The sequence below is a fragment of the Hevea brasiliensis genome, chromosome 18 (genome assembly GCF_030052815.1).
Source record: "Hevea brasiliensis isolate MT/VB/25A 57/8 chromosome 18, ASM3005281v1, whole genome shotgun sequence".
NCBI lineage: Eukaryota > Viridiplantae > Streptophyta > Magnoliopsida > Malpighiales > Euphorbiaceae > Hevea > Hevea brasiliensis.
In genome coordinates, this window is record NC_079510.1 from 41988800 (window position 1) to 42060888 (window position 72089).

General features: G+C 36.4%; 2 protein-coding genes and 1 long non-coding RNA gene across 4 annotated transcripts; 1 reads left to right on the forward strand and 2 right to left on the reverse strand.

Moving 5' to 3' along the window:
• Positions 1-17105: 17105 nt before the first annotated feature.
• Positions 17106-18386, forward strand: LOC110643373 (putative clathrin assembly protein At1g25240). Its single transcript, XM_021795727.2, has one exon. It carries the CDS (start codon positions 17106-17108, stop codon positions 18204-18206), a length of 1101 nt encoding a protein of 366 aa, XP_021651419.2. The 3' UTR covers positions 18207-18386.
• Positions 18387-26377: 7991 nt separating this feature from the next.
• LOC110643365 (protein BASIC PENTACYSTEINE2-like) lies at positions 26378-28677 on the reverse strand. Of its 2 annotated transcripts, none has more exons than XM_021795721.2 (2): positions 28516-28677; positions 26378-27631 (listed from the first exon to the last, which is right to left on the reverse strand). In XM_021795721.2, exon 2 carries the CDS (start codon positions 27624-27626, stop codon positions 26787-26789), a length of 840 nt encoding a protein of 279 aa, XP_021651413.2. In that variant the 5' UTR covers positions 27627-27631; positions 28516-28677; the 3' UTR covers positions 26378-26786. The 2 variants fall into 2 exon arrangements, with proteins under 2 accessions (XP_021651413.2, XP_021651414.2); XM_021795722.2 differs by having other exon boundaries at positions 26378-28259; positions 28516-28663.
• An 870-nt stretch (positions 28678-29547) lies between these two features.
• Positions 29548-30503, reverse strand: LOC131175954 (uncharacterized). The gene is made up of 2 exons (XR_009146059.1): positions 29906-30503; positions 29548-29824 (listed from the first exon to the last, which is right to left on the reverse strand). It is a non-coding gene; the product is annotated as an uncharacterized LOC131175954 (long non-coding RNA).
• Between the last annotated feature and the right edge of the window lie 41586 nt (positions 30504-72089).

A 72089-nucleotide genomic window follows, 5' to 3' on the forward strand; every position in this document is an offset into this window, starting at 1 on the left:
AAAAAAAAAAGAATCGAGTTTAATTCCATCCTAAAATTAGCTTAAGGAAATGAGGTTTATCCAACACCTTATCTCAAATTACAGTAGGACAACACACCCCTCATACTCTCATACTCATGTATGTATATTTAGAGTGTGAAATTTAAAGATAAATATATTTGTAATTAGCTTAATATTAAAGTAAAGTAAAATAGATTGAATCTAACTTTACTCTAAAAACTAGTTTAAGAGAAAAAATTTATCTAATTTTTATATATATATTATAAATATTTTATCTTAAATTAATATAGAATAATATTAATATTTATTAATAAAATTACCATAATTTTATTAAGGGATGTAAGTTGTCTTTATTTGTTTAAAAAAGAAAAATATGAAGTAGAATGTGAGCTCCACTAATTTTGCACCACGTGTCCAAAACTGCATTTGATGGGAATGCAATCATAAATTGTTTAGTTTAATTTACGTCATAAATGATCAGCATGATGATAAATATACCTAGTTGATCTCAAATCAAATAAAAACTCAAATGAATGAAGTCTTCTCTCTTCTCTCTTCTCTCACATCAGTTAGATATCAAGACAAATAGTATAATGGCAACATATAATGGCAGGGACAAAATAGCAAGAATGGAACTTGGGATGGAAATTTCGTGAGACAGAGAAATCCAGGAAGCTTATTTATTAAGACTGGATCGATCGATGATCAGAAAACTGAATTTTATGTGTAAATTGAGAGTAACTTGTGAGAGGTGGAATCATTAATTAATTAATAATTAGAAGTGGAAAGTAGATATGTAAATTATAAGTCAAAAGTTGTGATATTAACGCATCAAGGAAGACAAAGATGTGTGGGTGTTTACGTGGCCATTTGGATTGCGCTTTTCGCCAGAATATATATACATATGGAAATGAGTGGATAGATTTTTATTTTTATTTTTTTTTAAATTTCAAGATAATGTCTCTAAAATTGCAGATAGATATGAAGTCCATCTCCAATATATTATATTATAAAATTGAAAAATAATTTCAATTTTATAATTAATAAGAGTTTATAAGTAAAAATAAAATTAAAATTAAAAATAAAATGAAATGAAACCAATTGACAGGTGAATATTTAAAAAAAAATAAAATATATATTATATATATAAACATGAATCGTTGCGTTATTCATTCTAATTAATTATTTTTAATTTTAGTTTCAATTATTAATTTAAATATTAAGGAGATTGTTTAAGATAATTCATCCAATATTTTCTTTCTCTCTTATAAGTTTATATCCAGAAAAAAAAAAAATCTAAAAGCATCAGAAATAAATGTGAAAATACATAAAAATGAGTGGTGAGTGCAAAGTTTGGTAGTTGTGATAAAACAAATTCTCTCACTGTGACTGTGCGTGGGAATGTTACGGCTCAACTCCTCATTACACTGTGCACTCACCAGCAATTCTTTATTTTTAAATCTTGATGAACAAAGACAGAATTGACTGATAAATTGATTTAATCGAAAATTGTAGCTTGATTTGATTCCATTCATTTGAAAACTTACCCATTATGAACCAAAATAAATCAGTCCGATAACTCACGAACCTGGTCAGGTTATTTATAGAAAAAATTTAAAGGAAGCAACTGATGGGGCAGGGGGACTGTAAAAAAAAAGGGAAAATTAAATTTGATGGTACTTATTTTACTATTTTAATTTAATTTTAGCTCTTATTAAAAATTTAATAAAATTTTATCAAAATCAAATATATAATTAAAAATTACATAATTATGAAATAATTAAAAAATATATTATATAATATATTTATAATAAGTTAATCTTAAATTTTAATCTTAAATTTTATATATACTTTTTAAAATTAAAGATTAAATAATAAAAAATATATAATTTAACTTTAAATTTTGCATAAAATAGTTTTGACTATGATTTATATACAGTGACAGATGCAAAAATTTTTATAAAAATAACATACATAAAATAGATAAATTGATAAAAGAATTTCTAATAAGAAATTAATAAGATATTATAAATAAATTATAATAATCATCATTTATTTTTTATTAATTGAAATTTAATTAATTTGCCAATACTTGTAAATATATCTTTTTTAATAGAATTCATCAAATAATCATTTATTATTTTTCATGTAACTAATAAGATTAATGATTTTAACATCAATTTATCAATTTTATTTTGTATATTAAAATAGAAGTCTAAGGAATATATAGTTAATTTCCTATCACATGCTTTGTTACACAAGTATAGGCTTTGTTACACAAGTATAGGCTTTGTAACACCCTTAATTTTTAAATTAATTATTTTATGGGTAGATATTAATATTTTATTTTATTTAAATTTTAGAAAATTATTTGAAATTTTTTGGATTTTAGAAATCGGGTTCGATTTTCTGAAAATATAAAACTTTGATAACTTTTAAAAATTAATTTAAAGATCACGTGCAAAACTAAAAATATATTTGGATTCTAAGAATTTTTCTGAGTTTTTAAAAAATTTTCAAAATTTTTGGGCCTCGTTTTTTGTCCCAGGGCAGAGTAAAAAATTTAATTTTGGGTATCTTAAACCGAACCGGACCAAATCGGACAAGCCTATTTTCTTTTTTCTTCTTCTTCTTTGCGTGCCCCCGACACCCTCCATCTCTCTCTCGTTTTCTCTCTCCTCTCTCCTCCTCTCGCCAGCCCAACCTCCCCAGCTCGCCGACGCACCACCTTAGCCCTTCCCCCTCGTCGATCGCCGCCTGTAGTGTAACACCCTGATTGTAGCAATTTTGTACATTCTACTGTTCCGGTGACCAGTGTCGGTCCAGATAACTAGAACGTCTGGAAAAATATTTAAAATAGAGGAAGGTGTCATAAATAACTCAAATAATAGTAAGAGAAATCTAAGAAAAATTTTAGAAATAAAATACAACCAAGTTAAATGAGCCGGTGCCCTAGCGATGGGTAACCTAATGGGAAGTTGGGGTCTTCGCAGCTAGAAGCCCTAAACCCGGGAGAAAATTTATGAAATAATTTTTGGGACTCCAGAGAAGAGTCATTGAGGTTTCTATGGCATTAAAATGCCCAGAAAAGGTTTAGAAAAATTTTTGATCGATACAGACGATTTTGGCTTAATAAGCCAAACGAATGGCATTTTGGTCATTTCATCTTTAGAGATGATTTTTGGCCGACTTGTGCACTTCAGTCAATAATTATTATAACATAAAATGTGAATAATATTGCTAAAAATTTAATTGAAAATGAATAGAAAAGAAAAAGAAAGAAAATGAAGGAAATTTGGAATTTTGACATCATAATGATGTCATTTAAAATCACCCACCAATCATATTTAGATAAACACTTATTAAACTATTAAAAAGAGACAAAATTGACCCAAATTTCTGATGTCTTCTTCATTTTGTTCAGCTGGCCGAGACCCACTTATTCCTTCCTCAATTGATTTCTTCATTTAAAGCTTTGATTCCCACCCCATTTCACCATAAAATCTCTTATTCCCTTCACAAAAACTCATCCTCATACCTAGAGCAAGCTTTGGACAGCAAAAAGAAAGGAAGAAAGTGAAGTTTTGAAGTTTTGGAAAGTGACTAAGTCAAGGTTAGTGCCACTTTTGTTTATTTTTCTCTTATATTCCTTGTTATAACATTAATTTAAGCTAGAAAATGTGAAATTGGAAGAAAAATAAGCATGTTAAAGTCCCTTTAAAATTTCGGTAGCCATGGTAATTTTAGTGTAGTGATGAATTTCTTTGATTTAAAGGAGTGTATAGGCTGCCCTTGATGTAAATGTATCACTTCAATTATTAATTTATGAGTTTGGTGTAAGAAATTGAAACTTAGCAAAATTTAGGGCTAGGGTTTGAGCAACAAATTATGATTTTGCTCATGTATTGGTGAAAGGAAATTCTAATGGTCAATTAGTGACCATTTGGTTGTGTTTGAGTAGGAATTGAAGTGAATTGTGCCATGGGAATTGAGGGTAGAGGTGCTGCCTTGAGTGACCTGTAGGGCTAGGTGTGAGTCCAGTAAGGTTGGACAGCTATAACTTGAGTTTTGTAGGTTCAATTGGTGCAAGGCCAATTGGACATGAAATTAGACACATAATGGCACAACTTTGATGAAGGAAACCTATCCAAAAAACAAACTTAGGATGCCCTAAAAATAGACCAAATCTAGGTAACACACATTCTGCCTGGGCAAAATGACCAAATGAATATTGTTCATTCATTTGGTCATAACTCAATGTAGAAAGGTCCAATTGACCTGAAATTTATGTGAATGAAAAGCTTAGATAATTTAGAATAACTTTTATGTTGAACGCAAACTCTAATTCTGGACTTAACCAAATGAAATTATTGGCCAAAGTTGAACTACTAAATCTGGCAGAATGGTATTCTGCCTAGAATTTCTGGGTAGATACTAATCTGGCCAGCCTTGCTCAAAGTGGCATATCTTGAGCAAGAAAACTCCAAATGGAGTGATTCAAAAAGGGAATTAAAGAAGACACATAAAGGAACAACTTTCATGAAGACAATATTGTCAAATTCTTACTGAAAAATTTACCAATGGAATAGTAAACCAAGCACTTGAAATCTGAAAATTTTAAATAACCAACCCTAAGCTTTGAAATGGAATTGGCAACCAATGCCAACAATTTTAGAATGCAAAATGTGGTATGTTGGTGATATTAGAACCAATATAACTATTGTCTATGAAAAAGTCAACATTTTAGTTGACTAATGAAATGAATAGTAGCCATAAAATTTCAATTTCAAAGAATTACATAAATTAAAAGTGTTAAATGCCCTAGTAGGCCTAGTGTAATTGGTTTGGATAGGCTGGCATGCCAATAGGGTTCTGATAGCAGTACTGCGTATGGCTTCATGTCATTCTGTGATATGATAGCCTATGGCTATACTGATTATGATGTTATATTTGGCTTTATGCCTTATTGCTTTTATGGCTTATTAGCCATTCTGTCTGCACACTGGGAGACACATTGTGACTGATGGTGTGACGGCCCGAGGTACCTGGTACCTAGCACTAGTTTACCCGTTTATCTAGTCCAGTCAATTTGTATAGGTTACTTAGGCATGGAAAAGTATAAATGTAATTGAATTAATTATTAAAGAAAATAAGGAAATTAAATATCAAGATAAAGAACAAGAATGATTACAATAAAAAAAAAAAAGAAGCTCAAAATCATCAAGAAAATGCTTAATAAAATGCTAGAAGGAGTTAATATCATAAAATGTAATTAGCCTTCTACTAAACAATAAGTTAGTAATTATTCATTTCTTATAAACACAATAACTAGGAAATTTTTATTTTTATTTGCATATTATATTTTCTTGTATTATTGGCACCACTAAGCTTTATACTTTGCGCGTCGCTTTTGCAACGCGTAGATACTGAAGATTTAGACAGAGAGCCCAGTAGACCACAGACTGAGCGAGGCAATTCATAGTTCTGCATAGTGTCAGTGTCACCTCATAGGCTACAGTGCATTGGTAGGACACTAGGTCCCATTTTGATATTTTATACTATTTGTACTGTTTGTAATCAAACTTTTATTTTCTCATGTATAAATTGAAACTTATGTAATATAATTTGGTATGAATGTCAGTATTTGTAAATTTGTGTTTATAAATGAAATGTACATGATTATTATGTTAAATGAATGAATGACAAATGAAAGAATTATTGAGAAATTATTGAAAATTGATGTGATAATTGGGAGTTATGGAATAGAATGACTATTTGAAGTATTTTTCACAGATTCCAAAGAACTGTTTTCTCCATTTTTAGCCGGTACTCTGCCATATTTTCTATAAAATTTTCGAAACCTTGAATGAATTTATAATTTCAATAAATGACTTAAATGAGTCAAATTTCACAAATTGCATTTCATCACCATAAAGAAATAAATTAAGGAAGGATAAAAATAATTGAGATAAAATATGGTGGTCCAGTACACTGTGTGGCATATCTTATTCGGCTACATTGTAGACGGGTAAGGGGTGTCACATGTAGCGTCAAAAAAACGCGCCCAAAGGCATTTACGTGCACAGCACGCCACTTCACCTTCCCAAGCGTATTCCGGCCAATCAGGCCACCAATTGGATCGGGTCTTGTCCCAAAACACTTCTAAACCTCGAGAGCTTTCCATAGACACCAAGAACGCACCAAAATTTATCTAGCGGTTTATCCAATTTTTGTCCAGAAAGTTTTAGCCCATTTTGACTTTCGGGTTAGATTTCTCGAAAACTGTAAACCCCACTAAAAATTCGAGAGTACCGGAGTGCTTCACTCATCGAGAGCTTCGCGACAATATCCATTTCAAATTTTTCCGACTCCGTTTTTTGGTGGGTCCTACAAGACTTCACAGTGTTTTTCCAAGCATTAAATGAGCTTAGAAAATTTCGTAAAAATTATATACTAACTCCCATGTTGTGGGCTTCGCGTAGGTACCTTCAATGAGCTTAGACTTCACAGTGCTCTAAGTCGAACGCTCACTCCTGTTCATCTATTTTTCCAGGCTATAGAAGGATTACTTGTTGTGACTAACCTACTCTTCTTCTTCGTAGGTCAATTAGTAGTTTTTGATGTATTTTGTATAATTGAGTTAAATTTTAGACTCCGCATGTGTTAGGAGTATTTTAATTAATTTGGGTTTGTAATATAATATGGTGTTGAATTTGTAAGATTAGTAATTGCATGTATGACTGGATTGGATGAGGGAGCTGAACTCCCATTGGATTTTTTATATTATGAGCATGTGGAGGGTGAGCTGAGCTCCCCAATTTATTATATATTGTGTTTACAGGTCGGGCGAGTCAAAAACTCCCCATTGAATGGTCCATTTTATGGCCGGACTCTGTTCGGTTGAATTCTTGAAATTGGGCCCAAACGGGCCTTAGGATTGGATTGAGAAATAGTTAGGCTTACTACAGGCCTCGGGGGGTTTAGGCTGGCCCAGGTCCTAGTTCCGGTCCGGCCCATAGGTTGGGTCATGACAAATGTGGTATCAGAGCTTAGGCTCCAGATTCATAGGGAATATATGTCTAAAGTGTTGGGAAGAGTCTAATAGGAGTCACATGCAGAGAATAGGGTCCACATTCGTCCTTGCATTGTCATTTTTGCTTTTAGTTTCTGCTTTATATAATTCAGTGTAAATATGAGTTTATAGAGCTGTGTAACATGCTGTTTTAAATTTTTGTGGGCTAATGCTACTGAATTTCAGGAAAATACGTATAAGCAGAAGAGCTACCACTGCACCAGAACAGGATGTGCCAGACAAGGTGTCTGCACAAGATGAGGCACCTGTCCCGAGGAGGCGGGGTAGGAGACCTAGAGCTACTCAAGTAGAAGAGCAGCCGCCACCAACTTAGGAACAGTCTTTTATGGCCCAGGGTCCCTTGGACCCAATAGTAGCTACCTTAGCCGGATTGCAGAGAACCATCGATATGATGGCACAATATATGGTCCACCCTCCACAACAGTAGCAGCATACCGCACCAAGAGGGGAACCTTACAAATAAATAATTAACTTCAAGAAGTTGGTGCCTGGTACTTATGATGTGTCAGATGATGCATATCTATTTTTAGACTCATGCAAACAAGCAATGATGGAGTTGCAGTTGACTGACAGGAGATTGGTAGAGTGTGTACAGCATGTATTGGGGCCAGTGCTAAGATAGTGGATGACAGAGTTCGTATTACCTCGTATTGAGGGATTATCATGGACCCAGTTTGTGGAACTGTTCATCAATAGGTTTGTGCTAGAAAGCTTCAAAGATCAAAAGCAGTGGGCCTTTAAGGCCTTAAGGCAGAATGGCAGATCTGTAAATGAATATGCTACAGAATTTTTGGAACTGAGTAGATATGCCCCCGCAGCAGTGGCTACAGAAAGTATGAAGGTAAAGCGGTTCCTAAAGGGGCTGGACAAGAGGTATGCAAATCTGGCCATGATGTTTGATCAGTCTTTTGATATGGTAGTTGATCGAGCTCGATAGATTGAGATTAGCTATACAGGAGATGACAGTAGAAGGGCAAAGAAGAATAGAGCATAAGGTTCTTCAAGTGTTCCTACATGGGTACCACAGATAGCGAAGGCTAAAGTCACTACAGAGGAAGGGGTAGGAATAACAAGAAGGGTGGTTTTAAACTCAAATCTCGAGGATTCAGACCAGAATATGGATCTAGTAGTGGTCATAGTTCGGGTTACAACAGTTATGGGTCTGGATCAGGATCCTCCTTGGCACCTTGCAAGCAATGTGGAAAGGGACATTCAGGACCTTGTATGATGGGTTCAGGAGTATATTTTCAGTGTGACCAGCAGGGTCACTTTGCTAGAGAATGTCCAGTATTCAGTGAGTCACAAATGGAGTCACAAGGCTCTGTTGCAAATGTTCCTCGTCAATTGAATCCTGGTGCTTCCAGCATGGTAGGTAGTCAGTTCAGTGGCCAACAGGACCGAGGACAAGGAGGATGTGGATTTGGAGGCAGTTCATGAGGTAGAAGTCAATTTCAGGGTTCTATAATGCATGGTAGGGTTCAAGCTCAGGTTTTCACCTTGACCCACCAGAATGCTCAAGCTTCCAATGCAGTTGTGGCAGGTATTCCTCTAGTCTGTTCCTATCAGGCTTGTGTTCTGATAGATCTGGGTGCTACGCACTTATTTGTCTTCCCTATTTTTGCCATGAGACTGGGTAGGAACCCTACAACTTTAGAATGCCCATTGTCTGTAGCTACCCAACTTAGTGACAACATAGATGTGGATATGATTTTTTCGGGTAGCCCAGTGGTAGTGAATGGAAGAATCCTCCTAGCTGACTTGGTTCCTTTATCAGTAATGGATTTTGATGTGATTTTGGGAATGGATTGGCTAGCAACTCATTATGCCACTTTAGACTGCTGGAACAAAAAAAGTGTATTTCCACATACCTGGTGTGAAAGAGTTTAGTTTTGATAGTGACAGGAGCGTGGCTCCATATAACTTGGTTTAACAATTAATGCTAGAGAAATGTTAAGGCGTGGATGTCAAGGGTATTTGGCATTGGTGAGAGATACATCTGTAGAAGGTGTTAACATGGAAAATATTCCTTTTGTCAGAGCATTCATGGATGTCTTCCCTGAGGAGCTTTTAGGGTTGCCACCCTGAAGGGAAATAGAGTTCTGCATTGATGTTATGCCAGGTACAAATTCCATATCAATGCCGCCTTACAAGATGGCACCAGCAGAATTGAAAGAGCTAAAGGAGCAGCTACAGGAGCTTTTGGACAAGGGTTTCATATGTCCGAGCACTTGACCTTAGGGCACTCCTGTTCTATTTGTGAGAAAGAAAGATGGGTCTTTGAGGTTGTGTATTGAATATAGATAGCTGAACAAGGTGACTGTGAAAAACAAGTATCCACTTCCTTGGATAGATGATCTGTTTGATCAGCTCCAAGGGGCTAGATTCTTTTCCAAAATAAACCTACGATCAGGCTACCATCAGTTGAGAATCAGGAATGAGGATGTGTCCAAGACAGCATTCAGGACAAGATATAGTCATTATGAGTTTTTAGTGATGTCTTTTGGACTCACTAATGCACCAGCGGCCTTCATGGACTTGATGAACAGGGTGTTCAGGCCATTCCTAGACTGTTTTGTCATCGTATTCATAGATGACATTTTGGTATACTCTCAGACCAAGGAAGAACATGTGTGATATTTGAGGATGGTGTTGCAGACTTTGAGGGAGCACCAGCTATATGCCAAATTTTCAAAATATGAATTTTGGCTAAAAAGCATCTCATTCTTGGGACACGTGGTTTCTAGTGAAGGCATTCAATTGAATCCCAAGAAAATTGAGGCTATAACTAATTGGCTTAGGCCTACAACAGTCACGGAGATGCAAAGTTTTTTGGGCCTGGCTGGCTACTATAGACGCTTTGTACAGGATTTCTCCAGGATAGCAGCTCCCCTAACTAAGTTAACTTGGAAGAACGTTCTATTCATTTGGACAGATGATTGTGAGGAGAGCTTCCAGAAGCTTAAGGAGTGTCTAACTACAGCCCCTGTGTTGACATTATCGATGAGTGGTGAAGGATATACCGTGTACTGTGATGCCTCTAGAGTTGGCTTAGGGTGTGTTTTGATGCAGAATGGAAAAAAAGTGGCTTATGCTTCAAGACAGCTAAAGAGGCATGAGCAGAACTACCCCACCCATGATTTGGAAATGGCGACTGTAGTCTTTGCACTAAAGATCTGGAGACACTACCTGTATGGTGAAGTGTCCGAGATATACACCGACCACAAGAGTTTGAAGTACATCTTCCAACAGAGGGATTTAAATTTGAGACAGAGGAGATGGATGGAGCTTCTAAAGGACTATGATTGTACCATCTAGTAGCACCCTGGGAAGGCCAATGTAGTAGCAGATGCTTTAAGCAGAAAATCTTCTGGCAGCTTGGCGCACATATCATCGAAGAAGAGACCATTGATTCAGGAAGTACATGAGTTGATGGATCAAGGTCTAATCTTAGATCTTTCAGATGAGGGAGTATTATTGGCCCATTTTTCAATGAGACCAGACCTGCGAGACAGAATCAGAGTTTCCCAGCACAGAGACCCCCAATTAATGAAGATTATAGAAAGAGTACAGCGGGGTAAAGGTGGTGAGCTTGGATTTGCCAATGATGGCGCTCTTATGCAAGGTTCCAGGATATGTGTGCCCGACGTGGACAATCTCAGAAATGAAATCATGTGAGAGGCACACTATACACTGTACAATGTCCACCTAGGCTCTACCAAGATGTACCATGATGTGAAAGATAGCTACTGGTGGAATGGCATGAAGAGAGACATAGCAGACTTTATGTCCAAGTGTCAGAAGGTGAAGTTTGAACACCAGAGGCCGTCAGGGAAGCTGCAAGAGCTCCCTATCCCAGAATGGAAGTGGGAAATGATCACTATGGATTTTGTAACTGGGTTGCCTCATACCACGCAGGGATATGATTCAATATGGGTAATTGTAGATCGTCTGACTAAATCAACTAATTTCTTGCCTGTGAAAACCACCTATTCTGTTGCAAAGTACGCCCGGCTCTATGTTCAAGAAATAGTCAGATTGCATGGAGTTCCTGCTTCCATAATTTCTGATAGAGGGCCCCAGTTCACTTCTAGGTTTTGGAGAAAGCTACAAGAGGCACTTGGCACGTAATTAAACTTTAGTATCGCCTTTCACCCTCAGACAAACGGGCAGTCCGAAAGGACAATCCAAATACTGGAAGACATGCTTTGCATGTGTGTTTTGGATTTTGGAAGTCAATGGGATGATCAACTACCGTTGGTGGAGTTTGCCTGCAACAACAGTTATCACTCCAGCATCGGAATGGCACCGTATAAGGCACTATATGACAAAAAGTGTAGGTCTCCTCTATGTTGGATGGAAATTGGAGAAGCGAAGGTACATGATGTAGACTTAGTGCAGTACACTTTAGAGATGGTTCCTTTAATCAGGGAATGATTGAAAGCAGCTTTCAGTAGGTAGAAGAGTTATGCAGATCCCATACGGAGGGATGTAGAGTTTGCAGCAGGCGATTACGTATTCTTGAAGGTTTCTCCGATGAAGGGAGTTATGAGATTTGGAAAGAATGACAAGTTGGCACCTTGGTATATTGGACCTTTTGAGGTTACTGATAGAGTTGGAGCAGTTGCCAATTGGTTGGAGTTACCACCCAACCTTTCTCATATTCATCCTGTATTTCACATCTCTATGCTCAAGAAATACATACCTGATCCTTCTCATGTGTTAGAGCCGGATATAGTAAAGCTGAAAGAAGGCTTGACGTTTGAGGAGCAACCTATAGCCATAGTGGACTACCAAGTGAGGCAGCTAAGATCAAAACAAATCCCCATGGTTAAGGTTTTATGAAGGAGCCAGTCAGTGGAAAAATATACCAGGGAAAGAATGCACCTGGGAGTCAGAGCGGGACATGCGTGGCAAGTACCCTTATTTATTCAATGTGTAATTCTATTCTTTTATTCTGCCTTGTGTAAAATTTGAGGATGAATTTTCTGTAAGGGGGAAAGAATGTAACACCCCTAATTTTTAAATGAATTATTTTATAGGTAGATATTAATATTTTATTTTATTTAAATTTTGGGAAATTATTTAAAATTTTTCAGATTTTAGAAATCGGATTCGATTTTCCGAAAATATCAAACTTTGATGATTTTTAAAAATTAATTTAAAGACCACGTGGAAAAACTAAAAATATATTTAGACTCTATGAATTTTTCTAAATTTTATAGAATTTTTTGGGCCTCGTTTTTTGTTCCAGGGCAGAATAAAAATTCAATTTCTGGTATCTTGAATCGAATCGATTGAATCAAATCGGACTGAATCGGATCGGCCCATTTTCTTTTTTTCTTCTTCTTCTTCTTCAAGCGCTCCCGACACCCTCCCTCTCTCTCTCTCATTTTCTCTCTCCTCTCTCCTCCTCTCGCCCCATCGCTCCCACCGCCGACGCACCACCTCGCCTCTTCCTTCGCCACCGCCACCAGTAGGCCAAAAACGGGCCCAAAGGCGCTTACGCACGTGGCCCGCTGCTTCACATTCCCGGGCCGATTCCGGCCAATCCGACCACCAATCGGACCGAGTCTTGTCCCAAAACACTTCTACACCTTGAGAGCTTTCCATAAACACCAAGAACACCAAATTCTACCAAGCGGTTTGTCCAATTTTTTGCCGGGAAGTTTTAGCCCATTTTGACTTTTAGGCTACATTTCTCAAAAACCGTAAACCCCACCAAAAATTTTAGAGCACCGGAGTGCTCTACTCGTCGAGAGCTTCGTTACAATACCCATTTCAAATTTTTTCAACATCGTTTTTCGATGGATCCCACGAAGCTTCACAGTGTTTTTTCGAGCATTAAATGAGCTTAGAAAATTTCATAAAAATTATATACTAACCCCTGTGTTGTGAGTTTCGAGTAGGTACCTTCAATTCACGGAAATTCAACAGTTGCTCGGGTCTGTAATTTTAGGCAGGACAGACAAGCTACCAAAAAAGTCTCTGAATTGAGTCGAGGTTATAGGCTACCCCATCGTTTTCAGACGTCCTAGACGAATCTCCAGGGTCGGAATTGGTATAGGTAAACCGGAACCCTTATTTTTCTTAATTATTTAGTGCTTGATTTTGATAAAAAAATCTATAAAATATTCATGGTAAGTTAGAAAAATATAATTCTTTTTGCGTTAGCTCTATAATATTGCTAAGGACCACGGGGCAAAGTTTTAGAATTTTTAAAGCTCATTTGGGTAGTTTTTGCAAAACGGGTAATTGTAGGGACTAAATTGTAAATTTTCATATTGTGATTGTTGACTGTTTGGGTGGGCCCAGGAGGGGCCATGTGATGTGATTGAGTTGTGGATATGTGGCTTGTGAATATAGAAGTGCAATTTGAACCCTTTTTTAGGTTGGATAGGTCCTAGGTATAGGGGAGACTCTGCCGGATTTTCGGCATGACCTGGGGTGTCTTTGGTCTTTTCCATGCATGTATTGAGTCAAATATATTAAATAATTGCTATAAAATTGTCAGGTGAGCCGAGACAGCCTTCCTCCTCCACCCAGCCGCCGTAATGACCTCAATTAAGTCTGTGAGTAAAATATTAATTTTGATTATAATTTCGATATTATTATATGTTCAAGCATGCCCATGCATCACTTATAAATATATATCTATGTAGTTAAACACTAGGCACGTTTTATATTGCATTCATAATTGATGAAGTGCCATGAATGTTGTTTGTGGTAATTTGGAGCAGTGTGCGTGCGTTGGCGTGCGTGTGGTATGGTATTGGATATGGACAGGAAGGGTAGACACGACTTGAGAGACACTCGTTGGGACTCGGTCCTTTATGAATAAGTCGGGGTAGACACGGCTTGAGAGACACTTGCTAAGACCCCACATTTAGTTTATTAAGCTAAAGTCCAGCTTAAGAGACACTCACTGGCAGAGGTTGGATTAAGAAAGCTGTATAGGAGATCAGCTTTCATATATGTACTGTTTGAACAGTATTGGATGTGTGAGTACTTCAAATTGCCTTTTTACTGCTATGATGTGATTTGTATGAAAATTTATGATGATGTTGCATTTCATACCTTAGGATGCATTAGCTTTAGCTAGCTATAGAAATTGTGGTTAAAATTAGTATTTTACTCTCTGAGTCGAACGCTCACTCCTGTTCATCTATTTTTCCAGGCTACAGGAGGATTACTTATTGTGACTAACCTGCTATTCTTTTTCGCAGGTCAATTAGTAGTTTTTGATGTATTTTGTATAATTGAGCTAAATTTTAAACTCCGTATGTGTTAGGAGTATTTTAGTTAATTTGGGTCTGTAATATAATATGGTGCTGAATTTGTAAGATTATTATTTGCATGTATGACTAGGTTGGATGAGTGAACTGAGCTCCTATTGGATTTTTGATATTATGAGCATGTGGAGGGTGAGCTGAGCTTCCAATTTATTATATGTTGTGTTTACAGGTCGGACGAGTAAAAAACTCCCCGTTGAATAGTCTATTTTATGGCCAGACTCTGTCCGGTTGAATTCTTAAAATTAAGCCCAAATAGGCCTTAAGATTAGATTGAGAAATAATTAGGCTTACTACAGGCCTCGGGGGCTTTAGGCTAGCTCAGGTCCTAGTGCCGGTCCAGCCCATAGGTTGGGTCGTGATAGACTTTATTTTTTTATTTAAAAAAAAAAGAGACATTACTTTTATAATTATACTTTTATTCCGATTATAATTATAACATATGTTATTCCTTTTTTTTTATTAAAAAAAATGTAACTGATGATGTAATTACAGTAACAAAAAATCAAGAACTTTATCTTCCTAAAAGACTAAAAACCTTTTCTTTTCCTTATAGATGATTGGAGATAGAATAAACCAAAAATAAAATAACCTAGAGGTACCTCTAGATCAGAAAATGAGCTATGTAGTCCACCAACCCTATTTCGGCTCTGTCACTGTATATGTGCCTTTCTTTTGTTTCCGTTTTCTTTTCCTTAAATAAATTGAGAATGAATTGTTCAACTATTATTCATCAATAAGAAACATTATTTATAAATAGCATTTTTTTATTACTATTCATACACAGTTATATTGATATTTAATCTTATTTACATAGTCACTAAAATACCTATTGTATTTTGGACTTTCAATATATTTCTTACTCCTATTGATTAAAAAAAATTAAATTTTATTGCATTTTGATAATTTTATCTAATCCTTTTAATTTTGACACAACTGATCAAATTTCTAAAAATTGTTAAAATTTTATACAATTTTCGTCAATCAAATTTTGAATTTCATAATTTAATTTGTTTATAGTTAAATTGCAAATCTAACATTACCTCATTAATTAATTTTGAGTATATGATTAAATCTATCCAATTAAATGACTAAGTGAACATATATATAATGTTTGTAAGTAGTTGATATAATATTATTATAGTTGGATTAAACGGAAAATAAAGCAGAAGAATATGTAAAAAAAAATTTTTGGGTAAAATTATAAAAATCTTTCAAAATTTTGAAAAATTTAGATAAATTTTTTCTATGTATTTTGAAATTTTAATAATTTTGTAAAGATTAAAAAATATTAAATAAAGTTACCAAAATGCAATAAAATTTAATTTTTTTAATTGATAGGCATATTTTTTAAAAAAATATTAATGATTTCCATCTTCCTAATCTAACGGCTCTTATTAAGTCACATCGTATGTTCCACCTACCAACGTCAATCACGTCTTGTAATAAACATGACTATAATATCCTCTCATTATGTAATTTAAAATTATGTAGATTTAAAAAAATTAAAATTAAAAAAATTTTAAAAAAATTAAAATGTTATAGTGATTGATAATGATAATAATAGTGGTAATTAAATCACTCTCCATTTTTTTTAAGAATAATTTTAATATTTAAATAAATTATATATATATATATATATTAAAAATTTATCTTTTAACAATAAACTAAACACTACCTCAATTTTAGTTAAAATGTTTAATTTGATAAATTTCATTTTCAAACTTTTGAATTAATTTTAACTTTCGCAATTAGATTATTTATACCTAAAATTACTTAAGAACTGAATTTTTTTAATTAATAAATATTATTTTAATAAAAATATGAAGTCCATTATTATATAAAATATATCTTATGTTTTAATTAACATATTGTGTTAGTGATTTTACATATTCTTATCTATCAAGTAACTTTATTACGAAAATTAAAATAAATTTCAATCATTGAAGATAAATTTGATAAAATTAAAAATATTTGATTAATGTGCACAAATATTTGAATTTTTTAGTCATTAAAAATTTTTAATATATATTTTTCTATTTTGTTTACTCTCTTTCTGTGTGTGTATATATATATATATATATATATATATATATATAATTTACATTTTATATACTTAATATAAATGAAAATTACAAATCAATTTTAATTACTTGTGTTAAATTTATTTTTATAATTATAAAATTTTAAATTTTAATTAAAAAAAATAAATGAATAAACTTAGCACCTAAGCCACTGTTTTTTAATAAATCGGAAAGTACAATACGTGGGGCTGTCACATCTTAATAATCAATAATCAGTGATTGTTCACGTAGCAGATAAAATAGGTCTGGTCAAGAGAAGGCCCATAGAGGTTTGATGAAGATAAAGTCGAACTTTTTTGTATACGCACAAATGAGCCCATGAAATGAGCCCTTCAAAAAAACCCACATGAGGGAGACTGAAAATTGAAGCGAAGTGATTAAAAAAGCAACTCCTAAAATCTGTAAGCAATAACGTTGAAGAAAATGCTGTCCATGATAAACAAAGTGATTAATTAATTATTAAGAATGATGAAAATTGAAGGTTTTGTTGTCAGGCCAAGAAAGTTTCTTCTTGTTCAGTTATAGTAATGTTTGAACAATGCACAAATAGAAAATATGCCGAAAAACAATCCCAACAACCAGCCTAAAATAGACTAGGCTCCTTTCATCACCCGCTCTTGGGGGAAAACATTGCAGGAAATGAAGTTCTGGAGGAGGGCTACCGGTGCCCTCAAAGACCAGAGAAGCATACTCCTCGCCAGCCTCTCTCGCCTTTCGGGTTACCGGAACCCTGATCTTGAAGCAGCCATCATTAAGGCAACCAATCATAATGATAGCTATGTCGATTATGGGAATGTCCAGAGAGTCTTTGCATGGATTCGTGCTTCCCCGGTGAGCATGAAACCTCTCATTCGAGCTCTCAGTAGCCGAATGGAGAAGACGCGTAGCTGGGTTGTGGCTCTCAAGGGTTTGATGTTAATGCATGGCGTTTTCTGTTGCAAGACCCCAGCAGTGCTAAGGATTGGAAGGTTGCCATTTGATCTCTCAAATTTCAGCGATGGACACTCCAAAAGTGGCAAAATGTGGGGGTTTAATGCCTTCATTCGCAGTTACTATGCGTTTTTAGATCAAAGATCTGCTCTCTTATATGAGCAACGCAAGCAAACTGAAGATCCAATGGTGCAGGAGCTTCTAAAGCTGCAAAACTGGCAAATATTGCTTGATTTGCTGCTTCGAATCAAACCACGGTACAGTAACATGAGGGAGAACTTGATTCTTGAAGCTATGGATTGTGTGATCGTCGAAATATTTGATGTTTATAGCAAAATTTGTAATGGGATTGCAAAGATTCTGCTGGGAATATACTCAGCAGGGAAGCTCGAAGCAAGAATGGCACTTAAGGTTCTTCAAAAAGCAATGACCCAAGGTGAGGATCTTGCTCTATATTTTGAGTTTTGCAGGGATTTTGGTGTCTTTAACGCAATGGAAGTCCCCAAAGTTACTCACATCCCAGAAGAAGATATCAGGGATCTTGAACGTATAATTAGTGGAGTTTCTGATACAACCAAAGTGAATTATGATTACGTTGATGATAATAAAGCTTTAAAGGAAGTTGCTTCTGCCATTGTTGAAGACAAGAAACCCAATGGATTGAAGACGATAATAACAGACAAATGGGAGGTTTTTGATGAAGAAGGGAATGAACTTTACAATTATAGAACAGGAAACCCTGCAAATTGTGCTTCTCTTCCTCTTTTGCCTGTTTATAAACAAGAACTCCCAGATTTAATTAGTTTCTAGTATTGGATTTTACTGGGGAGCTTGAACTCATGACTTCAACCAGAACTTCTTCAACAATGGATGAAGAGAGGAAATTGGGCAATCACTTTTAATTTCTTTTTAATTTTTAGATACTTTTTTTATGAGTTTGAATATTATTACAGTATCTTCTTTAAGCAGGTAAAAATATAGCCAAGTTTTAAACAATAGCCAAGTTTTAAACGAGTATACATTAATTCCTAGCTCTAATTATTTGATAATTAATTAATTAATTAATTAATTAATTTGTTATAGTTGATAAAGAAGTGAGCTCTCCTTTCTTATCCAAGAGAATTCAACTTAACTAGAAAGCATTTTAGAATTATCTATTCTAAAAGCAATAAATAGATGTGTAAAAATGTACTTTTAAAATTATCAAAGGAGATGATTTAATTTTGATACGCAAAAATTGATTTGAGAATACTTTTAAATGTTAATATTAAAAAATTAATTTGATATATGCACTTGTTACTAGTTTATCATCTAGGTTTAAATCTTGTGATGAATATTAGAAAATAATTCTTAAATTGATTTTTTAATTTAATGACATTAGAGTAGTGTTAAATGTTAATTTAATGATAATTGAATAGCCTATAAAATTTAAGATAGTTTGAATCTCACTTAAATGAAAAAAAGGGTTAATTCCTAAATAATACACATATTAAGTGTGGAGGTACACCTTTAAACTCATTTGATAGAGTAAATTAATTAAAAAGTATGCACATCATTGTAAACATTTGAAATAAAATTTTTATATTTGCAAGAAAGAAAAATAAGTAATTTTCTAAATAGGGGAAATTGGATTTGCAAATAGGTTCATATAGTTTTTTTTAAAGAAATAATTAGAATATATTTGATATTACTGTTAGAATTGTTATTGAGAAAAATATTTTTACATGTATATATTAGCTAGAGATTATTAAAAAAATTATTTAAAATTAAATTTAATAAATTTTATTTATAAGAATATTAAAATAATAAAATAATTTTTTAAAATTATTTAAAATAATATATTTAAAATAATATTTTTTTCTTGAAAAGTAATTTTGGGCCTATAAATTCAATACCAAATAGTCACACTTAATATACACGTTCAACGTTCACTTAAGTTGATGTGAATTTTTTTAATATTAAAAAATTATTTCATAAAATTATAAGACCCACTAAAATTGAGATAATAATGGATAGAGTATTCACAAAAATCACCTTACCCAAATTCAAATTCGATTAGTATTCTCAAAACACGAACTCATTCTAAGCTTATTTAAAATTTATTCTCAATTACTCAAATTCGATTATTAATGCCTAGAAAATACCCAAACTTATTTGATTTTATATATTTTAATTAAAATCTACAAATAAATATTTTAATTAATAATTTATTTTTTTTTTAATTTAATAATTCTACAAAATATTTCAATCTTATTTTATATAAAATAAAATATATAAAAATTTATAAATATTTTATAAAAATATATATTTTATATTAAATTAAATATTTATATAAACGATTCAGTTAAAGAATAATCAATATCTAAAATTCAAATTCGACATGAACTCGTCATGAGTATTAAATAATAAACAGAAACTCATCCCAAATTTAATTATATACCACTAAAATTTATCTTATTAAAGTTTGGTCAGATTAAGTGCCCACAAAAATTTGACATGTTACCATCTCTATACTAAATAAGATAATTAAAGATTTTTTTTTTTTTAAATCAGCAATAAAATTGCCACTTGCTCATAAGGATTATTTCCCTTTTTTTTTTTTTCCAATTTCTTCAGTAAATTATTCCCAAATCACTTCGTCATCCGAAATTGAGAGAGGGTAATAGGGATGAAATGATTTTGATATTATTAACTGCTTTAGCCAAAGATCAAGAAACAAAATTTCATTGAATTTCAAAATTACGCAGCTTTGTAGGGTTTTTGAGATTGTGAGAATCAAATTCATGTTCAAGCTGCATTGAAGGGGTTAGGGGCATATTTTGGTGATTCAATAACTTTAACAGCAAGGTGACTTAATAGTTTTTAATTTGGTTATCATTGCGATACAAATTGGAGTACCAATCATATACCTTCTATTTTAAATTTAAAATTTTATATAAATTCAATTTAATTAATTTTTTTTTATCAATTTTAATATTTAAAAGGAAAGAATTTAATTTTTTTTAATTTAAAAAATTTTATTTTTAAAAAATAAAAATCAAGTATGATTGTATAAGAGAATTAAATTAAAATTTTTTTCTTATAAATAATTTGTCACGACCCAACCTATGGGCCAGACCGGCACTAGGACCTAGGCCAGCCTAAAGCCTCCAAGACCCGTAGTAAGCCTAACTATTCATTAATCCAACTCTAAGGCCCATTTGGGCCCAATTTCAAGAATTCAACCGGACAGAATCCAGCCATAAAATGGACCTTTCAACCGGGAGTTTTTTACTCACTCGACCTGTAAACACAATATATATCAATTGGGGAGCTCAGCTCACCCTCCACATACTCATAACAACATAAAATAAATGGGAGCTCTGCTCCCTCATCCAGTCCATCAACATGCATAGAATAATAAGTTTACAGGTCCAAAATAGCAATTTATATTACAGACCCAATTCACATGAATATTTCTAACACATGCGGAAATTCTATAAGTTTATAAAATTACACAAACATAAATAGATGACCTGTGAGGGAGAAAAGCAGGTTAACCTCAAAAATATCCTCCTGTGGCCTGGAAAAATATTGAACAGGAGTGAGCGTTCGACTCAGAGAGTAAAATGTCAAATTTAACCATAATCTCTATAACTATCTAAAACTAATGCATCCTGTAGAGTGAAATGCAACATCAGCAATAAATTCACATCATAACAGCAAAAAGGTAATTTGGAGCACTCATACACCCAGTAATATCAATCATAATATATGGGAGCTGATCCCCTATACAACTCTCTTAAATCCAACTTGGTGCCAGCGAAGAACTCAAGCCGGACTTTCGCTTAATAAACCAAATCGGGGTCCCAGCGAAGACTCAAGCCGTGACTACCCCCGAAGGATCAGGTCCCAGCGAAGATCTCAAGCCGTGACTACCCGTCCTATCCATAGTACACACCACATCACACGCACGCCAACGCACACACACTGCTCCAAATTACCACAACAACATCCATGGCACTTTAATAGTTATGAATGCAACATAAAACGTACCTAGAGCTTAACTACATAGATACATACATATAAGTGATGCATGGGCATGCTTAACATATAATAATATCGAAATTACAATTAAAATTAATATTTTACTCATAGAATTGACAGCGATCACTGTGGCGGCTCGGCGGAGGAAGAAGGCTGTCCCGGCTCATCTGACAATTATATTATAATTATTTAATACAATTGACTCAACACAAATCAATAAAAGACCAAATTCGTCCTAAATCGTGTCGAAAATCCGGCAGAGTCTCCCCTATACCTAGGACCTACCCAACCTGCAAAATGGCTCAAAACACACTTCTATATTCACAATCTATATATCCACAACTCAATCACATCACACAGCCCCTCCTGGGCCCATCAAATCAGTCATCCATCACAATATGTAAAATTTTAATTTAGTCCTTATAATTGATCATTTTTGCAAAAACTGCCCAAACAAGCTCTAAAAATTATAAAACTTTGCCCCGCGGTCCTTAGCAATATTACTAGGCTATTGCAAAAAGAATCATAATTTTCTGAACTACCACGAATATTTTATGGATTTTTAATCCTATTTAAGCACTAGAAAATTATGAAAAAACAAGGTTCGGGTTTACCTTTGCCGATTCCGACTTCAGGGACGCGCTCAGGACGTCTGACAATGGAGGGGTAGCCAAAACCTCGGTCCAATTCGGAGACTTTTCCAGAACAGTCTGCGGCAAAAATTCACGCACCAGACAATCGCCGAATTTTCGCGAATTGAGGATACCTACACGAAGCCCACAACACGGGGGTTAGTACATAAATTTTACGGAATTTTCTAAGCTCATTTAATGCTCGGAAAAATACTGCGAAGTTCCGTGGGACCCACCGAAAAACGGTGTCGGAAAAATTCGAAATTTATTTCGCCGCGAAGCTCTCGACGAGTGGAGCGCTCTGGTACTCTCGGTTTTCTCGTGGGGTTTACGATTTGTGAGAAATCTAGCCCAAAAGTCAAAATGGGCTAAAACTTCCCGGGCAAAAGTTGGACAAACCGCTCGATGGATTTCGGTGTTCTTGGTGTCTATGGAAAGCTCTCGACGAGTAGATGAGTTTAGACACAAGACCCGGTCCGATTGGTGGCCGGATCGGCCGAATTTTGGCCGGGAAGACGAACGGTCGCGCGCGCTGGCCGCTCAGAGCCGTTCCGGCGTTCCAGCAGCCACGGCCGTGGGGAGGGGTGAGGCGGCCACGCGAGCCGGGTGGCAGGGGAGGTGGCGGCGCGGCAAGGGGAGGAGGGAGGAGAGAGAAAAATAGAGAGAAAGGGAGAGGGGTCAGGACGCGCGGGGAGGAAGAAGGAAGAAAAAGAAAAGGCCGGTCCGATTCGATCCGATCCGGTCCGGTTCGATTCGGCCGGTTCGATTCATGATATAAAATTTTAAATTTTTACTCTGCCTCGGGACCGAAAACGAGGTCCAAAAATTCCGAAAAAAAACCAGAAAACTCAGAAAAATTCGTAGACTCCAAATATATTTTTAGTTTTGTCACGTGGTCTTTAAATAAATTTTTAAAAATCATCAAAGTTTATATTTTCGAAAAATCGAACCCGATTTTTAAAATCCGAAAAATCTCAAATAATTTCTTAAAATTTAAATAAAATTAAAATATCAATAATACTCATAAAATAATAAAATTTAAAATTTTGGGGTGTTACATAATTTATTCCAAATGAAACAATAAGGTTTACTAGGGGTGCTTTTAGCATGAATAAAATATTAATATTGATTTCTTCTTATTGTTTGAGTTAATTGGCTATGGGAAAGATTTAGGGTAGGAAGCAGGGTGTAGGATTTGGTTTAAGGTAGCTGGTTTGAGTGGGGGTTGAGCGCAATAAACAGGTAGTTAATGTTCAAAGTGTCTCTAATATGCTAGATTACAGTGGGTGATCCCCTTTTTGGTGTGTATGATAATGTTCATGAGGAATACATCTTTTAGAAATTTACATTCAGTTTCCAATTTCTTAGTAAATCTTGATTGATCATTATGGGTCACCTGCTCATAACAAATTCAATACACATTCTTAAAATTATATTTGTTCTTTTTTTATTAAATAAAGGAAATTTTCCATCATGAAACAGCCCATTTCAAAATACTATATGTTTTGTGGAAATTTGCCATTCTGATTCTTTTTGGAAATTTTTGTGGGCGCTCTCTCTTCCACCAAAGGTGAAACATTTCCTATATAGAGCGTGTACCAATCAGCTTCTCGTTGCTGCTGCATTGTGCCGCAGGGGTGTCCAAGTATCGGATATTTGCCAGCGTTGTGGGGATCAGATCGAGACTCATCTCCATGCTCTGTTTGAGTGTCCCGCTTCTGCATCGTTGTGACACACCATTGCCATGTCTATTGTGCAACCTATGTCTTCCTCACTTTGCTATTCTTGGATACAGCAGGTTAAAGGGTCTTTGTCGACTGGAGATTTTCATCCGCTGTGTGCATTTATGGTGTTGTTGGAATGCTCGAAATTCTTCTCTCTTTCGCCAGCAGGTCCGAAGAATCTTCAGAAGATATTATTTCCAAAGCTGAAGGTTTTCTTCAAGAGTTTCAGCGCTTTCATAGATCACCAGACTGTATCCCAGCTATGCGAACGACTGCCCATTGGATTGCGCCACCGGAAGGATTGTGCAAGTTGAATACTGACACTGCAATCGTGGAGGATTCTTGTTGTGGTTTGGGGATGATATTGCGCACCATGAGGGAGAGATTCTGACGTCTGGCGTGCATCGGTTGTCACGGGCATTGCCGGTAGATGATTCGTTGAATCTTATTCGTTGGTTTTGATTCAACATTTGCAGCAGAAAAAAGTTCCAGGCTCATATTTTGGGATCCGTATTTAGCTTATCCTTCCTGAAGTCCAGCATTTAATTTCCTTTTCATGTGTGAATATAGTCAGGAAAGCAAAAGGGGTGTCTCATGCACTTGCTAGATTTTCATGTTCTATTGATTCGGTTGAGTTGATTCTCATGGAGGAGGTTCCTCCTTCCTTGTTCCATCTTGTATCTATGGACATGTTACCTGGCTAGTTTTTTACTTCGATGAAATCTTTATTCTTCAAATTATATATATATATAAAATAAAAATAAAATAAAATAAAATAAAACATGCTGAAAAGTTTCATTTTCAATAACATTTCAGTCCATTATACACTGATCAGAAGAAATCTCTCGAGCAGAAACAGCTCAAATGGTCTTAAATAACATTAAAAATGCAAACACTCCTCAGCAAAAATATACTTTTACAGCTAAAAATTAATAAATCTTTTCAAAGCAATTAGAGATGGAAAGGACCATTCCAATTAGAAATTAGACCTAGGCTGAACCTGATCATGATGCCTATGAGCATTATGCATTCAATAGAGTTAGCACTTCAACACATGCTAGATGAGTCCTTGCCCCCCACCACCACCCCCCGGCGCTAATAACCCTTTGAAAAATGCCAGTATCCCCATGGAAAAATATAAACATGAAAATTTCAAGTAATGATCAAATAAAAAAGATAATATATTATAATATAAACTAAACACGTACAATTTATATTGAAAATTTTTGAAAGGAAAATGTGCTGAAAATTCCTTAACCTTCTATATATTACATAAATATTTAATTACTAGCAGAAAATACATATATATTTTTCTGCACGGTGAATATTTTGACAATAAATTTTCAATTCAAAAGAGGATGGAGGAGAGAATAGGCTAGAAACAGATCATGACGATCATATAAAACAAACACAAAGCAAGTTAAATTGTTGAGCTCAAAATCTATACCATCCTAGAGAACTTGCATGTTGGAAACCACATCCGCATTACATACACAGCCAAAATGGAAAAGGGGTAACTGACATGGCAACTATGTAGCAGCATCTTAAAATATCATATGTACACTTGAATTCCAATTCTCTTGCATCATAATAAATCTGTGATTTTACGAAAAATGCACACGAAATGAAAACATCTCCTTAGATACTCATTTAACTAATAAAGCCAATAGGATATCCATGAGTGATGCAACAGAACAAAGAATCAATAGATAACAAAAATCAATCCATTGCATACTAACAGATGACTAACGACCCTGCATCCTTGAGATAAAAACAAAAGGGCAAGGGGCAAAAGAGAGAAGGAACATGAACAACATGCAGGAAAATGAAACAAAACAAACTGTTTCATTAACAAAACATTTGCCTTGACCATGAACAATATTATGTCAATGACAAGAACAAAGACAGCTTACATGATCAATCTGCCAAAAAATTAGTAAATTGGTCCAAGAATCTAAGCATGAGAGCTCAACATCTACCCCAACATCTGAAATTCTGAATATATTAGTCTTAGGAAGCTTCAACTCACCAGCAGTCATTACAAATGTTTATGACATCAAAATAAAATGTATAGAACATCCAATATAGGATCCAACCTCATTAGGAGGTAACATCAACTATCAAAACAACCTAATGAAAAATAAGTCAGCAGACCACAAGTTCAGGACTTCACAAGTTCCTCTAAATTAAATATATCTATATCATGCCCAATCATTGTGTTGCATAAATGAAGCATACAATGTTATCCAGCAGGCATATGCATGTGTCAATTAGAAAAAGTCGCACGTTTACATTGAAGTGCAACAAGGCTTAGAAACACAAACACGATAAAATGTGCATAAATGCACATGTATTAAGGAGTCTGCATCTGTATTTTGGGGAACTGCCATTCTTGATACAATAAACATGAAACAGATGTCATGCTGTCTGACACCAGATCTCTTATTATCAATCAATCTCAAAGCTAATACAGGAAAATCTAGCACTATGAGTTGAGAGATTAACAAAATTCCATAGCATGAGAATCCTGAACACCAACGTTAGTGTCCCTATGCGATCACCCTTATGCAGTAATGTGATAACAACAACAAAGCGAAACTTCTCAAAACAGTCAGAAGAATCTATTACAAATGAAATAACAAAGAACCATCATGTGAAATACAATAATACATGATGAAAGGAGCTTTCATTTACCAATCTTTGAAGAGATTCATTTAAGGGAGGAAAAGATGTTATCCAAAATCCAACAAAAAAAAAATAATTTCATCCACATCCTACATCCTGATGGCAAGAAGTTACTAGATGCCTTTATAACAGAAACAGAACTGAACACTTAACAGTGATTCTTGAAAAGAGCATATGTTCGAATTTCAAAAACAAGTATCATATCTGTGAAGATTCATGAACTACAAAGAACCAGATAGATCTCTGCGAAAGGCCACAGATATATACAAGAGAAACAGACCAAATCAAATGCGAGTCCCACCATTGGCAGCAACAATGTAACTCTATCTGATAGTGACAAACTTATTGGTACCATGTTTTGCCCAGTGAGTCCTCAAATCAATTGGGTTAGCAAAGTTATAACCTTCAGCAGCAAGTTTCTCCAATACCTTCTTAAATGCACCCTGACTCATTTTCCTTCCAGCTATCCTTGCACCACGTCTTTTAGTGCTCATTGGCAAGGGGTACATTGATACATTGGTAGTGCAACAAGCAGACTGCCAACCACCGCAGCCCCATCGATAACACTGCTGAGGAGTTCCAGTGCAAGAGCATACTGGAATAGGAATACCTGAAATGTCCATATCAATCCCATTTATAACAACATCCATACTTTTCTTAGCTGGCTTCACACGCTGAACTGCATTATTACTATTATCTTTTGGCTTCCTAGGTTTCTTGGCTTTGGGGGTTTTTGGGGCACCCCCACCTTGTCTTTTCTTCAACTGGCTACCTTCCTTGTTTACACTTGGCTCCTCAATCCTACCCACCTTCTCATCCCTTGATGAATTGGGTGGCTGTAGAACTTGCATAGAGTGAGCCCCAGATGTTTCTGGGAGAACAGCATAAGAGGGATTTGGAGGTAACATGTTCAAAAACTTCTCCCTTTGGCTTATCCAACTGTCTCTTACATAATTCATTGGAACAGGAGCATCCGAAACCACACAATCACGTGGATGAAAAGCGCCATTGGCACCAACCATGATGTTATTAGGATCACCCCCAGGTAGGAAATGCTTCGTGTCACGGTCTGCCATGCTGGACATGAGCTGCAGACCGAGATGCCCTTTAAAGGTCGGTTCATAATAACCCCAATTACGCATGTTCAGTGCATCGTCATCCATGAAAACTACACAGTTATGAACACATAACAGGGGGGAAATTAGCTTTGTTACGTTTTAGATTGACCCATTATATCAGTTGCTATCAGAAAATCATAATTTCATCAAGTTTTGGAACGACACATTAGTGGCAGTGCAATCCTAATGACTGCAGCTATAACAGGGTCGTCAAATTATTTTAAAAAAATGTAAAATTACAACTACAGCAATAGCTTCAACACTAAACAAACAAACATAATAAAATAAAAAATGTGCCTTGAAATAATGCTCCAACTAACACAGATCCATTCAATTTTCAGCAAAACAGATTCAAATGCAAATAGATCCGCAAAAAGGGCATCTACATATAAAGAAGCAAAAAATGCGCAATCGTGTGCTTGGTTGCCGATTAAAAAAAAAAAGGGGGAGGAAGAAGTACAACTTCAAATCACATTTTTCAATTTCAATTTCAAATCCAAACAAAAACAAAGATTTGAATTATTTTCAGATCCAAACAAAGGAACTCTAAGATTTCCATCGACAAAAATTAAAATTCCAGAGTACCCATTAACGAAAAAACAGAAATTTCTTATATTCAAATCTCCGTGCAACATCCAGCATTTTGACCGGCACCAAATCAGAAACCCATTATCAGATCTACAACACAGAAATTTCACAGAATGGATAGCATTTCAATAACTTAGGGTTTGAAAATTTTTGACTTATGAAAATAACAGCAGATCTATGCGACCAGAAGCGAAATCACGAATTGACGATATTCAATTTAACCTAAAAATGTAGATGTATAGGCATGTATATGTATACAAGGAAGGTTCTAAGTACAGGACCCATAAATTCAAATTTTAGAAAGAGAAAGAGAAAGATAGAAAGAGAGAGGAGAGAGAAAACTTACTTGGGGGTGTAAACGGCTCTTTAGGGTTTTGCCCTTCTGGAGAGAGAAAGAGAGAGGAGAGAGAAACCTGAGAGAGAAAGACAGATAGAGAATATGAAAGAAGAGAGAGGAGAGAGAAAGCCCCGAAAATGAGAGAGAGAAAGAGACCCAAAATTGTGTATCTATCAAAGGAAGGATATATATTTTTTGTATTTTTTTTCAAAATATATTAATAAATGAGATAAATGAACAAAATCTAAATAAAGAGATGCCTGTTATTTATTTTTATAATTATAGTTTTTTTTATAATTTTAAATATTGTGTTTTTTAATTCATAATTAAAATTTAACTCACTTATATAATTTTTATATTTTTTATTATTAAATAGTTAATTAAAGGATTAAAAATTTAAATTTATATCTATTAAATTAAGTGTTATATTTTTAGCTTAAATAATTTTAATGATTAAACTCTTTAATTTTATCAATATTATAAGATCTTCAATATAATTTTAAATTTTGAGTTAAAATTTAATTTTTAAAATTAAATTAAAAATATTAAAAAATAATTATAATTAAAAAAAAAATAAGAGGGCTTAAATTTGTTTTGATTATATATATATATATATATATATATATATATATATATATATATATATATATATATATATATATATATATATATATTGTAGGGCATAAGGTTGAGGGCATGTGCCAACAAAGCTTAATTCTTATCCTCTTATATTCTCCTTCCTTTCCGATTTGAGGGCACCCACTTTATTTTATTCTGCCTTTTCAAAGCTTGGCTGCTGGTTTTCCTTTGCAAATGATGTGGGTCTTTTTACCTTTCTTATTTTACATTGACATTACTCACAGATAAATATCTATTTTATCCTATTAATATGGACAAACATGGCTTTCCAACTTTTTTTTTTCACTTTACAACCTTTCACTTGTATACTTCACCTTCAATTTTATTTTCTTCTGTGGAATTGGGTCTTGTTTGCTAACTAATTTAATTAAATTAATCGATTAAAATTAAAATACATGAAAAAGCTACAAATTGGTTTTAATAAGTAAAAACAATATGATTTGTTGATCCTCACAGCTACAAAGAAAATTCAGCTATATAACAAGTTAAAAGTCCGATTGAGACAAATAATGGGTTCTGGTGCATTGCTATATAGCTGTCGACTTGGCATATTGTGATTCTTATAGCTTATGCCAATAATTGCCTGCACAAATAGAGGAATCAGGGTCTTTATAACCGTTCTAATACAGAGCTACTGCTTCTTCTTCTTCTTCTTCTTCTTCATCTTTATCATTGTATTCTGAGGCAGATAAACGAGTGTGATGGACAGGGGATTTACAAAGAATGCGTGAGAAACTACTCTGCCAAGTTTAAAACTTACACAGTTGATGGTTGTGGTGAGTTCCGCTCTCATCACATCACACCAGCAGGAGATTATTGTGCCACCAGTGGTTGTGCCAAATACTGGCATCGCAAAATCAACCTGGAACACCTTGATCCTCCTGTCCATGATACCAAAAGAACAAGTTTCAGAAGAAGCAAATAAGCACAAGCTGGAGAAAGAGAAGAAGGTGCAGGATCAAGAAGCAAGATTTCTAGAAAGGAAAAGAAGGAAGAGTAAGTGGACGCAATTTCAGATAGAAATAATGAAAAGTTTTGCTGAAGATCTGGGGTGGACATTGAAGCATAAGGATCGTCAAGTTCATATCACAAGGTTCTTTTCGAAAATACATTATGCCTCGCGATGTCATCGTCGGCTAGATCAGGGACAAACCTTTCCTTACTCAAGACCAACTAAACTAAGGCTCCCTTATGTTGATAATCATGTTCTGTAGAGAGTCTTTCTAATTGCAAGATAATTGATCTTTTTCAATATGTAATCACAATAATCTTTTAGGACTGTAAAATTTCAAATTTATATTTTAAGTGGAATAAAATAAATAAATGTATAAAAAAGATAAAATATGTATATATAATTTAGGCAATAAGAGAGATTCATCAACTTAAAAGTCACGTGTTCAAACTTCATCATTGGCCTTTTATATGTAAGTATTTTTAAGCTTCAGTTCTAAAACAGGTGTGGTGAGGTACTTCAAATGTGTCACTTGTGCAAGGGTGTGAAAGCGCGTAATAATTTTTGTCTAGTGTGTAATCAATCTATTCACACACCCATTTTTCTGAATCAGGTAATAAAATCCAATAATTTATTATATTACCAAAACCATTTGCCTAATTTCCTCCATTACATAGTTTGTTTTGGTTATCGCCAACCTAAGTCCAGTTGTAATCTTACCAAATGACCCTAAAGTTTATCTATAAATATTAATCACACCCGATCAACCCTCACAATCCTCTTTACTAGAGCATAAATTTTGTCTATTTTAATATATTTTCACCATATTTTCGAATGTCCTACTATATCTATAATTTCTGGGGAAGTCGACATAATATTGCCTGCATTCCAGTCTATCTTTTGATGAATATGCTACATATTTTCTACTTGTTTTAATTTATAATTTTTTTTTTTTACAGTTTCAATGTTGACCATTTTTTGCCCATTTCTTGTTAAAAATTAGCCAATTAAAATTTAGGATGAATAGGTTGGAAAGATAGGTTGGATGCTTGCAATGGGATGGCATTTTCTAAGAATTACAAGCATAGCATATCAATCTGAATATGATGCAAGACTAGTGGTGCTCTATAGGATTTTGAAATTGTTGAAGGATCAAAAAAGGTAATTTCCCAAGAGGAGTTTCTATGAGTGATGAGTCCATGACAACAGATTTAACAAAATAAGAGTCGATTCTATTTTGTCCAATAATCAAATCCCTTGTGTTTTCCTTTTACTGATGAGGACATCATGGTGGACCTTGAAGCACCACAATTTAAAGGAGCCATAATAAGGCCAAGAGCCAAAACTTTGCGAGCATTAATCATGGAACAAAAAGCCCTAACACATTCGGCCAACACTATAGAGAGTCAATTGAAGTGCTTTATAATATTGCAACTACATATTCAAGGTGATCCTTGCTTGGCCGAATTAGGAGGAAGCTATTTGGATGGTACACCTTACCCTTCTGTAAGGTATAACATGATCCCGTAAAATACTTAATGAACTACCGCACTTTATCTACCGATAACTCATTAAGTACCCTACAAGGGATTTTAAAATATTTTTCTTATTTTTGATAAGTGGTGAGCGTTTTCTAATAGGTATTTAAAACATTTAATTGAAATTAAAAACTAGTTAAAACTTTTGGCCCATTTTATTTTTCCATAAATTTTATAAAAATTTTGACAGAGTTTCGTTTATACTTTGAGAAAACAGTTCTTCAAATACCTGTAAAAATCACTTCTAAAAATGTTTTCTCAACTAAAAATGTTTTCTCAACAGCTACTTCAATTTCACAATCAAACTCAATCCATTTCAACAACTCCATAATCATTTCAATCAATTTCTCAAGTTCAAAATTCAATAATCCTCAAAATACTAGCAATACATTTCATTCAAATTAAATAAAATAGTTCCACTCATTTTTCATTAGAGACAAAACAATTTATATACATCCTTATAAAATTTACATCAAAAGAAATACAGACTAAACTTTATTACAAACTTCATACAAATTTTGTACAAGCTGCTCAAGACCCATTTACATGTCCATATTTTTATATGCAATACATACATCAAAAGAAATATTCACAATTAGGGTATAAATTATACTCGATAACTTCAAGCTGAATGATCTTTAATCCTTAGCAATCAATCTGCTCCTCTAGTCTCAGATCTGCGGCAAAGAATAGAAGCTATCACTGAGTACTAGGACTTAGTGGTGCACAACATACTAAAATAATCTTTATGCAAAATATAAATCACATTTATTCAAAAATTTGACTAAACATGAGCATTAAACACAAAACATGAATTATGAGATTTTAATGCAAACCAAGTTCATTTCAAAGTATCAAAACACATTTCATAAAACCCACAGTTAGATCATGTCATTCGAAACAAATAGAATCTCAATAGCCAGAGGCTAAAGAGAAATCACATCACAAGGCTAGTTAGCTCCAATATATGGATATCCATTCACATCCTCTTCTCCAGAGAAGGAATCAAAATTCGAAACTAATTACCCCCACTAGTCGTGCTAGTAAAGTGTTCAAATATATGGTCATGACACTATGGTTTCAAAATTTATCTTAACAATTTGCTAAACATTGTCATTTCAAATATACATAATAACTTTCAATAATTTAGATCAAACATCATAAGAATGCCATAATTCAATATTTCACATTATTCAAAACAGTATGCAAAAGATGATTATAAAAAGTATATGTTGTGCACAAACCTCAAGCGAGTCGCCTCTTGGCCTTGACTCGGTTCCTCGGGTTCTTTCCCGGTATTCTTTTCAACTGAAACACACAATTTCACAATGTTTCAGTACTAGAACTTAACATAAATCCAAAATAAATTTAGCTTTACTTTTACCTAGCTCTAACGTGCTAAACTCGACGTTCTTGAAATTTTTTGTTTCGGGGTTACTATTGTCGACACCATATTTTGGCCGACCCCTAGAATCAATAAAAATTCTTCTTTGAACAGCTAATCACGTTTCCGATCCCTCTTTGATAGGCGGTCACATTTCCGATCTCTCCTCACAAAGAATTGAATCAATGCTAAGTCCTCACATTCATTAAAGCCTCGCCGATCTCTCAAATCATTTACCGACCTCTCAAACCCGTTGTCGAATTTAGGACACATCAAGTATATTCCTGATCTCTGTTGATAAATAAAATGAACTGGCACTAGATCTTTTCCTACCAGTTTTATTGCCGACCTCCTTTCCGAAAGTTTAAGAGCTAAAGTTTTGGTTCGATTTAATGAGGATTCCGATCTTAAGTGTTCGAGTTAAATTTTCAATCAAGTTCCGTTCAGCATTTCTTCCCTACCGATCTCATGCTTAAAGTGCTTTCCGATCTCTCATACTTAGATTAATAATCACGTTTAGTTTTTGTTTTGCTATGCTCATACAATCAAATACTCAGACAAACAATGGTTTAAAATTTTCCGATCACAATCATTCATTGAACAAAGAGGCATTCCATTTCATGTCATAATCTGTACAAGTTATTCGGCTGGGGGATCACCCCCAGCCTGATCTACATTTGGATCACTCTCCCTCTCTCCCTCACCTTCGGCTTCCTCCGCACTATCTTCGCCGTCGCCCTCGGGAGCCAGGTCATCCATCCAGGAGAAGTCCTCTTCAGGGTAGCGCTTTTGGAGTTCGGCCAAGAGATCCTTATGAGCATTCACATAGGCTCCGGCTATTCCTGACACCATCTCTTCATCTTTTTCCTTAAGCTCTTTGTCTTTCTCTGTAAGCTCCTTATCCTTCGCGTTAAGCTCCTCTATAAGTTGAGCGACCTGAGCGGCTTCGTTGGCTGAAGTGCACGGACTTCTCACGAGCCCGTTCTCTTTCAGCCAGGTCGCGAGACTTTTCGGCCAGCTTGTCTTCATGGTACTTCGCCCGTCCCTCGACTTGAGATATATAATCCCGGCGGATGAGAGTTGGGATCGGAGGGAAGCCAATTCCTGATTTTTCTTCCCGACCTCCTTACCCAGACGCTGAATCTTTTCCCGAACCATGGTCTGGTTCACCAGACACTCCACATTCAAGCTCATGGATCGAGTCAAGATATCATCGAGACCATTCCGGGATAGCCTGTCCCGATCCTCCTGAAAGAAGATGGTAGACCCAGGACTTTGGCAAAATCGGGGTTCTCCCTATGATTCGATTATCCTTCAAGGAGTCGATCAGTATCTGAGCGCCACGAGAAGAGGTCCCCCCAGAAGATTGAGAAGGACCCCTGTCTGTACTTGGAACAATTGGGAGAGGTGGAGGCTGCTCTTCCGATCTAGGAGGTGATCGGACAGCTTCAGCGGTCGGCAGATCCAAAGGTTGAGGCGGGTCTCTTTGTATCTCCCCAGGTTCGTGACCGGGTGTTTGAAGTCGTTCCGAACGCTTCATCTCCTTTATCTTCCGGGAGATCTCTCTTTCTTTCTTTCGTTTCCTAGAACCTTCACCACCCGCCATACCTGCACAGAAAAGAGGTTAGTGAGATCGCTAAGGTCCTGAGAACTGAGATATAGAAAATACCAATGCCGAGGTCAGAGAGCGGAAGTTCGCGATCTTGGCCGGTGATCAGTTGCATGGTCCAATGGTGCGATTCGGCGATCCGCATTTGGGACAGAATATTTTAGAGTGGCGGCGACTCTTGACTCCATCACTATTAAGCTTTCCTCTTGACTCGGGGTAATGTGCTTGAGCGAGGCCCCTGGTACCACCAGCACGAGGAAAGTCCTCAAAGCGGCTCGGATCTTTACTCCTCGGAATGAAGAACCTGGTTCTTCCAATTCTTAAGGGATGAGGGCAGATCGAAAAGAGTCCGCAATGAGGCTTCACTGAAAGAACCGATGTTCGTCATCCTTTGGCGAGTTAGTGCATGCGGCTCGGCGAACACCTTAGCCGTAGGTCCGATTCCCTTAGCTCGGCATAGACCTCGGAAAGCTACCAAGATCCGCCATGAGTTGGGGTGAATTTGAACAATGGATGCTCGGTGAAGTTTTAGGACCTCCTTATAGAAATCGTCTAGAGGAACCTCGGACCGCCTTTAAGCTGTTCCTCGTACACCATAACCATGTCATTCTCTTCAAAAGAGTGATCGACACGAAGATCGCCATGGCACTTGATCACTCATATGAATCGGGACAAATATTGTATTCTTGAACAAGCGATTGCGGTCGGATTCTCGAAGAACCGACGGAAGCTCGTCTATAGGAAGGGTCTCTCTCCTTGAAGAAGGTGCGAGCCTCGATGGTATGACCGCCCAGGAGTTGGAGCGGAGGCCACAGGAGGTTCTTGTTGAGCGCTTGGCCCGATGCCTCTTCTTGAGACGATGACCACGAGAACTGAATCGAAGGAGGGCTCGCGCTCTCGACCTTCTGCACCGTTCATTTTCAAAAGAAACAAAGAATTTAAATTAAAAGAGGATCAAAGCCCTTACGAGTCCGATGGCGTCGGAAGAACTTGAGAAAGCGAGAGAACTTGAAGTTGTGAGCGAGGATTGAAAATGGAATGAGAGAACAAGCGGCTAACCCTCCCACCCCTATTTATACTAGTCCGAGCATTTAATGCTCGCGAGGTTCTAAAGGCGCATCGATTGGTGGAACTCGGCGGTACATTACGACACTTCTCTCAAATATCCGAATGTTCGTAGATCGGTTAATTAGAGATCGGCATAATGAGTTAAATATTTTGAATAAAGGATCAGTTAAGTGTCATTCAGGTAAAGAACCAGATCGGATAACCACATTAGAGATCGGAAAAATAATCAATGCAAAAATAATAAGTTGATAACCGATAAAATAAAGTCTTTATTTTCAAAAGATCGGATTACATCATTTGGGCGATCTCTAGGATCGGATTACACTTACATTGTATCACATCATTTATGTTATCTCTATAGATCGGATTGCATTGAAAATAAAATACATCATTTGGGCGATCTCTAGGGATCGGACTACAATAAAGGTCTAACTACATCATTTGGGCGATCTCTAGAGATCGATTACATTTTAGGATTACATCATTTGGGCGATCTCTAGAGACCAGGTGGAACATCCTATCTAAAAGGCCTATGTCAAAGCCTAGTCTTGTGGTGAATCAAAAGATGTGTTTGACCGAGAGGCCATTGTTGGCATCGGATAGATGTGCGGCTCGGATGGGGTGACTATGACTCCCATGAAGATGAGAGACATCGTCACCGATGTTACCACCAAACCGACCATTGCCGGAACACCCAATGTGGAGGAAAACCGCCGGAACACTCAATGTGATGAGAAACCGAATGAACTCGGTTGAGCGACTCGAGATCGCTACAACTAAGGTCCGCAATACAGATCGATCAAATCCGGTCCTCTCACCATCGATTAAGGTCATTCGATCACCGGATCGTGAATTTTCATCGGTGAGTAAAGAAGTTCATCGGAAAAGATCAAAGCCACGATTATAGCGAACTTCCACCGGGCGGCTAGAACGAGGAAAGTAAGAAAGGAAGAGAGGAAAATCATATGAAAGAAATGTCTCTCACAACAGAGTATATATAGGGAAAATGAGCATTTATTGCTGAAGCGTAAAACGGCAACGCCGGGAATCGAGGACAATTAATACTTTGACCAGACTGACCAAGAAGGGAAAAGATCGGAATAATAGATCGGAAGGTGGGAGACCAGCATGGAAGGTCGGAAAGAACATGTGAAGGAGATCGAAGAGGAGGGATCGGTAGGCAAAAGGAATAAGACAAATTCCAATAACCGTCGTCAGAATCAGAGCCGAGGTAGTTAAGGCGTTGCAGACGAGATCTCCACCGCACGCCTAAGAATCGCCCGCAATGCTGACAGGTGCCAGGGTATGTCATGACAGTCCTGTACATCCCAATCTCCACCGTTGATCCCACTTGTAAGGACAAACCCGGAACCCTTAGATCAAGAGAGAAGACGACAATACCAGCGTCTTTCGCTCTTAGCCCTCGGATCGTTCCGGACAAGGAAATTTGGACCGTCAGATGGAAAGAAGAAAATGACAAATATTATGAAGAGTGATCTCAACCATTCATTTTGATTCTCTTTAATTCCTGAACCTCCGATCATGTCCTTCGAAATCTTGACCCTCCATCTCCCTCAAAATAAATCCTGACCCTTCACGAAGAGCACCCGATTCCTATAAATACCTGCATAAAAACTGTTCAAGGGACGGACGGGCAAGAAAAATAGACAAGAGGCTGTTATTATAGCAGAGGAACTCTGAAATTTCATTTAGTTTACTACTCTGCTACTTAGAAGTGTCAATCAAAAAGACTTTTGAAACAAGTTTTCTGAAGTGTTTTTCTTGAAAAGATTCTGAATACTGGAACTCTACATTTCCAGTTTGTTCATTATCTGGTCACACTCTCACTTTCTGCCTTTTATCATTTCTGTCCAAGCTCAACTTCATTCCATTCGGTTCTTTTCATCTTGATCTGATCGCATTTTAGCTAATCACCCTCCAGTTCAAGAGGAACACCACCCCTCAGGCCAATCAATCCTTGCCTTATCACTATTTGGCACCCCATAGTTATTTTAGTAGCTTTGGCTCCTCACAGGTAAGAGCTCATACTACTGTTTTATTAAATGCTTACATTTACTTTCTGCATTTTCTTTGTTCTTCTCACATCTGTGACTTTCTACTTTTGCACAAACGATCCCCAAAGAATGTTACTGTAAGAGCTCATATCACTGTTTTATCGAGTGTCTACATTTACTTTCTGCATTTTCTTTGTTCTTCTCACATCTGTGACTTTCTACGTTTGCACAAACGATCCCCAAAGAATGACACTCTCAAATCATCTATTTAGTGATCAGTTCATTTTTATTAATCTTCATCATTTTTGAAAGTAAGTTTTCTAACTCCTAAGTAGTATGTAAGTGGTTGGATAAACGTAGGTAACTGCAACTTAGGGGTCTTTTTTTTTAAAAAGAGAGAACATGAATAACACGTCAGGAAGATAGCCAAACTATTAGGCGTAGCGACAAGTCGGCAAGATGTCATAAAGCAAAATAGAACCAAAGTAAACATAACAGAATAGATCGGATGTTAATAGATATTGGTAAAATGACTACATGAAAAGGTCAGTGAATCAAGTCTAGTGTTCCCCGTTCAGCCACAGGGTATCCAGAAACCTTATCCCCAGCATTTTTGAATGCCAGAATTCTTAGTTTTAGGTTCTTAGGACCCGTAGCTGTGGTTAAATTTTTAAAGGTTGGAAAAGTCTTTGTCCGAGTCCCGTCAAAATAGAAGAGGTCGGAAGAGTCCTTATCCTATCCTTGCCTAAAAGTTTTAAATAACTCTAAAAGAGATCGGAGGAGGGTTCTTATCCGGTCTCCCTTCAAAATTTTAATAAACATTAAATAGGGATCGGAGGAGAGTTCTTATCCGGTCTCAACCCAAAACATTAATAAATAACTCTAAAAGAGATCGGAGGAGGGTTCTTATCCGGTCTCCCTTCAAAATTTTAATAAACATTAAATAGGGATCGGAGGAGAGTTCTTATCCGGTCTCAACTCAAAACATTAATAAATAACTCTAAAAGAGATCGGAGGAGGGTTCTTATCCGGTCTCCCTTCAAAATTTTAATAAACATTAAATAGGGATCGGAGGAGAGTTCTTATCCGGTCTCAACTCAAAACATTAATAAATAACTCTAAAAGAGATCGGAGGAGGGTTCTTATCCGGTCTCCCCTCAAAATTTTAATAAATAACTTAAAAGAGATCGGAGGAGAGTTCTTATCCGATTCTCACACCCGTTCACTGAGGTTGTCTCATTTACTTATGTATCTGGGTAATCCAAATTTAGTGAAAAATCAAAATATTCCTTCTACCAAAAGGATTAACATTGCCGCCTAAGCCCTCCTAACTAATTTATAAAGGACGCAGAATTAAATCTACTTACCCTTATTAAGGGACGAGGTGGGGTGCCTAACACCTTCCCCACCCGTTTACGGACCCCGAACTTAGAATCTCTGTTTTGAAGTGGTTTCATTTTTAATTTAACTTCTCAAATGGTTTTCTTTAGTTTCCCTCAAAACTAAGGTGGCGACTCCTCACTTTTTCCCACTTCGGTGAGTGATCGTCCAGGCGACCGCAAAATCCCATTGCGACGGCTTGGCGACTCCGCTGGGGATTATACCCGGTCTGGTGGTCCAAAAGTAGATTTAATTTTGTCTGATCAAATTATAGTTAGATGGGTTCACTCGGCGATGTCTTATATGTTAATTATTATTACTGCTAACTATTTTGTTTTGCCTGTTCTATCTCTTACAGTGCTCTTCATTTCAAAAAGGAAAAAAGGAAAAAAATGGAAAAATAAAATCCCCTAAATTGGGAAGAGGTAAAGGTGTCCCTTCACACACCGAACACTCACACAATGTCCTCACACACTATGGTCCTAACCCGGGCTTTCTTACCCTCTTAGGAAAGTAGGAGGGAGTCATGTAGCGGTACCCGTGGGTTTTACCCCGTTAGTATCCGTGAAGGCTTCTGCTCAAATTGAAACTCGCTCTAGTCACTGTGATACTCGTGGAATTTTCCCGATAACATCATGGGGGTAGAATGAGGCTCTACTGTTTACAGTAGGGGCAATTTGGGAACCTGTGGCTTTTAGAAAATTAGCTCCTGAGCTAAACTATCACAATACTTGAAGGCCGTAGTAAACTACCTCATAAGATAGAACTATCCAGGTAGGTAGCGCTCACCCGGTGTTAGGAGTCTCCCTACTATAGGACAAAAGGGGCATACTTTCTCTTACCCTATTCTGCTTTAATTTCCTTTTGTTCATTTCTTTTGAGGGTAATCTTGAATCCTACTAGAACACCTACACATTTTCCTACTTTGATAAATGTGTACGTGTCACTCTGTCAACAGTATGATTCAAAATTACCCTAATTTGTCTTATTAACGAATTTCCTCACAGGCATTACCAAATCAAGAGTCTGTAAAAGGATAGGCATCATTTTTATCATGGCATCCTCGAGTCAGTCGGCAGAAAAGGTTCAGAATGTTAAACTTTTGTCCGAATCAGCTCATAGTCCGGTACCCTCGCAAAATGATGCTTCCGAGGCACCTGCTAGCTCGCTACCTTCGCTAGATCTGAATAAAATAGAGGTCAGAATGAACAGCCTAGAGGGTCTGTCTAACGGATGGAGGTCGCTTCCCGATCAGGCCAAGGCACATTTTGAAGAGAAGTACGGGAGGATTGCAACCTTAATGCAAGTCAAGGTCCAAATCCCGGCATTAAAAGCCATGTTGTCGGTTTGGAATCCTAAGTACGGGGTATTCTCTTTCAATGACATTGATACGGTCCCCACTATGGAAGAATATCAGGCATTCTTTGGGGATTCCATACTCATTGCAGAACCGGATCTACCTACACCTCGAGCATAGGCAGACCTGGAAACGGTTGACACATATGTTGGGTTCTCCCCCAGAAGAAGTAAAGTCCAAAGAAATTGCCAAGGGAAACACACATGGTTGGTATTGGACATATCTCCAGAAATGTTTAGATCAATGCCTCAAGAGAAAGCAGTGGGGCCGGCTTGATAGCTCTCGCTTTGGGAATCTACGGTGATTCTGCTCCGGGACCATTGGGAATCATAACTTGCAACGCGGTGGAAGTGTTCGGGCGGTGGAAAGGCGTGATTAATCCAATACTGCAATCCTTGCGGAGACTTTATTAACCCTTACCTCTGCGGACAGGCGAGAGGATCCCTTAAGTGTTGTTCTCAATCGTTATACCTCGACTATCGGTCACATGTGTCTGTGGAGACAAAAGGATTGACTTGGTACCTTGACCAGCCTCCCATTGAGAAGATGATCCGGTTAGTGATCAGCCCGAAAAATGAAAAACAGTGGTGGGAACGGATTTTGAGTTTCAATAGCCATGATTACTGTTGGAGGAAGCTGTGGACGTCAAGCCAACCCGTTTTGATCGGTACAGGGGGTATTCAGTCGGTGTCCCTGATCGGAGTAACCGGATACACAAGTTACACTACGGCATTGGTAATGAGGCAGTTCGGCTCAACACATTCTGTGATAAACAGTGAAGAATACAACCAAGGTCGCTTCTACCACGAGCTCAAAGGAGAAGAAGGGTTGAAAAGGCTCGCAAATCTTGGGAAAACGTCACTCGATGGAGAGATCGCCTAAGGGCCCAAGCATCTCGGCGATTATCTTAAATGGAGAGGCGACAGGACCGAGAACATTCAACTGTGAAATTCGAAGACTGTAACCCGCTCCGAGATGTCCTATTAGAAGAAACGAATGGCCATCTGGATGACTCACTACGAGAGACTAATACTGAGAACTCACAACTAAAGGAACAAATAAAACAGCTGAAGGACCAACAGCAGAAATTTAAAAGGAGAGTAAGAAGACTTAAGGAAGAGGTAAGGGCCGAAAGGATGGGGTTCGAGGAGCAAGAGGTACAGTGGGAAAGGGAAAGAGACTCTCTCCAAGCTGAGGTAAAAGAAGCGAAAGTACAGAATAGCAAGTTTCAGGAAAAAATGAAATACCAAGAGGTACTCGCCGAAGAATATAAGCAAGAAAGTAAGAAGAAGAAGCTCAAATTGAAAGAACAAGCACTACTCATCAACGATATCTTGAAAGAGTGTGCTAAAGAAAGGAAAGAGAAAGAAAAACAAGCTGCTCTCTATCAAGGACTGAAAGAGAATGTTGACCAACTAGAGAGAACAATAGCACAGGGAAAACGAGAACTATTACCTGAATCTGAGTATGCCCTGAAAGCATTTGACCCCGCCAAGCAAGAAGAAAGGTTATATGAGTATCTCAGAAAATGTCATCTTATTATAAAGAACCTTCCAGAGCCTAGGCCAATGTAAAAGATACGATGTACAAATTACTCAGTTAATGAAGTGGTTTTTGGACCATTGTTTAGCAAAATTTGTGAATGAATAGTATGACTACCGTAGGAACTTCCTCGCTAGGGTTATGTGAAAAATTGAAATGCGCCATATGAACAGGTATCATAAATGCGCATTCAATCCCGTCATTCACGGTCAGACTATCGAACGATGCCATGATAAAGTTGATGCGGTTATCCTTTTTACAGATTTCAACCTGGCTCTCAAATGCCACTGTATCCTTCGTCCAGACCAGGACTTTTAGTTTCTTTGCAAAATTCGAAGTTTATTTAAAATTTTCTTTTTTTACTCCTCACAGGAAATCAATATTGCTTCTAACAACGCAAGTCTGACCAAGCACACTGCAGTTCAACCCAGCGAGTGTACTTAACAAGATCTCGAACAAGAAAACTAATGGAAGACCAGGAACAAGTACAGAACCTGCAGGGGCAAGTGTCTGAACTAAAAGACCAGGTTTCAGAACTTATGAAGATGATGAGGGAGATGTCCCAAAATAGGCCCACTTCAGACCCTAACCTACCATTACCTCCCCTACCTCCTACAACGGTTGATTCTCACTACGCTTCAACCTCCTTCACTTTCCAGCCATCAATCCGGACGGCCGTCACTGTCAATCCGGTGACCATAAATAATGACCTACCTTTTTCCTATTACCCGGCTATCTCAAATGCCGAGCCTCACCCTTCAATCCCGATCCCTCCAGTTTACTCCACCCCTCAGCTCCCAGGTGGAGGAGCGCAGCGAGAGAAAACGAGAAACTATCGGCTCTAGAAGAAAGACTGAGGGCAATAGAGGGGCTGAACATGTATGGTTCAGTCGATGTGTCGTCACTGAGATTGGTGCCAGATGTGGTGGTACCACCCAAATTCAAGGTTCCGGATTTCGACAAGTACACCGGAAACTCAGATCCCCGCATTCACTTGGCAACCTACATTGCCAAAATGTCTGCCTTAACAGAAGACGATAGACTACTCATTCACTTCTTTCACGAGAGCCTCTCCGGAGCAGCTCTGAGATGGTGTATACAATTGGACAGGAGCAAGCTGCACTCTTGGAAGGATTTAGCCGATACCTTCCTAAAGCAGTATAAATTCAATTGTGATGCGGCACCCACAAGGAGGGACCTCCAGAACCTGGTACAGAAAGACCGGGAAGGTTTCAAGCAGTATGCCCAATGATGGAGGGAGAAGGCTGCAGAAGTATATCCTCCGGTGACCGACAATGAACTCTGCTCCCTATTCATCGAAACATTGAAGGCTCCCTACTTCAACCTGATGATTGGAAATACCTCCAACAGCTTCTCAGATATCATCCAAGCTGGTGAGAGAATTGAAGCTAATCTGAGAATAGGAAGACTACAGGAGTTGGCTGAGAACCCTGTAAAGAAGACTGCCAGCTTTGGCAAGAAGAAGGAGGGTGATGTACACTCTATCACCCGCCAGAATAATTACCCCCAATTTCCCCAAAATAACTACCGGCCATATCCTCCCTCTCATGGCCAGACCATCGCAAACATTCCACCTTCTTTCCCTAATTATCCACAACCACGCCCACAATACGCCTCACCTACAAATTTCCAACCAAGACCACCACCTCCTCCAGCTCAACCAAGACCACCACAAAACAACCCGAGACCTCCAAGGAACCCTGATCCACCTCTTCCCCTCCCTCTCAGTGAAATATACCGATACCTTGTCGGTATAAACCAAATTGTACCAGTCCCCTTGGACCCAATCCAGCCGCCATATCCCAGGTGGTATGATGCCACTGCCCGTTGTGAGTATCATGGAGGAGCACAAGGGCACTCAACCGATAACTGCGGGGCACTCAGAGGAAGAGTGCACGCTTTAATCCGAAACGGGTGGTTGAAGATCGAGGGAAATGGTTCCCTCCCCAATGTTACCTCAAACCCACTGCCTAACCACAATGCGGGCAGTGGTGTAAATATGATAGAGTCTAAGGGAGAGGGATCAACACCAGAAGTGGATGAGCTGGTTCCATACTTCGAGGAGATTTTTACTGTAGCAACGAGGGAAGGCTACCTTTGCCCTCAGGTAGCGGGATTCGAAGAGAGTACGAGGTGTCCTTACCATGGAGAGGCAGCTGACCACGAGCTGCGAGATTGTGAGGGGTTCAGGCAAGAAGTCCGGAACTTATTGTCTCTCAGGGTTCTGAGATGCCAGACAAGGCTGAAGACGGAAAAAGGAGTGAACACCACTGGATACAGCCAGAACGCTTCTACCTCCAAACCCAGAATCACCTTCTCACCCCCGGTAGCCTCACCGCCGGTAACAGTTATCCAAACTCCACCTCAGCTCCCCATCACCAATACTCACGCTGTCCCTTGGAACTATAACTTCCAAGTTTTCACTCAGGGAGCGTCAAGCAGTACATCCGCTCCTAGTCTTGCCTCACCTCCGGCACCACCAAAACCATGTTTCGCTCCTCACGAGCACTTCAGAATGACTTATGCTGGACCTGCTAGCAACATTACTCCCCAAACCAGTTCTCGGCCCGTTATTGCAACAAAATCCTCTCCACCTGAGCAAGAAGTCGAGTTTATAACTCGAAGTGGGAGGTGTTACGGGAACGAAGAAAGAGAGAAGAGAAAAGGGAAAGTAAAAATGGGAGAGTCGTCCAGAAACACGGAAGAGGAGGTTGAGAAAGCAGGGGAAGCAGAGCCTATTGAGCATAAGGAAGATGAAGAACTGCTGCTCCAAATAATGAAACAGAGCGAGTATGATGTGGTGGAGCAGTTGAGAAAAACACCCGCCCGGATTTCACTGTTATCACTGATCCTGAGCTCGGAAGTGCACCGACAAGCCTTACAAAGAATCCTGGATCAAGCCTTTGTGAACCCCGACATTACTCCTGGGCAATTTGAGAAGATAGTAGAACAAATCCAGGCATCCAGCTTTGTAGCCTTTTCTGAAGAGGAGGTAGACCCCGCAGGCTTAGGGCACAATAAAGCTCTGCATGTAACTGTGAAATGCAAGGGTTGTATAGTGGCCAAAGTTCTCATCGATAACGGATCGGCCCTTAATGTACTGCCTAGCGCAACCTTAGCCAGGCTGCCAGTCGACCAATCATATATACGTCAGAGTGCTATGGTGGTAAGAGCCTTTGACGGTACCAGGAGAGAGTCTTTGGGAGACATTGACTTGCCAATCCAAGTTTGTGCATGTACTTTCAATGTCACGTTCAGTCATGAACATTGGTAGCTTACACTATCTTTGTTGGGAAGGCCGTGGATCCATTCTGCGAATCTTTGTTCCTTCGACTTTGCACCGAAGATCAAATACATTAAGGGCGGCAAAATCATCACCGTGAGGCGAAGAGGCCATCTTGGTCACCAAGCCGCAATCACTTCCCTATGTGGAAGCGGCGAGAATCATTGGAGAGTTCTTTCCAGGCCCTTGAATTGCAAGATACTGGGAAGGAAGGGGCTATGGCTATGGTGGCCAAAGCTGTCAAAGAACGGGTATGAAGAGGGTAAAGGCCTAGGCGCCACATTACAAGGGATCGTGGAACCCATACCGGCTATTCAGAAGGTGGGCCGTAGTGGTTTGGGATATGAGGAGGATGCCCTCGTGGAGGCGATTCGGATGAGGAAAATACTTGGGATCGGAGGTTTGACGGAAGATGGGAAAAATGAAAATAGTCCGAGGATCACGGAGATCTTCACCAAACCGGTCATTCAACATCCGCAAATCTGGAAGAATCACGATGATCCATCCATCGATGTCATCCAAGCTGGACTCCTTGTATGAGGCCCTAGTCTACTTGCCATGGTTGAGGCGGGAGCTGAACAAGCTGGACAACGGAGGATATCCCTGTACTCAATCTCGAGTAAAGTACCTCTGGTTATCTACACTTGATCACTTTGTCCATGGTGACAAGTGTAATACTGTAAATGGACCTTTTCTTATGGCATTAATATTATTAATGAATTGATAGCGCATTTTTAAATCCAACACTCTCTTTCTTTCCTTTTTAAATTCCATCCTTATAACATGTTCTATTCTTTATTCATTCAGGACCATTCATCAATTAACACCTAATAATCCAATAGACTCAGAAATCCCTCTGGTTAATTTTGAAATTCCCATAACTGTCATTACTTCAAGTGATTCTGAGGAAGACCTCACAGAAGAAGACGATGAAAAAGATGAACCCTCCTTCATGCCTTGTGAAAACGAAACGCGCACAATAAACTTAAGCACGGAGGAAGTAAAAAGGGAACTTAAGGTAGTGGAGAGTAAGGAATTGGGAGATATGATCTGTCTGCTTAAGGAATTCCTCGACGTGTTTTCCTGGAGCTATGATGATATGGTGGGCTTGGACCCTCAGATAGTAACGCACAAAATTCCCTTAATCCCAGGAACAATTCTGGTGAAGCAAAAACTAAGGAGAATGAATCCCGACACTCTGCTCAAGGTTCGGGATGAAGTCAAGAAACAGTATGACGCCGGATTCTTGGAAGTGGTCAAATATCCCCAATGGGTGGCTAACGTCGTTCCGGTAATGAAGAAAGACGGGAGAGTCAGAGTGTGCGTTGACTACAGGGACCTTAATAAAGCTAGCTTGAAAGACGATTTCCCTCTCCCCCACATTGATGTGTTAGTTGACAATGCTGTGGGATTGGGCAGGTGTTCGTGTATTGATGGGGCATCAGGGTACAATCAGATCCCAATGGACGAAGAAGACAAGGATAAAACTGCTTTCATCACTCAATGGGGAGTATTCTGCTATCGGGTCATGCCCTTCGGGTTGAAAAATGCAGGGGCTACTTACCAGCGCGCAATGGTCACATTATTCCATGACATGATGCATAAAGAAGTGGAGGTGTACGTGGATGATATGATCATTAAATCCAGGGGAGAAGAGAGCCACGTTCAGGTGATGAGGAGGGTATTCGAAAGGCTCAGGAAATACCACTTGAAGCTGAACCCTGCTAAATGCATATTCGGAGCTAAATCGGGAAAGTTGTTGGGATTCATAGTAAGCGAGAAAGGGATAGAAGTAGATCCAGACAAGGTTCGAGCTATTCAAGAAATGCCATCCCCAAAAACAGAAAGGGAGGTGCGCAGTTTTCTGGGAAAGCTGAACTACATTTCGAGGTTTATTTCTAATCTTACTGCCAAAGCTGAGCCTATTTTCAGATTACTCCGGAAAAACAACTCTACTCAGTGGGATTCAGTTTGTCAAGAGGCTTTTGAGAAAATCAAGCAGTATCTGTCAAATCCACCGGTATTGGTTCCACCTGTGGCGGGCAGGCCTTTGATGCTGTACATGGCAGTCTAGCAGAATTCAATGGGATGTGTTTTGGGACAACATGATGATACCGGCCAAAAAGAGAGGGCCATTTATTACCTAAGCAAGAAATTCAACGATTGTGAGTCAAGGTATTCTTCCTTAGAAAAGACTTGTTGCGCGTTAGCCTGGACAGCAAATCGCCTCAAGCACTACATGTTGAATCACAAGACATGGCTCATCTCCAGGATGGATCCTATTAGATATGTATTCAAGAGCCCATTCGTGCCAGGAAGGATAGCCAAGTGGCAGGTTATACTCTCCCAGTACGACATAGTCTACATGACCCGGAAAGCGGTGAAAGGCAGCGTAATTGCTGACCTCCTAGCAGAAAATCCTATCCAAGATTATGAAGCTCTGGATTTTGAGTTCCCTGATGAGCATATTAATGAAGTAGACTGCGAAGAGGAGAGGCCCGCCGATGTATGGGAAATGTATTTTGATGGAGCAGTCAATTTATCCGGAAACGGAATCGGAGCTGTACTGATATCCCCGGACGGAAAACACTTCCCGATAGCTGTCAAGTTGAGGTTTGACTGTACCAACAATGTCGCAGAGTATGAAGCTTGTGTGATGGGTCTACAAGCTGCTATCGAAATGAAAATCAGAAAGTTGGAGGTGTACGGAGACTCGGCTCTGATAATTTATCAAGTCAAGGGAGAATGGCAAACTAAGGATCCCAAGTTGATCCCATATCGAAGTACTTCTGGGTGATTAAGGAATTCGAAGAAATCTCTTTCACTCATCTTAGCAGAGACAAGAATCAATTTGCTGATGCTTTAGCTACTCTGGCCGTTATGGCTCAAATGGAAGAAGGGCAGACAACTCAAGCATTGAGGGTTAAAGCAAGGGATGAACCAGCCTACTGCTTTATGATTGAAGAAGAGCCCGATGGAAAGCCCTGGTATCATGACATCCTGGTCTACTGTAAAACCAGAGAATTCCCCTCAGGGGCAACCAAAAATGAAAAGAAGATGATTCAGAGATTAGCATTGGGATACTTCCCCAGTGGAGAAATCCTATACAAGAGGAGCTCCAACGGCGAATTACTGAGATGTGTAGATGCAAAAGAAGCAAAGAGAATCCTCTTTGAGACACATGAGGGAAATTGTGCAACCCATGCCAATGGACACATGATGGCTAAGCAAATCATGCGACGTGGGTATTTTTGGACCACAATGGAGAGGGATAGCACCGAGTATTTCCGGAAGTGCCATAAGTGTCAGATCTATGCCGATCCGATAAACGTCCCACCTCATAAACTGTTCAACCTCGTCTCACCATGGCCTTTCGCAATGTGGGGCATCGATGTGATCGGTCCTATCAATCCTAAGGCATCCAATGGGCACAGATTCATCCTAGTGGCCATCGACTATTTCTCCAAATGGGTCGAAGCAACGTCGTATGCTCACATCACGCAGAACACGTTCCTTAAATTCTTCAAAAGCAACATCATCTGCTGGCATGGTCTCCCGAATGAAATTGTCACTGATAATGCCAAGAACTTGAATGGTCCGAAGATTCAGGAATTGTGTGATCAATACAAAATCCGGCATCTCAATTCCTCCCCGTACCGTCCCCAGATGAATGGAGCAGTGGAAGCTGCAAACAAAAATTTAAAGAGGATAATCCGGAAAATGACGGTCACATATAGGGATTGGCATGATATGCTCCCTTACGCTCTTCACGCATACCGGACTTCCGTGAGGACTTCAACCGGGGCAACTCCATACTCGCTGGTCTATGGTATGGAGGCGATGTGCCATTGAAGTTGAAATCCCTTCCCTAAGAATCCTGAAGGAGTCAGGAATTGATGAGTCAGAATGGATTCAGTCAAGGTTGGATCAGCTAAACTTGCTTGATGAGAAAAGGTTAGCAGCGGCATGTCATGGGCAATTATATCAGAGGAGAATGGCTAGGGCATTTGATAAAAGCGTTAAGCCACGAATTCCAACCCGGGATTTAGTTACGAAGAAAGTCTTTGTCGAACCAAAGCGATCCATGGGGCAAATGGTCACCAACATACGAGGACCCTATGTGGTTAAAAGGGCATTTTCGGAGGAGCCTTGATCTTGACCCAAATGGGCGAAGAGTTTGAGAGACACTGTGAATGCCGACAACTGTCAAGAGGTATTATGCATAAGCAGTGAAGGATGAAAACCCGAAAGGCGACAAAAAAAAAAGAAAAAAAAAAACTTGGGGTGAAAACCCGAAAGGGCATCCCAATAACAAAAACGGAGAAATAAGGAAGGGGGAATTAAACCAAGGATGGAGACCGTTCTGACGGAGGCTTGAAACTGAAATAATGGCAGTTAAAAGACTTCAAAACCAACTATAAGGATTACGTGAAATCTATCCTTGTACCTTCCCTTTCGAAGTCTATCCATGTTTCTCTTGAAGCCATAATAAAGTCATACTTTATTCCTTCTGCTTTTGTTTTCCTATTTACTCACCTTTTAATACTATCCTTTATCTTTGTTTAATGTGCTATTAATTAGTTAAATTTTTGCCATAAGATTTGAATTCAAAAATTGATAACCTCACGTACTTTATTATGAGATTTGCAGGGAATGGCCGTTCAAAAAAAAAAAAAAAAAAAAAAAAAAAACTAGAGGTGAAAACCCGAAAGGGCGCTTCTGGTTAAATGGACGGAAAGAAAGTGAAAACCCGCGAGGGCGCTTTCCATAGAATAAGAAGAAAATCGGGAACAGAAGAGGGGCATTTGAAGAAAATGGGGTTATAGGTCAAGTCTTGCAACTTCTTTTCCGTTAATCATCGGCCTTCGGTATCTTGTTAAGTACACTTCGTCAGGGAAAGAACTTCATGTGTCAGGGTTAGACTTGCCTTGTAAGTTGATTTTAATTTCTTACAATTTACATTTCATGCAATTTAAATTTTCTGTTATCAACCTCTGGTTCCTTGATCTAAGTTGATTTTAATTTCCTGCAATTTTAATTTCCAGCAATTTTAATTTCCTGCTATCAACCTCTGGTTCCTTGATCTAAGTTGATTTTAATTTCCTGCAATTTTAATTTCCAGCAATTTTAATTTCCTGCTATCAACCTCTGGTTCCTTGATCTAAGTTGATTTTAATTTCTTGCAATTCACATTTCCATCATCAACCTCTGGTTCCTTGATCTAAGTTGATTTTAATTTCCTGTTATCAACCTCTGGTTCCTTGATCTAAGTTGATTTTAATTTCATGCAATCTATATTATCTGGTTTTAATTCCAGCAATTTACATTTTCTGTCATCAACCTCTGGTTCCTTGATCTAAGTTGATTTTAATTTCCTGCTATCAACCTCTGGTTCCTTGATCTAAGTTGATTTTAAATTTCATGCAATTTACATTTCTGTTATCAACCTCTGGTTCCTTGATCTAAGTTGATTTTAATTTTATGCAATTTACATTTCTGTTATCAACCTCTGGTTCCTTGATCTAAGTTGATTTTAAATTTCATGCAATTTACATTTCTGTTATCAACCTCTGGTTCCTTGATCTAAGTTGATTTTAAATTTCATGCAATTTACATTTCTGTTATCAACCTCTGGTTCCTTGATCTAACTTGATTTTAAATTTCATGCAATTTACATTTCTGTTATCAACCTCTGGTTCCTTGATCTAAGTTGATTTTAAATTTCATGCAATTTACATTTCTGTTATCAACCTCTGGTTCCTCGATCTAAGTTGATTTTAATTTCCTGCAATTTACGTTTTCTGGATCCTTGATCTAAGTTGATTTTAATTTTTATTCCCCGATTCTTTGATCCAAGTTAATTTGGGTCTAACTTCTGTTGCCTATTTCTAGGTCATTAACTTAGGTATGCTTTAGTTCCTTAACTTCAAACACCTAATCGTCCAAAATATGAGTCGGAATCTTTACATAATTCCTATACGGAAATTTTTCCTTTAATAGAAATTATGTAAAGAGGGGCAGCTGTCGACACCATATTTTGGAGACCCTAGAATCAATAAAAATTCTTCTTTGAACAGCTAATCACGTTTTCGATCCCTCTTTGATAGGCGGTCACATTTCCGATCTCTCCTCACAAAGAATTGAATCAATGCTAAGTCCTCACATTCATTAAAGCCTCGCCGATCTCTCAAATCATTTACCGACCTCTCAAACCCGTTGTCGAATTTCCGGACCTGTCAAGTATATTCCTGATCTCTGTTGATAAATAAAATGAACTGGCACTAGATCTTTTCCTACCAGTTTTATTGCCGACCTCCTTTCCGAAAGTTTAAGAGCTAAAGTTTTGGTTCGATTTAATGAGGATTCCGATCTTAAGTGTTCGAGTTAAATTTTCAATCAAGTTCCGTTCAGCATTTCTTCCCTACCGATCTCATGCTTAAAGTGCTTTCCGATCTCTCATACTTAGATTAATAATCACGTTTAGTTTTTGTTTTGCTGTGCTCATACAATCAAATACTCAGACAAATAATGGTTTAAAATTTTCCGATCACAATCATTCATTGAACAAAGAGGCATTCCATTTCATGTCATAATCTGTACAAGTTATTCGGCTGGGGGATCACCCCCAGCCTGATCTACATTTGGATCACTCTCCCTCTCTCCCTCACCTTCGGCTTCCTCCTCACTATCTTCGCCGTCGCCCTCGGGAGCCAGGTCATCCATCCAGGAGAAGTCCTCTTCAGGGTAACGCTTTTGGAGTTCGGCCAAGAGATCCTTATGAGCATTCACATAGGCTCCGGCTATTCCTGACACCATCTCTTCATCTTTTTCCTTAAGCTCTTTGTCTTTCTCTGTAAGCTCCTTATCCTTCGCGTTAAGCTCCTCTATAAGTTGAGCGACCTGAGCGGCTTCGTTGGCCTGAAGTGCCTGGACTTCTCTGAGAGCCCGTTCTCTTTCAGCCAGGTCGCGAGACTTTTCGGCCAGCTTGTCTTCATGGTACTTCGCCCGTCCCTCGACTTGAGATATATAATCCCGAGCGGATGAGAGTTGGGATCGGAGGGAAGCCAATTCCTGATTTTTCTTCCCGACCTCCTTACCCGGCACGAATCTTTTCCCGAACCATGGTGCAGTTCACGGACACTCCACATTCAAGCTCATGGATCGAGTCAAGATATCATCGAGACCATTCCGGGATAGCCTGTCCTGATCCTCCTGAAAGAAGATGGTAGACCCCAGGACTTTGGCAAAATCGGGGTTCTCCCTAACAGTTCAGTTATCCTTCAAGGAGTCGATCGATTCGAGCGCCACGAAGAAGGTCCCCCAGAAGATTGAGAAGGACCCATGCATGCTTGGAACAATTGGGAGAGGTGGAGGCTGCTCTTAGATCTAGGAGGTGATCGGACGGCTTGATCGGCAGATCCAAAGGTTGAGGCGGGTCTTTTGTATCTCCCGTGTTCGTGTCCGGGTGTTTGAAGTGGTTCCGTACGGTTCATCTCCTTTATCTTCCGAGATCTCTCTTTCTTTCTTTCGTTTCCTAGAACCTTCACCACCCGCCATACCGCACGAAAAGAGGTTAGTGAGATCGCTAAGGTCCCGAACCGAGATATAGAAAATACCAATGCCGAGGTCGAGAGCGGAAGTTCGCGATCTTGGCGGTGATCGATTGCATGGTCCAATGGTGCGATTCGCGATCACCGCATTTGGGCGAGAATATTTTAGAGTGGCGGCACGACTCTTGACTCCATCACTATTAAGCTTTCCTCTTGACTCGAGGTAATGTGCTTGAGCGAGGGGCCCTGGTACCACCAGCCTACGAGGAAAGTCCTCAAAGCGGCTCGGATCTTTACTCCTCGGAATGAAGAACCAGTTCTTCCAATTCTTAAGGGATGAGGCGGTCGGAAAAGAGTCCGCAATGAGGCTTCGCTGAAAGAACCGATGTTCGTCATCCTTTCGCGAGTTAGTGCAGCTCGGCGAACACCTTAGCCGTGAGTCTGATTCCCTTAGCTCGGCATAGACCTCGGAAAGCTACCAAGATCCGCCATGAGTTGGGGTGAATTTGAACAATGGATGCTCGGTGAAGTTTTAGGACCTCCTTATAGAAATCGTCTAGAGGGAACCTCAGACCGGCCTTTAACTGTTCCTCGTACACCATAACCATGTCATTCTCTTCAAAAGAGTGATCGATACGAAGATCGTCATGGCACTTGATCAGCTCATATGAATCAGGACAAATATTGTATTCTTGAACAAACGATTGCAGATCGGATTCTCGAAGAACCGACGGAAGCTCATCTATAGGAAGGGTCTCTCTCCTTGAAGAAGGTGCGAGCCTCGATGGTATAACCCGCCCCCGAGTTGGAGCGGAGGCCCTGGGAGGTTCTTGTTGAACGCTTGGCCCGACTGCCTCTTCTTCAGACGATGACCACGAGAACTGAATCGAAGGAGGGCTCGCCGCTCTCTGACCTTCGGCACCGTTCATTTTCAAAAGAAACAAAGAATTTAAATTAAAAGAGGATCAAAGCCCTTACCGGAGTCTGATCGGCGTCGGAAGAACTTGAGAAAACGAGAGAATTGAAAATGGAATGAGAGAACAACTGGCTAACCCTCCCACCCCTATTTATACTAGTCCGAGCATTTAATGCTCGCGAGGTTCTAGGCAGCGCATCGATTGGTGGAACTCGACAGCTGTTCTGACACTTCTCTCAAATATCTGAATGTTCAGAGATCGGTTAATTAGAGATCGGCATAATGAGTTAAATATTTTTGAATAAAGGATCAGTTAAGTGTCATTCAGGTAAAGAACCAGATCGGATAACCACATTAGAGATCGGAAAAATAATCAATGCAAAAATAATAAGATGATAACCGATAAAATAAAGTCTTTATTTTCAAAAGATCGGATTACATCATTTGGGCGATCTCTAGGGATCGGATTACACTAACATTGGATCACATCATTTCTGTGATCTCTAGAGATCGGATTGCATTGAAAATAAAATACATCATTTGGGCGATCTCTAGGGATCGGACTACAATAAAGGTCTAACTACATCATTTGGGCGATCTCTAGAGATCTGATTACATTTTAGGATTACATCATTTGGGCGATCTCTAGAGACCGGTGGAACATCCTATCTAAAAGGCCTATGTCAAAGCCTAGTCTTGTGGTGAATCAAAAGATGTGTTTGACCAGAGACCATTTGTTGGCATCGGATAGATGTGCGGCTCGGATGGGGTGACTATGACTCCCATGAAGATGAGAGACATCGTCACCGATGTTACCACCGAACCGACCGGAACACCCAATGTGGAGGAAAACCGCCGGAACACTCAATGTGATGAGAAACCGAATGAACTTCGGTTGAGCGACTCGAGATCGCTACAACTAAGGTCCGCATACTGGTCGGTCAAATCCGGTCCTCTCACCATCGTCGATTAAGGTCATTCGATCAAGGATCGTGAATTTTCATCGGTGAGTAAAGAAGTTCATCGGAAAAGATCAAAGCCACGATTATAGCGAACTTCCACCGAGCGGCTAGAACAGGAAAGTAAGAAAGGAAGAGAGGAAAATCGGATGAAAGAAATGTCTGTCATCAGGAGTATATATAGGGAAAATGAGCATTTATTCTTTGGCGAGAAAGCGGCAAGCGGCAGGGAATCGAGGGACAATTAATACTTTGACCAGACCGGACCTGAAGAAGGGAAAAGATCGGAATAATAGATCGGAAGGTGGGAGACCAGCATGAAAGGTCGGAAAGAACATGTGAAGGAGATCAGAAAGAGGAGGGATCGGTAGGCAAAAGGAATAAGACAAATTCCAATAACCGTCGTCAGAATCAGAGCCGAGGTAGTTAAGGCGTTGCAGACGAGATCTCCACCGCACGCCTAAGAATCGCCCGCAATGCTGACAGGTGCGGGGTATGTCATGACATCATGTACATCCCAATCTCCACCGTTGATCCCACTTGTAAGGACAAACCCGGAACCCTTAGATCAAGAGAGAAGACGACAATACCAGCGTCTTTCGCTCTTAGCCCTCGGATCGTTCCGGACAAGGAAATTTGGACCGTCAGATGGAAAGAAGAAAATGACAAATATTATGAAGAGTGATCTCAACCATTCATTTTGATTCTCTTTAATTCCTGAACCTCCGATCATGTCCTTCGAAATCTTGACCCTCCATCTCCCTCAAAATAAATCCTGACCCTTCACGAAGAGCACCCGATTCCTATAAATACCTGCATAAAAACTGTTCAAGGGACGGACGGGCAAGAAAAATAGACAAGAGAGGTCATTATTATAGCAGAGGAACTCAAATTTCATTTAGTTTACTACTCTGCTACTTAGAAGTGTCAATCAAAAAGACTTTTGAAACAAGTTTTCTGAAGTGTTTTTCTTGAAAAGATTCTGAATACTGGAACTCTACATTTCCAGTTTGTTCATTATCTGGTCATACTCACACTTTCTGCCTTTTATCATTTCTGTCCAAGCTCAACTTCATTCCATTCGGTTCTTTTCATCTTGATCTGATCGCATTTTAGCTAATCACCCTCCAGTTCACGAGGAACACCACCCCTCAGGCCAATCAATCCTTTCCTTATCACTATTTGGCACCCCATAGTTATTTCAGTAGCTTTGGCTCCTCACAGGTAAGAGCTCATACTACTGTTTTATTAAATGCTTACATTTACTTTCTGCATTTTCTTTGTTCTTCTCACATCTGTGACTTTCTACTTTTGCACAAACGATCCCCAAAGAATGTTACTGTAAGAGCTCATATCACTGTTTTATCGAGTGTCTACATTTACTTTCTGCATTTTCTTTGTTCTTCTCACATCTGTGACTTTCTACGTTTGCACAAACGATCCCCAAAGAATGACACTCTCAAATCATCTATTTAGTGATCAGTTCATTTTTATTAATCTTCATCCTTTTTGAAAGTAAGTTTTCTAACTCCTAAGTAGTATGTAAGTGGTTGGGTAAACGTAGGTAACTGCAACTTAGGGGTCTTTTTTTTAAAAAAGAGAGAACATGAATAACACGTCAGGAAGATAGCCAAACTATTAGGCTGACGTAAACAGCAATTCGGCAAGATGTCATAAAGCGAAATAGAACCAAAGTAAACATAACAGAATAGATCGGATGTTAATAGATATTGGTAAAATGACTACATGAAAAGGTCAGTGAATCAAGTCTAGTGTTCCCCGTTCAGCCACAGGGTATCCAAAAACCTTATCCCCAGCATTTTTGAATGCCAGAATTCTTAGTTTTAGGTTCTTAGGACCCGTAGCTGTGGTTAAATTTTTAAAGGTTGGAAAAGTCTTTGTCCGAGTCCCGTCAAAATAGAAGAGGTCGGAAGAGTCCTTATCCTATCCTTGCCTAAAAGTTTTAAATAACTCTAAAAGAGATCGGAGGAGGGTTCTTATCCGGTCTCCCTTCAAAATTTTAATAAACATTAAATAGGGATCGGAGGAGAGTTCTTATCCGGTCTCAACCCAAAACATTAATAAATAACTCTAAAAGAGATCGGAGGAGGGTTCTTATCCGGTCTCCCTTCAAAATTTTAATAAACATTAAATAGGGATCGGAGGAGAGTTCTTATCCGGTCTCAACTCAAAACATTAATAAATAACTCTAAAAGAGATCGGAGGAGGGTTCTTATCCGGTCTCCCTTCAAAATTTTAATAAACATTAAATAGGGATCGGAGGAGAGTTCTTATCCGGTCTCAACTCAAAACATTAATAAATAACTCTAAAAGAGATCGGAGGAGGGTTCTTATCCGGTCTCCCCTCAAAATTTTAATAAATAACTTAAAAGAGATCGGAGGAGAGTTCTTATCCGATTCTCACACCCGTTCACTGAGGTTGTCTCATTTACTTATGTATCTGGGTAATCCAAATTTAGTGAAAAATCAAATATTCCTTCTACCAAAAGGATTAACATTGCCGCCTAAGCCCTCCTAACTAATTTATAAAGGACGCAGAATTAAATCTACTTACCCTTATTAAGGGACGAGGTGGGGTGCCTAACACCTTCCCCACCCGTTTACGGACCCCGAACTTAGAATCTCTGTTTTGAAGTGGTTTCATTTTTAATTTAACTTCTCAAATGGTTTTCTTTAGTTTCCCTCAAAACTAAGGTGGCGACTCCTCACTTTTTCCCACTTCGGTGAGTGATCGTCCAGGCGACCGCAAAATCCCATTGCGACAACTATTCACTACACTATTCAAGTTAAATTGTTAACTTTCTAAGGCTTAATAGGTATGAGAATTCCAATTTTTACATACCATATTTTAGTCAATAAATTTGTTGGTTTTGGTTGTTTATTCAAATTCTAAGTCTTTTAAGCAAATTTGATAATTTTCGGTTTTGGTCACTTTTCTGTTGGAATTTGGCAAAACTTTCTTCATAGAAAATGTTCCCTATTGTCTTAAGTTTATTCTCCTTTTTAAATCACTCCAATTGGAGGTTTGTAGCTCAAGTTATAGCCAAAATACAGTTACCATTCATGCTGCAGAATTTAGTTCTGCAGATTTATTGCTCCAACTTTGTTCAGTAATTTGATCAAGTTAAGTCCATAATTTGGTCTAATTTTCTTCATATGAAATGTTCTACTATGTCTTAGGTTTCTATCGGTTTAAGAATCACCTAAATCGGAGTTTTCTAGAGAGAGTTATAGTCATTGAAATTTTACTGTTCATATGGTAATCTGCAGTTCTGCAGGTTCAGGTCATCAACTTTGCTCAGTAATTTGATTGGGTTAATGGAATAATTTGAGTGGTGTTCTTCATGAAAGTTTTAGGTCTATATTCCATCTAACCACTGGTAAAATTTCAAGTCATTTTGACCTGCCTAGCTCGAGTTATGACCAAATGAACAAACACTGTTCATTTGGTCAGTTTGTGCAGAGGCAGACTGTGATTTCTCAACTTTGGTCAATTTGTTCACTAGGTTTTAGTCATTTTTTGGGCATGCTTCCTAAATGAAAATTATGTCATTTAGTGCCTATTTTCATTCCCAATTAGTCTCATACCAATTGGACTTGTAAAATTCCATTTTTGGTCCCTCAAAGTTGACTTTTGGTCATGGTGCATACCCAATCAGAATTCGGCTTTGATTCAAACACTTCTAACACACTTAATTAGGTCACAAATGACCATTTCTCTCCTTAAACTATGTCAAAGACATCATTTAGCACTCTTCACATTTTTTGTCCCTAAACCCTAATTCACACTAATTTTTGCATTTAACTACCTTCAAAACTTTTAATCCTAACCATTCAACTAACTAAAGTTTCTAAACCCATTCAAACCATTCAAATCATGTAAATCATCCTCATAACCAAGGTGGCCGAAAATTAGTTTAGCCCCTCAACCAATTTTTCTTTTCATTTTAAGTTTGTTTCTATGTTTTTGATGCTATACATACACTAATTAAACTAAAAACTTGAAGTTTGCATTACTAACCTTGTTAGGTGTCTTTAAACTTTCACTTCGTCTCAATTTTCTTCAATTCTTTGATGACCAATCTTCCTCTCAAGTGATTAAATCAAGTTTTTGTGAAGCAAGTATGGGAGGATTTGGGGTTTAATGATGGTTTCAAAGCTTGAAGCAAGCTTTAAATGAGATTTGCAATGGTGAGGGAGAGAGAAGGATGGGAGTCGGCACTTTGAGGAAGATGAGGCTTTTTACCTTTTTTTTTCTTTCCTTTTGTTTTGTTTTTATCCTCATGGAAGACCCAAAAATTCCAATTAAATAAATATATTAAGTATTATTTTTATGGCATCATGCATGAAGTCAAGCATGATGTCATCACCTTTTGACTTTTTCATTTTCTTTTTTTTTCTATTTATGTTTCTATTAGTTCTTTTATTTAATTCTCGATTCCGAAATTTTCTTTTCTCCGATTTTATTTGAAAATTAGGTCAAGAGTCAGCTCTCGGGGTCAATTGACCAAATTGCCACTCGCCGGTTCGACCCGGTTTGTAAATAATTCAATATTTCTTTCGGCTTCTTGACCTAATTATTTGACTGACTTAACAATTCTTTTTCGTGATTTTCTCTTTTCCATTGTGTTCGTAATGGTCCTAAGGACCGCAGTGTCACATTTTAGGGTTTGAAATTTGAGTTTAAAACGACTTCGCAGTCCTTCCCGAAAAAGTCACCCATCGCTGTGACTCTTGGCTTGTTTAACTTCTTATGTTCTGTTTTTCTTATTTATACTTAACTAATTGAACATTACTAATTATTTGTTTTTATGGCTTCTCTAGTTGTCTTAGATGTGGTTCTAATCTCATTAGTTGTCCGGATCGACACCGGTCACTGGAACAGTGAAATATCCTAGGCTATACAAATGGGGGTGTTACATTGGAGGCTTGCTAACTTGGCTTGCCATGTGGCATGCCATGTGGATGGTGACATGGCAGCTTGGATTAGGTGGCAACACATGTAGATGATGTGTTGGCATGCTCACCTACCACTTTAGTTCAAGTCATTATCCAATGTATAAGTGATGAGTGGGAAATGTCATTATCCAACCTTTTTGCATTTTTAGTAAAAGCTAATGTTCCAAAGCTGGTTGCAAAACAATGGTAGACTTTGGGGGAACAAATCTGACTTTGGAGGCCTTCCTTTTATAGTTAAGTCATTCAAACATTTAAGGAAAGGTGTTGTGTTATAACCAGCCAAGCATGGACTATTAGGCATTTGTCATGCTTGGCCAAACAGCCATATAAACTCTTTCTTCCTCATTTTGTCAATTTTCAGATTAGGTTTTATGTTTTTAGAACTCTATTAAAGAGAGTTTGTAAGAGCTTAAGCTCAAATACTCTCAAGTGAGGTTATGTTCTTTGCTAAGTTCCACCCAAAACTTAGATTCAATACAAGTTTATCATTTATATTATCTTAAGCATATACTTGAGATTACTTGGCACAAGTTGCTATTTTGTTTTAACTGTTTTGACTCTTTGTAATATGTTTTTGTTAGTTAATATATTCAAGGTTTCTCTTTTCTAAATTAGTGTTGTGATTTGTTTGGTAATGTTTAAGTGTGTTTGAGTTGCTGGAGTCAATCTTAGTTACTGGAATAGATCCTTCATGCTTGGCCGAACCTAACATACCCTTCCTTAGCAATTCGACTAGGCTTTCATCATTTACCCTCTTTTTTCTTTGCATATGAGTTTTGATGTGTCATTTTAGTGGAGAAGCCTATCACCCAATGACATTTATCTTTGCCAATGTGAAAAAGAAGCAAAATTGAAAATATCATGGACCAATGTACCTTGGAAGAAGGTTATATGGCTGTTCAAACTATGGGGTAAGTGGAAATAGAATTTCCATTTGGATTTGGAGAAAGTTTTTTCATGGCTGCACGAGATGTGTTGCTAAACGGGTTGTTATGGTTTGGGTTATTTTTGTTATGTGGTTTAGGATGAGAGAAATATTTAATATAATATGGGTTATTTGTTTTTATTATATAAGTAATCTGATGATATGTGTTCTTCTAGAGAAGCAATTATTATTATTATTTTGAATGGGTTGATGCAAAATTTCCAAAGCAAGCAAATGTGATTATAATTGGACTACTGAATCAAATTAAAAGTTAGAGCTTGAGAGGAATGCAGAAAAATGCAAAAAAGAAAGAGATTGAAAGAACTTGCAAGAAGTGAAAAATAGTTACGGCATATTTATTGCTCTTTGTAATTAGGAAATGCATTTTATGGTTAGTTTAAAAGTTGCTTACTAATGCTTTTACCGAACTGAAGCCCAAATTTTGGAAATATGTTAGAGTTGGGTTCTTTGTGTTGATTTGGGTAAAAGTTTATGTATGATATAATTTGAGATGAGATATTACTGCTTTGTATTGCTTAACTAATTTAATCAATTATGTAATTTTAGTTTGAATGTTATATGCATTTTGAATGTACATTTTGTGTTTGTTTGGGTGGAAGTTTATATCATTTCTATGCTTTCTTAAGTTTAGTTGTTGAAATTCTTGAAGATTCGGAGGCTTATACTTTTTTTTAACATAGAAAAAAAATCTTAAAAGGGAATAAAATTTATTGTACTATAATACAAGCAATTATTATTGAAATATTACTTCAAACACAAGTCTACATCTTATAATGAAAGAGTTTTATCTAAAATGAACCTTTTTTTTTTTTACTTTGTTATAAAATGAATAATTCTAATAATTATTTTTTTATTGACTCAAAATTTTCTAACATTTTAAAATGTTAATTTTTTTATTCCAAATAAAATAAATGATTTAATAAACTCATATTCCAATAATTTAAAATAGTTCAATTGTTTATCCCATTGTGAATAACAGCTCTTAAATTAGTAAAACTAGCATATACTAAAATCAACCAACTAGAATGATCTCATAGTTTGTAACAATTGGTTCATCTATAAAATTCAGAGTTCAATGAAATAAAATATATCGATATACATTCACTATTCAATAACAACCTTGTTCATATATCCATGGTATATATGTTTCAACATTGAATTAATAATACATCCATTTGTAGGGGTAAGCAGATTTCTGTTTGAACAGAAAAATCGAACCGAACTGAGTCAATTCTGTTCAAGCGGTTCGGTTTTAAAATTTAATCAGTTCAGTTCGATTTTATATTATAAAAATTTCAGTTATTTCAATTCAGTTTGATTTTGAAGAGAAAAAAAAAATTAATTAAATCGAACCGAACTGAATAGTAATTTTATATATTTAAATCGAATCAAATCGAACTGAATCGATTTTTGAATTGGTTTATTTTTATGGAGAATTTATGAATTATATTTAATTATATATATAAATTATTTAATTTCATTGATTAATGTTTATTAGGTTCAAACCAAAGTCAAAATTAGATCAAATAACTTAAAAATCAAGTCTAAATTTAAAAATTAATCAAAAATCAAAACCGATCGATTTGAACCAAACTGAATCAAAATAGAGCGATTTGATTCGATTCGATTTTTCATCTATTTCAAATCAATTTGATTTCTAAAATATGTAATTCGATTTTCATAATTTAATTCGATTCAATTCAGTTTGAATTGAATGCTCAAATCTATCCGTTTGATTTAATATTTAAAGCGTAAAAGAAACTCTTTTACCAAACCTAGACATGTCACTATACCAACATTTCCAAAATGTATACCATTATTGACATATACTCATGATATTATTACAACCATTACAAAAAGTAATTAAGTAACATCCAAAAATATATTATTCACAAACTTTTTCCTAACATTAATAAAAATGTCTAAACTTACTCAAAACAATCTAAAACAAACTGTTCATAAAATCAACAAGTAAAAATTTAAAATAGATCATCAATCTTCAATTAACTTTGTCTTTGTTTGTGTCTGTATAGTTTTATCATGTGAGAGCTTTGCCCAATAATTAGGAATTAGAGAGGATACAATCACACACAACCTGTTGCATGAAAGAGATAGAAAATAGAGATAAGAGTGAGAGAGTAGAGTAATACACGAAGAAGAGAGGATAGATAAAAAAAAAAAAAAAAAAAAAAAAAGAACTTTAATCTTAGTTGGACATGCCACGTTACTATTTTACCTTCAAATCAGCTGTAGTAGGTTATATGTGATTTAAAATTAAAAATTAAAATTCTTGTTTTCGTGCTGTTACCAACCATAAAATTTATGTACCAAAAATATAATTTATCTTTTTTTTTTATTTTATTTATATTTTATTACTTTTACTACTAAATAAATCATTACTATTTTATTATATATTAATTATATATAAAATAAAATTTAGTTTGCAACTTTTTATTTACCTTATGCTTGCTAAAATTAATATATTGATTAAACCGCAAATAGAATCTTCTGTTTATCTTATGATTTTTTTTTTCTTACTTATATAGAGCGGCCATTGAGATTATTTTGAATCAGAATGAGTGATTTTGATCTAAAATTCACAAAAATTATAATCAAATTACAAGATTCTTCTTAATTTCAGTCAAGTAGAGCACATTAGATTAGAGGATAGAATGAAAAAAAGGAGTAGGCCTAAATTGACTTGGAGAAGAGTAGTACAACATGACTTAGAAGCATTACATATTTCTGAGGATTTAACCCAAAATTGTTCAGAGTGGAAAAAACGAATCCATATAGCCGATCTCAAATTTTTTGAGATGAAGGCTTAGTTGAGTTGAGTTGTAAAATAAAACAAATTTTAATTTAATTTTGAAATCTATTAATCTATCCAGGCCAGGGTTAGAATTATAAGTTTATATTTGGAGTCCAAAATAAATACTAAAAAGAAATTAAATGAAATCTTGATAAAAATATAAGTACTAAAATAAAAATATAAAACATTAAGAGATTGAAATTAAATGACATAAAAAAATATGAATGAAATTTATATAAAATTGCAGGAGAAAATTAAAAATATTGAAGGCTAAACAATAATTTTTTTTTTTAAATATACTAAAATTTAAAATTTATAAGTAAAATATTTTAAAAGTTTTGAAGGAGAAAGAGTATTTTTTTTTAAAAAAAAAAATATGATACTACAATTACTAAAATAATACTAAGCGAATAACGAGTAATGAACGATCCAAATAACTAAAGGATACACGGACAAAAAGTTACTCACTTAACTACACCTCGGACAAAAAGTTACTCACATACTTAGATCACTTTATAAGAATAAAATGTCGGGATTTTCGCCATAATCAAAGTCTCATCCACGTGAGGATTCAACTAGTAAAGTAGACCCTTAATTTTACTCAAATTCAATCACAAATTTCTAACCCTAATAAGACAGTTCTACTAACTTAGACATGAGAGCGCGTTGATCAACTATCCCTATCCAATACTTGAGCTTAACATCCATAACTCTCGCAGAAAAAGAAAACATCAATATATAATCATCAAAATTGCGTAAAATTTTAATTTTGAAAAATTTGGGGTAAGCCAAGATCCGAAGCCTCTACTTAGTTTCAGCCCTGAATTCATTCTAATTCAATTTAATTTAAGAAATATTTTAATTAATTCAATTTCAATATTGATTTGAACTCGACCATATTTTTTGTTTTTTATTTACCATCTTTTCTACTTACATAAAGGGATCTAATAGAATGAAGTGCATTATTTCTTTCCCAAGTGTAAAAACATATGGGTTGTGATCAGGGTGTGAAATCGGTTGGTTCGATAAATAAATCGAAAATCAAAATTCAATAAAAATCTAAACCAAACTAAATTGATGAAATACAAAAAACTAAATCAAACCAAACCAATAAATATCAGTTTGGCTTAAAGCAAACTGATTGAAATATATTGGCTACCTTTGCTAAACAGATTGAAAGTTTGAAACCCAAATGATTTGAAGAACAACTGATTGAATGTATCCAACATGTATTTAGCCAAATACTTTGCTAAACACATTTAAAGCATCCAAAATTTCAATTAAAGTTTATAAAGCCAAAAACAACAACGTGAGAATGAAATTTCAATCACAAAATAAACATATACACAATCACAATCCAACAAATCAAGTAGCCAAGTATAGATCAATTCAACAACATGAAAGAGAAGAAGAATAATAAAAAAAAAAATGGTTGCTAATGTATATGGAAGAGAAGCCGAGATTTCAAGAACCCATGCCTCAATCATCAAAACAACTTACAAGCAACAACCAATGAATGCAGGAACCAGCATCTAGGTTTGGCCATTTGAGTGGTTGAAGAGGCTAGAGAGAAAGGGATGGAATTGGGTTAACGACGGCGAGGTGCAAGGAGCCAAGGACGAGGACAAGAGTCAAGAGACAAGAGGAACTAGAATCGATTTGTAAGAGATGGGTTTGGAATAGAGCGAAGAGGAAAAGGAAAGGAGGAGGAGAAGAAGGAGACTTGAGGGCGATGGCAGAAAGAGTTTAGGTTTACGAAAAGAAATGCCCTATATATAGATAGATGTAATAAACGGTGTAGTTTTGTGATTTCGGTCAGTTTGGTTTTTCAGCGATTTTTGATAAAAAATGAAACCAAAATCGAAAATCGAAATTTCTTAAAATTATAAATCAAACCAAACTAATTATACTAAAAAAACCAAACTGATTAAATCAAATTGTGCCATACTCTGTTAACGAGTGCATTGATTTCTTATAATTTTTAAATATAATTTTATTTCCAATGAAATTAGTAATACTAGCATATTACAAAGAGGAATCGAAGCTCATTGTTTTAAAATGATTTTAATGCCATTGTCTTTACCACTGCAAAGCAAACTTACAAAATAAAATTTGATGGTGGAGAATTTTGAGCAAGGAATACATAATATTAAATTACTTTTCAGTATAAATCATCAATGAACTAAAAAAAATTATTTATTTAGTTTTCTCAATTTCTTGATAAACTTTTGCTTTATAAATAGATAATTAATTAAACTTGAGGTCAAAGGACACAAAACTATTCTCTCATTTTCTAATAATAAAAATCGAATGATAACATAAAGCCATTCAACTGAATCAGTTGCAAAAAGACATCGAATTTGACATTTTGAATTTCTTAAACCATATATACATGCTGGATTATTTGCCACTGATTATTTTTATTTATTTATTTATGTAGTTTTTTAGGAAATTTATATTAAATTTCAAATTTTTATCACGTTAATTTTAATTATTATTTAAAAATAAAAATTTAGACTATATAATAAAAATTGAAATTAATATACATATATGAAGAAAAAAAAGGAGCTATGATAACTGCTTTTTCCTATTATGTAATTTATTACTTTAACTAATATGTTATATTATATTTAAAATATAATATACAAACACATAAATTAAAAAAAATCATATCACAAAATTTATTAATTTTATCAACATAAAATTTATCCATAATATATTATTATAGATCATTAAAATTATTATGATAAAATTATTGACTCTTTTGATTTTAAATATTTCTTATCATACATATTTAATTAGTTTATAAATTGTAAATACAAACACAATATATTTATTGTACGATACATATACTATAGCACATTTATTGTTATATATATATATATATATATAAAATTTAAATGTCATGAATATTTCATTAATAAAATAAAATTTAAGAGATGTAATTATTTTAAATTAAAAATAAAAAATATTAAAAATTATCTTATAATTTATATGATTAGTTATTACTAAAACATTGAAATGAATAAATCGTTTTTTAATTTAATTATAAGGAGGTGGAATCCATGTTTTTAAAGCGATGATGCATATATATTGAGTGCACTTAATAACCTCTGGTTAGTAAAAGCATCCAAAGACAGGCTGTTGTTTGATACTTTGCGCTCTTATAGCGTAGTCTTGGGTTTCTTTCTTCCTTTCTATGCTTTTCTTTTTTTTTTTTTTTCTCTACGTAATGTAGTGGTTTATCTTGGCTCAAGAATAGCTAGCTCATGCTCATGCATGTCTCTATTTGTGTAATACCTTCCATTTTTTTATGTCAGAATATCTGTTTTTCACGAGATATTCTAGTAAAAATTAAGAGTTCACTAACAAGAAGTGGTAGTAAGATGTCAAAATATGTTCATATATGTGTATTTCAAATGTTCTAAATGTATTTAAAAATAAAAAAATATTTTAAAGGCTTTATTTTCGAAAAGTTTTTAAATGTGTATTTGGGCAGAAGAAACTTCAGCAACGAAATGATGTACTTTCGGTAATCGAAGTCTATTTTTTGGCTTAAATCCCTTTTTGGACTAAATAAACTCTGGTAGCCAGAACTGAGGCTTTTGGCAATCGAAAGTTCTTCTACTATCAAGAGTATAAAAGGGATCATAGTTTGTTTTTCTGCCCAAAACACTTGGATTTTCTCTTATTTTCTCTCTCTCAACTACTGGGGTATACAAAGAGCTCTTTAAAGAGATTTCCTTAGGTTTTTCAAGATCTATATGTAGATTCTTTTATTTAGAAGTTTGGAAGAGTATATTCAAGTTTTAAGGTTTTGAAACTCCTACCTCCAAGTTCTAAGAAAAGAGATAACTTTCTTTTCTTCTTGATTTAAAAGGTAGATTTAAGAAAGTTGATGAGGGATTGAGTTTCTATAACTTCAATTTCATGAAAAGTTGCTTTTAAGCTAAGTTTTGGGAAATTACGCGTGTTAGGGTTAGGATTTTTGTGATGTATGTTGAAATTTCATATTTTGTTGTTAGTTTAATAACGTTTAAGTGTTATGGTGCAAGATTAGTGGTGCTCCACGGGATTTCGGAATTGTTAAAGGATCAAAAAAAGATATTTTCTCCAAAGAAGTTCTAATATATGTATATATATACACACACATCACTAACATGAGTCCATGACAGCAGATTTAATAAAATATATAAATATTTCATTGATATATTAAAATATAAATTTTAAGAAAAGAATCATCTTAATTTATAATTAAGACATTAGTCTTTATTTATTTTTTTAATAAGAGTATGGCATACCTATTACCTAACATTTATTTTTCTTCTTTTCACTAATATTTTTTTACAGCACTAAATGATCATTAAAAATTGCAAGATATAATTTCTGAAAATATGTTTAGATAAGGTGTTTTCTTTTTATTTCATTATTTTTTTATTTTATTTGTATTTTGTTACATTTATTATTAAATAAATTATTATTAATTTATTTAATAATTATTATTTATAAAATAAAATTACTTTGCAAATTTTTATTTACTTTACACTCGCTAAATTAACATATTGATTAAGCGCAAATAGAATTTTATGCTCATTTTATGTTTTTTTATTACTGATATATAGGAGTGGCTATTGAAATTATTTTATTGAAATTATTTTAAATCAAATTTGTTAAATTATAAGAAAACATATGTGAAAAGCAACCAATTTAGTCTTCAAGTTTGATTATATTTCATTCAATTATTTATTTATTTTATTATTAATTAATTATAATAAAAATAACTAAAATATTCTTACCTTTAAATTTGATATAATAAAATACATATAACTAAAATATATATTTCATATTTAAATAATTATATTTAAACATATGAAATATATTTATTTTAATTATAACAAATATTTTAATTAAATAAAATTAAAATATTTATTATATATATAATAAGATTAAAATATATAAATATATTATCTTATAAATTATATTTATTAATATAATAAATATAAAATATAATAACTATTTATTTAAATCTAAAAAATTATTTTATAGGTCTTATCAAATTTTAAAAATTAAATTATTTTAAATTAAAAATAAAAATAAGGATATTTTAAATTTTTTTATCGTAACTAAGGTAAATTGAATGAAATGATCAATTTATATATAATTAAATTTGAAGAACTAAATTATTTACTTTTAAAAGTATAAAAATTAAATGGTAAATTTCATCAAATAAACTAATTAAAATTTTTTTTTGTTCTTACTGTTTGCGTAGAAACATACGGATTGTGTTTCTAATTGCCAATGGGGACAAAGGTCTGTTAATGGGCCCATAAATTTCTTATAGTTTTAAATGTGATTTAACATGCCAATATCAATTAAAAAAAGTCAATAATATGCCATTGTGATTTTTATTTTTAATCAAATAGGAATCGAAACTCATAATTTTAAAACAATTTTAATGCCAATGGCTTTAGAGACTGCAAAACAAAACTTACAAAACCAAGTATTAGCAGCAAAGCAATCCTTAATTATTTGATATTGGAAAGATATTGAGTACGATGTTGGCGATAAGGTCTTTTTTAAGGTATCATCATGGAAGAAGGTGCTTAGATTTGAGAAGAATGGTAAGTTGAGCTCTAGGTTTATCGATCCATACGAGATCATTAAACGTATGCGTCCAGTAGCCTATAGGCTAGCATTACCATCAAAGCTGGACAAGATTCATAATGTATTTCATATTTCGATGCTAAAGAAATACAGATTAGATTTCTTATATATCTTATCGACGGAGATCATTGATGTACAACTTGATTTAACATATGAAGAGAAACCAGTAAAGATTTTAGCATGAGAAATCAAGAAATTGAGGAATAAAAGAATTTCATTAGTGAAAGTACTGTGGAGAAACCACAAAGCGAAGGAAGCGACGTGGGAGAGCGAAGAGATTATGAGATAACAACATCCACAATTATTTGAACTAGGTAAATTTTAAGGACGAAATTTTTATTAAGAGAGGAAGAATTGTAACGCCATCACTTTAGCTAGTTTTATTTCAGCGACTAACGTCTATTCAAATAGCTAGAATGTTTAGAATCACCCTTAAATTAAAGTAAGGAGTCATAATTTAATTTAATAAAGATCAAGTAAGGTTGAAGGAAAATAAAAGAAATGAATTTGAAATTAGTTAAATGTGCACAAGTCTCGATGATGAGTAAATCCCTTGGAAAGTGACTAAAGATCGGTATTTTGGGTCTGTTCACGACTTCAATTCGTGCAGGACCTTATAAAACTTTTAATTAAGACTTAATTAAGATAAAATTATGAATTAATAAGTCAAAGAAATAAAAAGAAGTAAAAATATTCACATAAGTGGCAAACTAAGTGGGTGTGCACATGCTTTCTATTATACCTAGGAAGTTAGCCACTAAGAGTTAGAGGTCTAAAGTAAATTAATCAATAAGTTAAGGGGCAAATAAAATAATTGAGGACTAACTTGAATCAATTAAAAAGTTTAGAGGAAAATTTGGGAATTATAAAAAAACACCTTATGGACCAATGGGTAAAGGGATGAAGGACCAATGGGTAAAAGAGGAGATAAAAATTTTGCTTTATCTGTTATTAGTATGCCCTAGAGCATATCATTTAGTAGGTATCTTGTACATCTTTTATTAATAAAAGGCATTTTCACTTTTCCGTTTACATAATATATTTATGTGTAATAGAAAAGATCCATTGATATTTTGTTAGAAATTCTATTCTTAAATTGTTAAGAATATGAGTGACAGTATCTCTAGCACAAAGTATCATAAATAGGTTCACAATCGAGGATACTTCACAACAAGGACATGACTTATCCAAAAAGATTGTATTCATATTTGTTCCCAAGTTATTTATATGAGATATAAATAAGATGGAATGGTGAGTCTCATACCATATAACAAACATGATAGGCACTTATACATGATAAGTAGGCCAAACCAGTGACACTTATGACAAGCACATGGAGTTTACTCTTGTCAATGTATTTTCATAAATCATATCAGTGCATGTCGCAATGGGATTTTGCGGTCGCCCGGACGATCACTCACCGAAGTGGGAAAAAGTGAGGAGTCGCCACCTTAGTTTTGAGGGAAACTATGGAAAACCATTTGAGAAGTTAAATTAAAAATGAAACCACTTCAAAACAGAGATTCTAAGTTCGGGGTCCGTAAACGGGTGGGGAAGGTGTTAGGCACCCCACCTCGTCCCTTAATAAGGGTAAGTAGATTTAATTCTGGCCCTTACAAATTAGTTAGAAGGGCTTAGGCGGCAATGTTAATCCTTTTGGTAGAAGGAATGTTTGATTTTTCACTAAATTTGGATCACCCAGATACATAAGTAAATGAGACAACCTTAGTGAACGGGTGTGAGAATCGGATAAGAACTCTCCTCCGATCCTTTTTAAGTTGTTCATTAAAATTTTGAGGGGAGACCGGATAAGAACCCTCCTCCGGTCTCTTTTAAGTTATTTATTTGAAGTTTTGAGGATGAGACCGGATAAGAACTCTCCTCCGATCTCTTTCAGATGTTTATTAAAATTTGAGGTTGAGACCGGATAAGAACTCTCCTCCGATCCCTATTTAATGTTTATTAAAATTTTGAAGGGAGACCGGATAGGAATCCTCCTCCGATCTCTTTTAAGTTATTTATTGTATTTTGGGAGGAGACCGGATAAGAACCCTCCTCCGATCTCCTTTAGAGTTATTTATTAAAATTTTGAGAGGAGACCGATAAGAACCCTCCTCCGATCTCCTTTAGAGTTATTCGTTAATGTTTTGAGTTGAGACCGGATAAGAACTCTCTTCCGATCCCTACTTAATGTTTATCAAAATTTTGAAGGGAGACCGGATAAGAACCCTCCTCCGATCTCCTTTAAGAGTTGACTTAAAACTTTTAGGCGAGGATAGGATAAGGACTCTTCCGACCCCTTCTATTTTGATGAGACTCGGACAAAGACTTTTCCGACCTTCAAAAGTTTAACCACAGCTACGGGTCTTAAGAACCCTAAACTAAGAATTCTGACCTTCAAAAATGCCGGGGATAAGGTTTATGGATATCCTGTGGCTGAACGGGGAACACTAGACTTGATTCACTGACCTTTTCATGTAGTCATTTTACCAATATCTATTAATGACCGATCCACTGCTTCGCTTACTTTGGTCTTATTCCATTTCATGACATCTTTGTCGAATTGTCGCTTACGCCGCCTAATAGTTCGCTATCTTCCCGACGGTTATTCAGTCCTCTTTTTAAAGGAGACCTCTAAGTTGCAGCTACCTACGTTTACCCAACCATTTACATACTACAAAGAGTTAGAAAACTGGTTTTCAGAAATGACGGAGATCAATAAAATGAACTGATCACTAAAAAAAATGATTTGAGAGTGACTTTCTTTGAGATTGCTTGTGCAGAAATGGTCTAGATGTAAGAAGAACAAGGAAAATGCGGGAAATAGACGTAGACGCTTAATAAAACAGTAACATGAACTCTTATAACAATATTTTCTCTTGGGTTCTCTTGTACAAAATACCCTTGAAGAAAGTTGCAGATGTATGAAGAACAAAGGAAGTGCAGGACACAAACTTAAACAAATGAG

Excerpts from the sequence above, each read along its gene's own strand:
- LOC110643373 (XM_021795727.2), top strand. The coding sequence starts at position 17,106 with ATGAAGTTCTGGAGGAGGGCTACCGGTGCCCTCAAAGACCAGAGAAGC.
- LOC110643365 (XM_021795721.2), bottom strand. The coding sequence starts at position 27,626 with ATGGATGACGATGCACTGAACATGCGTAATTGGGGTTATTATGAACCG.